Raw genomic sequence first — 72,089 nt, 5'->3', positions numbered from 1 at the left:
GCTACCTGTGGTACTTATCTAGCTAGGCCTTGTGAGTGTCTCACTTTGCCCATAATGTAGCCACCTCTTGCTAAAGGGTCTCTATCTCTACAAGCTCCCCAACATCCTCCTCCATCCTAAAATCATTGAACTTGCCAGCATCAATCTGTGCTTGTAGGGCTGTCAAGGCCTCCTGGGCACTATCTGTTCTAGCTCTCTATGCTTGCACCTCTACCTATAAGGCCACCAGGGCCTCCTGTGCATTGTCTGCCCATGCTCACTCTACTTGTACCTCACCCTGGAGTCAGGAAACCTTTGTACAAAGACTATCTTGCTCTACCCTAATCATATCTACATCCTATGGCCCTGGTGGACCCTATACCTATGGCCCTGGCGCCACCTGTATCTATGGCCCCTGTGGTGGCCCCTGTGCTAGTGCTCTCCTCGCACGGGCTTTGCGCCCCTACAGCCCCTACTATGCCCCCTATGCCGACACTAGCACCACCACTACCTACCCTCCATCCCCGACTCCATCCCCTTCTCCCCATGCCTGCTCTATTGGAGGTGATGCTCCAAGCATTGTTAGTCGCATTGCCTGATGTGTTGCCCACCATTGTACATAAGCTAGTGTCATCCTTGCATCCCTTGTATCCTATCCATGTACCTAGGGCACTAGTTGCATTGATCGCTAGGAGATCCATGCCAACCATAGGTTGGTCCCATGACCCCATAACCTGCCATACTCCCAAGATACTATAGGGTATAAGAACCTGTCAGGGACTACATCCTATATCTGCCCAAACTACCACTACACCCTAAAGGGCATATATCTCATGATCACATGCATGGACCTCTTAATAAGCCAACAGTCTGTTTATGTATATGTGAGATATCTTTGATCCTCTGTGTCATCCTCTCCTCCTGCTACCAAAATGCTGCCCCATCACTCCACGCCGTCATAAGACATCTAATCAAACATAATGATCTCGTCCAAGCACCTGTGCCAGAAACCCATAGACTTCGTGGAGGTGTACTGGATTAGTGACCTATATCTACATGCAAATGACTCACCAGGCTATTTGGTCTTGCATCTAGTGATCAACTGTGTGACACTAATGTGCTCCCATGACCATACCATAAGAAATGTTAGTCCTAGACCCATGGTCTTCTATGCCCTATAAGCACACATGTGGAGGTCATGATATAACTTTGCCAATATGGTCTAGCCCCAGCAGTAGATCGCACCATCATCCTGTAGCAAGGTGCTAACCACCTGTGTCCATCCAATCAGGAAACCATGCCCAACATGGTCTGGCACCATCCTCCAAATCAATAATGCAAGGTATATAGAAAGTCGCGGTAATCTCTGCTCTAGTGCCTCTTTCCATGTGAGCCATGATCTCTAAATCAGCAGTCTCTATCGTCACCTCTCGAATCACTCTTGTAGAAAAGGATCTAACCCCTCTAGCATGTGCTCTAGGTACATCCTACAGATGGGCACCCGTAGAATCCACCACACATTGAGAAGAGTGACGGTATCCTCGCTAGTAGGCAGATGAAAACTTGAGGTCAGGGTGTGCCACCGCTCGATTAGCATTGATAGCTATGCTAAATGTAATCATAGATCCGACCACTCGTACACGTGCTCGAATCCGCATAGTCTAACATGTCCCCACTCAACCTATGTAAGTCTCTCCTCCAAAACCACGGTCAGCAGATAATGCTCCCTCAACCGGAATACCATCATCTCCTCCTACAACATAGACATGTAGATTCTTAGTTTCCTTTATCCTATGTCATCCCTAGTATGGGGCATCCTCCCCTATCCTCCATCGATTTGTCCTAACTGGAAAAGACGTGAATCAGCGCAGATGCTGATTCACATAGACACTGATTGGTGTAGATGCCAATCTATGAAGACACTGATTGATGCAGACACCTATCAACGTAGACACCAGTCTTCAGAGACATCATTTAGGCATCTCTAGTGGCTACAAAGACACTGGTTTCTCATCGGTGACTATTTTTTTGTCATCTACCAAGATGACGACATAGAGATTGTCATCTTTGTCGTGTCTCCGACCCCCCTATCCCCCTTTTTTAATCTGCACAAATGACAAGATGGATCCTATTGTCTCTGCAAACCTCTTGGTCTTTGTTTTGTCATCTAAACAGATGATTGAGCAGAGATTGTCATCTTTGCCCCAACTGAGTTTTTGGCCTATTTAAAGTGCCATAAATGTTACCTAGCCTACGAAATTGAAAAATTGACAAGGCAAGTTAGTTGACTCATCAGTGGGCCCATCTCTATTAGTCTTTGGTGCTCTTGGATGTGCTCACCAAACTATAATCTATCAATGGGGTCCATCCTTTGCTCTGGTTCTTTGCTCTCTAGGTGTCCAAATGACCCTTCCTTGAGCCCCTTGGAGGCTTATATAGGCCCTTTAAGGCCCCCTTTTGAACCTGTCTCCTTTCCAAGCCGTGTCAATTCTTTGCTTACCCACAAGTCATGTAGAGTCTTCATTTATTCCCTTTTCTTCCCATTTCCTTTCTTCCAAATACCTTTTCATGAAAATTGCCCAAAATTTATTTTTTGCGCTATTTTTGTGTGGGGGAACCCTCCTCCTCTATCGTTGCTTCGACAACACTCCTAAGACTCCTATCCTTTCTAAAGCAACCTATATTTTCTTTTTTTTGATATAATGTCATCCTAACATCACATCAAAGGGGGGCAAAATGTAGACACTTAAAATTGTCCTAAACACTATATTAATTTATTTAATATTTCCTTTGATATTATAACTAATTATTTACTAATTAATTATATTTTTCATATTCTTCTACTTATTTAATTAAATTTAATTAAATAGGTTCACTTTTCTAATGTATTTAAAATTAATTTAAATACTTCCATCCCTAATGTGTTAAATTTATTTAATGCATGATCCTCCATAAATCCCTTTTTAAATAAATCTTATTTATTTAATTCCCTCCTTTCCATTAAATTCTCTAAACCTATGATTAAATTAAATCTTATTTAATTCAGTCTTAAGCCTATCCTAAAACCTAGTCTACACTATCACTTTCATCCTTCTGAGCCTACCCACTACTTAATCCCACTTATTTTCTTAAACACCTTGTTAAACCTCTTTTAGTTCCTAAGTGTGTGCTTGCACATGTGTGAGGAACCCTTCACACTTCTCACACCTCTCACACCTTCCACACTTCTTATACCTTTGTCCCCCACTCCTTCCTTCAAGTTTGCTCACACATGTGTCAGCAAACTTTGAATGTTGACCATTTGCATGACTTGTCTACATGTCTCCCTTGTGGCACCTATGTGGATGCCACATAGATGCCACCTCACCAAGGCCTCTCTCAAGCTTATAAATAGAGCCCTTGTCTCAAGCATTTTTCATCTTCCTCATTTGCATTGTTATCATGCTAGTTTGTTATTAGAGATTTTACTGACTTCTAGAGTTGCATTTGTTACTAACCTTTGGTAGTTGTTAGAATTTCATCTCATTTGCATTGTTAGCTTAGTTTTTTCCTTGCATTTCCATACTCATATCTGTTGAATGCTCTCAAGCATGGTTGATTCCATAGCCATTGTTTGAAGCATTCTCCACTCATTTAGTATAGTATCATTTTCACATTGCATTTCATATCAAGGGATTCACCTAGTTGTGTTTTGAGAGATCACACCACATTCCTCCAATCTAAAACACACCAATAGGGCCTCTCATGGGTGCCTTTGTTGAGCTGCTTTAAGGTTGCATGAGGACTTTTCTTTTTGGTTGCATTGAATTGCAAAACTCAAGCATAGTATTAGTTGTGTTTTGTTTTATTTTGAATATTTGATATACTCATGCAACTAACATGTGCTTGTTTACTCTTGCTCCCAATAGGTTAGGTTTTCTTGCATACACTATCTTTGAGAGGAGAGCTTGCTTGTTAAGATTTTGATTTTGAAAAATGTGGCAATTTATTTCTTTCAAAATCTCCCAATTTGGAATTGCTAGGGATACATTCCATAGTTTCCCATATACTTTATTAGGGGGATCTTTAGGCTATCCCAATAGATGATCTATCCATTTGCTTGCAAGAGGGGCAATCCAATTGAGTTTGTATTGGAGCCACCTCTAGCACTCCTGAGTATATTTACAAAAGTATAGGAGATGTTCTGCATTTTCTTCATTTTCTTTGCATAATATGCATCTTGATTGTCCCTCAAGACCCATTTTTTTAATTCTATCTATTGTTAGTATTCTCATTTGCATGGCTACCCAAAGAAACATACCTACTCTGGGGAGTCTTGCTGGGTCCCAACATAAATTAATTGGGAGGGTACTAGCTTCCCATCTTTGGGAGTTTGTGATCAATCTGTACCCTTCTTTGACTTTATAAATCCCATCTTTAGAGGCTACCCAAATTAGTTTGTCCTCCCTATTTTTGATTGAAATTGGACAGTTTTTTATAATGCTTTCAAGTATCTGTCGATCCACCTAGTTGAGTCCACAATTAGATATGGTTTTCCATTTCCACATCTTTCCTGATTCAAAGTGATTTTCCTCTAAATAATCTTCCACTTTTGTCCCACATATTGCCTTGAGATGAGTTATAGCTTCTAGGGTTAAATCTAAATAGTTTAAGGGAGGATATCCATTTCATGAGTCCTCCCAAAATAGAGCTTTTTCGCCTTTCCCTATATCCCATGTGAGGTATTTGGATATTAGGTTCCAACAATTAATAAGAAAGTTCCATCCTACAGAGCCTTTAAGGGGTTCTCTAATTCTAAATAAAGACGTACTATCTAAAGAGTTAAGATATTTATTAGATAGGATTCTAGCCCATTTCTTATCCCTTTCTTGGTATAGTCTCCATACTTGTTTAACTCCTAGCTTTGTTCTACCATTCTAGATTTTTGATCCCTAGGTCCCTAGTTTCTTTAGGTTTTCAAATATTGCTCCAACTAATTAAAGATGTCTTTTTCTTATCCTCCAATCCATTCCAAAAGAAATCTCGCAGTTTCTTTTCAATTTTAAGGTTTATGTTTTTAGGTAATTGTGTATAAGAGAGTTGATAGGTGGGAATTGCTGATAAAACTACTTTGATTTTAGTAGTTCTCCCAGCCTTGGTCAACCATCTACCTTTCCACGATTCTGTTTCATTATCAATTTTTCATAGAATATGCTCCCATCCTGGGTTGGATTTGCTTCCCTTGTCAAGGAATATTCCTAGATATTTAAATGACAAAGTACTCTTTTTTAACCCTAATTTATTGCATATCCGATCTTCTCGTTCCTCAAGTGTATTTAGAAAGAAGATTTTTGATTTCTCAACATTGATTTTTTGACCTGAAGCTTTAGTATATCTCTCTAAAATATGCTACATATGTTCTGCCTCATTCAAGGTGTTGATTCCAGCAAGAATAGTGTCGTCTGCAAATTGTTGGTGGGTCATATTTTCTACATCTTTTATAACTTTAGCTCCTTTAATTTTGTTTTTTGCTTGCACAGATTTGATTACTCTTCCAAATGATTCTGCCATGATGATGAATAGAAATGGGGATATCAAGTACCCTTGTCTAATACCCCTAGAAGTACTTAAGAATCATTTCAGAGTGCCATTGATGAGATGAGAAATTTTTGGGGTAGATATACATTGATAGATGACGTTTATCCATTGTTTAGAGAAACCAAAGGCCTCTAGAGTTTTACAGAGGAATCTCCAGTCTACTTTATCATAAGCTTTTTGGATGTCTAGTTTTAATAACATACATGCTTTGTTGTTTTTAATTGCAAAGTGTATAGTTTCTTGAATGATAAAAACCTTGTCTAATATGGATCTACCTGGGACAAAACCAGTTTGTTATTCTGAAATCAATTTAGGAAGGAGTCTTTTAAGACAGTTAGCTAAGATTTTTTTAGAAAACTTTATAGATAGTATTGCATAAAGCGATTGGTCTAAAGTCCCCAAGTTCAACACATTCATTTTTTTGGGGATAAGTGTAAGAAAAGTATGATTGATTTCTATTAATATTGAGCCTCCATTTCTAGAGGCTTCCAAAGCTTTCCATAGCTCTTCTCCTAGTATATCCTAGCATTGTTGGAAGAAAAATGCTTGGAAGTCGTCTGGACTTGGGGATTTGTCTGGATTAATATTGAAGAGCACTGTTTTGACTTCTTGAAGAGTAAAAGGTTCATTTAAGAATTTATTATCCTCGTCTGTGATCAACTTGGGAATACATTTTAGCATTTCCTCTTGATCTACTCTATTTGACGAATCATAATTGTTAAGGGTGTCATTGAAATACTTGACATAGATATCTGCTATTTCTTCTGGGTTTTCAGTTTGCTCACTTGTCGGATTCTTAATCTTTGATATGTTATTACAGTTTCTATTATAGATAGTGTTGTTATGAAAGAATTTTGTGTTACGATCTCCTTCTAATAGCCACTTTTCTCTGGATTTCTGTCTCCAAAATATCTCTTCTTTAGCTAATATTTCTTCATTTTTTAATAGGTACTCTTTCTCTAATTGATAAGATCCATTTTTCATCCCCTTGGTTATAATTTCTTTGTTTAGATTACTTATTTTTTCTTCTAGATCTAATTTTTCTTTAAAGATATTTTTTAATTCTGTGTTATTCCAATTTAGGATTTTTTCTTTAATACTTTTTAATTTTGACACAAAGCAGAACATTTTTGATCCCTGAAACTGTTCTTCCTGCCACCATCCTTTTATCTGATCCATAAAGGATTTGTCTATAAACCACATTTTTCGCATTTGAATGGGTTCTTGCTTGGTTTGAATTTCTCTTTGATTTCCAATTTTGCTAAGAAATGGTCTGAACCTGCCATTGGTAGGATTTCTGCATTTACTGCTTTGTCCATTGTGCTGAGCTCACCTTTCAGAAAAAATCTATCCAAACGTTCTACTATATAATAGAATCTTTTCCTTCTATTCTTCCATGTATATATTCCATTCTTGGTAGTAATATCAATGAGGGAGTCCTTTTGGATCCAGTTTTTGAAATCTTCCATGGCTCTAGTTATTGAATTACTTCCTCCATATTTTTCCTCCTTTCTTAAGACAACATTGAAATCTCCTCCTATGATGATGGTCTCATTTGGCTTTGTGTTGATAAAAGTGTTGATTTCATTCCATACAACTATTTTCTCTGCTGATTGGGTGGGCCCATACACATTTATTATAATCAACTGTATGTATGATTTTGTGCTGAGTGCTCTACTTCCCATCCAGTTAGTATGGGAGGTGATTACTTCTACATTCATTTGCTGAGAATTCCAAATGATTCCAAGTCCTCCTGAGGCTCCCTATGGCTGATTAAATTTTGATTTCCATTTCCCCAATTTTTGACTTAACTTTACTCCCTCTTCCTTGTTTAATTTTGCTTCTTGTAGTAATGTAATGTTTGAGTCAAATAAGGTGAGATTATGCTTTAATAAGCATTTTTTGCTAGGGGCATTTAAGCCCCTAGCATTCTAGGTTGTGATTCTCATTGTTCCTTGGGAAGGATCTTCCCCTTCCCACTTTGTAGAATATCGAGAATCTTGATTTGTTCCTTTACCTACCCTACTGCCTCTCTAAGCTCTTTTAGCGATTTCCTTCCTCATTTCTGCATTATTTTTCTGCAATTTGGTGTCTTCATTCCTTCCTGATTTACTAATATACCTATTCTTTCCAAATTTTGTTCCTTTAGTACTATATCCACTATCACTGAATCATCTCTTTCCTGTAGGTCTTTTGTAATAATTTCTTTGACTATCATCTTATTAATTAGATAATCCTTGAATTCTAAGATTTGGTCTTTCCTTGAATCCTTAATCTCTTTACTATTTTCACCTTTGTTAGGGTTGTCCCTTGAGTCATTCCACATAATTTTCTCTTTGGTTAATGTATTTGTTAGCTCTGAAGATGTTCCCCTCATTCCTGATTTCGATTATGTTCCTTCTGTGGTTGGTGCAAACATGTCCTTTCCATTACTTGGAGTTTGCTAGAATTTGTAGCTCTTCTTTTTCACTATCTTTCTGATAGTAATGTTGCTCCATTGAGTCGAGTCTATCAGAGGGATATTAACCTCTTGTTTTGCTGACCCTCTTTGGAGGGCTTTTTCTTGTGATCTGTGATTTGTGTGATCATTTCCTTTATTAGTTCTTTGTTTTGTCTGCTTAATTTCTACATTTTCAGCAAACTCTTTTGCTTGATCTTCTCCTCAAACTTCAATCTGTCTATTTCTATTCTTTGATGTTTCCCCTATTTCTGTTATTTGTATCCTTTTCCCTTTATATTCTTTATGAACATCTTCCACCAATATGCTTTGATCTATAAAATCATTCTGTAGTAGAAGGATTTCATGGAATAGCTTGTTCAATTTCTTAATATTGAGTTCCATTTCTTCAATTGTCTCTCTTTCCATTTGACAATCCTTACACCTTTTAAATTTGTCCAGGGAATGCTGATAGTTTATATTGACCATCCAATCTTTTTCCATCAATCCATCTTTGTCCTTATTCTCTTGTAAAAAATATTCATTATTCTCTAGATTTCTTTTATTAGAATTATTGATCTGTTCTGCTACTCTTTGACTTCCTTTGTTATCCTTAGTAATTACAATTTCCTCTTTTTCCCATGTTTTTCCCCTATCTCTGCTTCATTTTCATATTATACTGCCTTTAATGTTATTTATGATATGCATTTTAGTTAAGTTTGGATCCTTTATTTTGTCTATATCTCCTGAGTATTCTCTAAATGATAGATTATAAATGGATCTGTTGGTGATAATTTTCCTACTTACTGTGTTGCTTAGATCTAATTTTACCAGAACCCTAATTTTATTAGATTTAACTATGTTATCTTCAAAACCTATGAGAGATCCTAAAGATTCACCAATTATCTTTATGATATTATCCTCCATTAGTTTCGATGGGATTTTTGAGCATTCCATCCATTTGACTAATTCCATTTTTTATTGTGATTTTTATTAAAGTTTGGTTGCCATGCTATAAAATTAATGTGATGTCCCTTATAAAAGTAATTATCAGAATTTAAAATTTTAGCTTTACCCTTTGGATTCTGACATAGAACGAACCAATATTTCTCTAGGTTATGTTACTTACCTTATCGCCCCATTTCTTAGATATGATGCGTACTAGCTTGATTCTATTTTTTGGCGGTCCGTTCTAGTACATATAGATGGCCCTTTTCTACGCAATCCATCCACTTTTCTTCACTATGCAAGTTGCTGATGATTATTCCTTTGTTGTCTTTGTTCTTGATTGAGAATCGTGGATTAGGGTTTCTTACCTCTCTTTGATTTATTGTTGCTTGATAATTCTTCTAGTGTGGCGGAATGTAAGCCTCTTTTGCTTGGTGGAATATTGCCTTTCATGGGACGTTATTACATCTGCTCTTTAGTGAACCATTGGCATCTTATGTCTTTCAAAGACTCTTCGACACAGGACCTAAAGGGATATTATTGGCCTCCAAGATTGTTTTAGGCCGATCATCTTGCCTTGTCTATCTTAGCTTCTTTGGGCTAGGGTTTTGAGTTGGTAAAGGATCGTACTTCGTTCTGTTGAAGAACTCTTTTTGGGTTTGTAGTTTTGTTCTGACTCCTTTGTCCTATTTTCGCCGATTTTGATTTTGCTTTTTCCTGCTTTGCACGATCCGCCATCCATCCTCATTTCTGCAATTTTGTCTCTCAATGATTTTCGTGTTGCATTTGTAATGCTGCCAGATTAGGTTTTCAAACTTATTTGCACCTGAACTGAAATTGCTTGGTTGATCTTTGTTCCAAGATGAGAGGGCTTCAAATTTATTACTAGTGTTTAAAGGACTGTACACCTTCTTCTGCTACTGGTACGTATATTGCATGGAATGGAGCGTTTAAGGTTTTCTTGTGAATTTGTCTTATTCGTCATTTTACAGAGCGTAGCGAAACAATATTCAATATTATATTACATACTAATATTGTAAATGACTAAAACTAAGTTTTTAAAATTTATTCTATTCTATTTTAACAAAATTCTAAATTATTATGAATGTATAATAAACAAATTAGAATAAAAACACAAATATTTTTTTATAGAAACATATATAATATAAAATAAGATAGATTTATGATATATATATATATATATAAGCACATTATGTATATTATTAAGTAAAATCCTATAATAAATATTGACAATTTAGTAATAAATTTAATTTAACAGTCCAAAAGTGCTAAAACGGGGACTAGCTTCCCCTAGCTTCCACTAAAATGGGCCGCTGTACAGAGAGTGGAGACACCATCTTGGTTAAAAAATAGAAAAATAAATTACAACAGTAGAACCGATAGAGTGGTACTTAAAAAACACAGTATGACATAATGCTAGTTTCTATATAGAATTTTCTGTATCAGAAGCTACAGCCCTTTTGTATTTGTAGCAGCTGGCTAAGGTCATGAACACGCCCAAGTTGAGTAGACTCAAAGCAGCTAAAAGCCAATAAAAGTAATCTAAATGAGCTTTGTTCAAGTTGTTTGCAAACCAGCATTGCTCCTGCTTTCTACAAGCAACCTTCTCAATGACCAAAATGAGGATACTGCTCAAGAAACTACCAACTCCTATAACACTCAAGTAGACAGCAACACCCAAGCTTTTCATTGTGTCTGGCATCTGATCATAAAAGTATTCTTGCATTCCTACCACTGTAAACACATCAGCCATGCCAACGAGTACATATTGTGGAAGCAGCCAAAAAACACTGATTGGGGTTGTTGCAGAGGGCATGTCTACGAGTTCATTATCCTTTGCTGCCTTGAGCCTTTTTATTTCTATCCCTGCAGCAACAATCATTGAAATTGCAGAAATAAACATACCAGTGCCTATCCTTTGGAGCAATGTTATTCCCCTCTCATTCCCTGATAATCTTTTTGCAATTGGAACAAAGAGGCGGTCATAGACGGGGACAAATAACATGATAGGTATACCAATAAAAAATTGCATACTTGCAGAAGGGATCACAAAATCTCGACCTATTTTTCTATCCATTGTGCTTCCCTGTTTTGTGAAAAAAGTGGTGGACTGTGCATCTACAACACCATACATCAAACATGCCATCCAAATAGGTAACATGCCTAGAAGAACTTTTACTTCTTCAACCTGTTGGACTGTGCAAAGCCTCCAATTGCGTGTTGCTTTGCACTCAAAGTCTAATTCATCTTCAATTGTTGCTTTGTCAAGAAACCTGAAAATGCAACAAGAAGACATTCATGGCAAAAAAAATCTACAGTATATAGGGCTAAAAACAAACTCAAATGAGAACTACAAGAATTTGAATTAGCTTATTCCCAAATACTATTTACTGCACTAGAATTTGAACAAGCATTGTACTCAATTACTATTACTAAAACAGAATTTTCACTAGCATTATTCCCAAATGCTATTATTGAACTAGAATTTGAGCTAGCATTATTATCAATTACTAATAGTGAACTAGAATTTGAAATAGCGAAATACTGTTGCTGTCTACATCCAATTCCTTCAGCATGGATGAGAGGCCCAGCATTTTTTTCTTTTAATACATGGGGTGTCCCGAGTCGCGACCTAACCCAGCGACAATCGACGGCCAATGCGAGCTAGGGTGAGACTAGTTCTCCATGGGTGAGATCAGCTGCCCGCAAGATGTCTCACATCTTAAACCTGGCAGAGATTTGAACCAGAGACGATGAGAACCTAACCACAACCTCAAGCCAACTCATCTACCTGTGCGGGCTTAGAGGCCAAGAAATTGCACCAAACATCTCTTACGTTTGGACTGTAGAAACTTTGGGGACATCTTGAAATTCCCTTCAGCCTCATCAGTAAACCATTATTAATTCCCCAGTTTGAAAACACAAAACAATCTCTATTGCAATCATTTCAGCCTGAACTCAAAGGTAGCATTGTGCTTAAATATATGGCACTAGTAATAGGGCAAAAGTACCATGGAGTGCTTACCTGAACTTGTTTGTTTTCAAGAGTTGCCTTCTTGACTCTGTCCTGAGAAACTCTACCTCTTGAATAGAAGCTAATTGATTTTGTTCTCGGAAAGGAATAGGAACATTCCGCTTGAAGAATGCTGCAACAAACACATGGATGACTCTAGTGAGAGAGCTTCCACTAGGCAGCTTGTTTCTGTAAAATCTAGTCCCACACAAGAACACAAGAAGCGCCATTGCCATGGTAACAGCAGGCATACCGAATCCCACACCCCATCCAACATTATCTTGTATGTACATGAGCACAGTGACACCTGCAAGGGTTCCCAAGCAAATACCAAAATACCACCAGTTAAAGAATGAACTTTTGTGCTGCTTCTCTTCTGGGTCCTCCTCATCAAACTGGTCAGCACCAAAGGCCTGTAGGCATGGCTTGTGACCCCCTTGTCCCAAAGCAACCAAGTAAATTGAGAAGTAAAAGAACCCAATCTTGAAATGTGAGGCTGTGGAACAAGACTTGGAATTATAACTGCATGATGTGGATTGGAGACTCTGGAGAGAGGCTGATAGAGTTACCAAGATTAGCCCCTGTCACATTACATTATATCACATGTTACGTGGACACAACAACTTTGGTTAAAATACAGGAAAATAGAAATGTATGGAGCTGTTTTGAAAGCAAATGGACGTCTAATTCAATTTCCACTTTCCCCACATTTGCACGAACTCACAGTATGATTTTCAGTTTCTTTATTCACAAGAGCTCCCAGGATATGTGTCCTTGTCTCCTTAGCCAAAAGACCAAACTGAGGTCTTCAGCACGGTACCCATTTTCCTTGTTATACAATCACATGTGCTTCACTTGTTATTGATTCACACATCTAGCAGATATGGGTTCTTAATCCAAATGGCAGCAGACTACTAATGTTTATTATGTGTCCTATCTTGAATGAATGCGGAGCATGGGTTCAGTGCTCTGTTACTCTATGTTTAATTGTTTAGGTGACAATGTCTTCTAATGAACCTTTATGCAATCATCTCTGTCTTCAATATGAGCGTCTTAGTAACCAGCATATGAATGGTAGAAATAAACCAAAATCAACAATTCATACTCCTGATTAAGTTAGTTGCAGTAATTGTAATGATAGTAAATTTCTTGTCGTTTGTTGCGTCCTAAATTCTAATGAGCCGAGGTGTTAGTATCCTCCTCACCTGTAGTACATAATATAGCTCCACTTTTTGCCTTTCAGTTATAGATTTCCATTAAATACAGTGTTCATACTGGTTGAGGAATTTGTTCCAAACCATTCTACTCATCGATAATAATGACAAAGAAAAGGATTTTGCTGAGTAAAAGAATACTGACAAGTAAATAGACGAGTGAAGCAAAAAGGATTGTCCAGTACCGACCCAAATATGAATCTGCAACAAAAGCTCCCAAAAAAGGCAACATGGAAGCCACCCCTGACCATATGTTCACATTGGTTGCAGCGCTGGCAGTGCTTTCATTCAAAACACTTGTGAGATAAGTTATCAAATTGTAAGCTATGCCAGCATATGCAAACCGCTCCGCAATCTCCACCCCTGTGAGTAACAAATGAATGAAATGGTCGAAATCAAGATTAACAGCTGTGAATAGATTGATTTCATCAAAAGAAAAGGGTAGACCAAGTTGATAGAACAATCTACATTCCCTGAATATAAAATGACAACAAATGAGAAGCAATTAGGAAGGGTTCTTGCTAATTGTGTTCTATCCCGTCCCATTTACTGAAATTTTGAGACCTAGCATCTAGATCCCTCTTTAGACAAATCAAAGTGAATACCAGAGTTTTTTTTCCCTCAAAACACAAAAAAAAATACTAAAATATGAGAGACGAGAATCAACTACTGTAATCAATGTGATTCCAAACACTGATGATATCGATTTTCTGTCACAATTTTTTAGGAAACATTTCAATTTTTTAAAAGCTCGAAAATACATATAAAATATGATATATTCATACACACCAATTATGAAAAGGGATGCCTTGAATCTTCCGGTTTGAGCTCTGATAACAGAGTGGCCATGGAGATCCACTGATCCATCTCTGTGAAGCTCCTCCATTGCCTCTGATCAGAAGATGGCATGTCTTCCTTTTCCCAATTAAGAATGGGTGTTTCTTTGGGAGGGAATTGAATTGGACATGTTCTATTGAAAATGCTCTTATCTATTATCCTTATATTGAAAGTGAGAGCACACCACAATTCATTTCTTGTTACGTGGTATGACATTTTCGCAATTATTACTCTTGTTTTTAGCATCGATTTTGGAATAGAAGGTTGGGTGGTTGGGTGTTTGAGCTTCACTCTCATATGTTTGCACTTAATTATATAGTTGTTTTATTTTCAAAATTAATATTTTTATAGGTTTATTTTTATGTTATTTGAGATTAAATTTCAGAAACGTGTTATTTTGTAATAGTCTTCAAAATCATTTTAATTCATGTTTTATGAATTGTTATTATATTTTGATATTTATTAATAACATTAAGTGCATTATCAATACAAATCTAGATATTTGAGAACAAAATAAAATATGCAAAGTAAACATCAATCTATTTTAAAAAAGAATAAAAAATTATATAGACTATTCATATATTTGTCCATGTGTATACAAATATTGCACAAAATTGCAAAACTAGCATGTCTAAGGGGTTGACGTAAGAGAATGGACCATTTTGAGCTAGAAATATCATTAAAAAAATGTTTGTAAACATCACCTTGAGAACTTTAAACACAAGGAAGGCAAAAGTAAACAAATACCTACACACACATTTTGTTAGTACAATCATGTGTCACGATGTTCCTTCTTGCACATGAGATCAAGGTTGTGACACTTAGCTTTCACTTAGAAGACCTAGATATTAAAACACTCTAAATTATAAGACTACACTTAGGAAGGATATCTTCCATTAGGAGCCTAGATTTATGTAGCTTGCAATTGTATTTTGAATGACTTAAATATAGATTATTTACCGTGTTCTCAAAGGTAAGAGCATTTATTTATTAGTTTACCTTTTAATATTCATTGCATATTTATTAACCTCACAATGATTTAATTTGGCTTAATTGTGCTATATTATTTACATTTATTTATAGGTTATAATAAATATGTATAGCATTTGAAGTGTTTATAGTTTAATATATTTTTGTGAACCCCAAGCTATTCTTAGAAGCAACCTAGGGTTTGAGCTTATGGTTTAGTTTTGATTTTGTTAGAATTGTGTGATGTTTAATTGTAATCATATCTTTGCATGAGAAGTGGATCCAAAATGCCCTCTACTTATTTTTTTGACTAATAAGAGTCCAAGTCTCACACATGCAATAAAAGGCCACATGGATACATAGTTAAAGGCTATATATAGGGTAATCTCATGTGAGAGTTCAAGGTAACACCTTAAAAATATAGGTCTTATTATCATTTGCAAGTACTTTTCATGTTATTTTCTTAGACCATGGTTATTGTTAGCAATCAGGATTGCACTTGAAAAGAAAAACTTATGAGACTCAACAGTTTTATTGTAACATGGGATCACAATAAATAGGATTGTTGAGTCTTGTACTTCGCTTTTCAAATATAATCTTGATTGCTAACAGTTATAATGTCATTTCTATTGTAAACCAACCTTTTCACGTGCCTAGCAACATTTTCACATGCATGAGGGGTTGTAGTAGTGAGTTTATGAGAGATCTCACAAATAAACCAAGGTTTCCAAAAATGATGTCAAATTGGAGGGAAAATTGGCATAGCAGGTAATTATAATGCTATATTATGTAACTATCTTTTGGTTATGTAGTTATCAAATTGTTAGTCGTACAGTTACCAAACTATATTCTATATAATTCAATTTTATTCATTGAATATTACATTGAAGACCCAATCGGAACAACTTAAACATCACACACTGAGCTTAATTCCTAGACCAAAGTGTTAAATAGTCAAAGTTGACTTTTTTTCCCCAAGCTTAATTCTTCCCTTAGTGTGTGATGTTTAAGGGTAGTCGATTCAATCTACCTTGTCTCAATCTTCATGTGGTATCAGAGCAATATGAGAAACTAAACACCCTTAAACATCAAACTCTCGAGAAAATTAAGCTTGGGAAAAGTAAGTCAACTTTGACTATTTAACACTTTTAGCTTAGGAATCAAACATTGAGAGAGATCTTATTGATCGTTGAATAGGCCAAGTGAGCCAAGTGAGAATTTGTGGATTACAGTACTGATATTCCTCTTGCATGGTTTCATCAAAAGTTGGATTAATATAAACTTGTCATTTTTTTGGCATTCCTTCATCATTGTTGAGTGTGCTTTGGAAGTTTCAACGAACATCTCTCATTCCATGAAGGATTCTCACTAAGATCACTTTCATATTCATTGTTGACTACTTTTCACATGGATGCTTGTAGTGGCTGGAGCACTCACAACAACATGCATAGACATGGAGGATGCTTCCTTCCAAAGAGGAATTGATTGATAGACACTAAAGTTACTTCCATCTAGTGTGGCAAAGAAGTGATCTCTTCCACTCTTTTAAACTAGAATATCAGTATGTACATACTTTCATGTATAGTATATGCAATTTACTAAGTGGTTGGCAATAAGAAAAATAAGTTGTTTTGATAGTAAAAATAAGAAAAGCCATCTATAGATATAGATAAATTGTTAGAGTTGGAGCAATAGAGATGATAAAGCCAAGACAATTATTGGTCTTACTATTGCAGATTCCTAACTTCATCACATAGACTTAGATATATCTTCTGTCATTATTTGGGATAATTTAAACAAGCTATTTGGAGCAAAAGCTATTAATTCAAAGTTTTCCTTCAAACTCTAATTGTTTTGTTTCAAAATAGAGAATGGTATCACAATGTCAAATCATATCAGTAAACTAAGATCTCTCATTAGACAACTTGTAGAGATTAAGGCTCTTTTTGATGATGGTGATGCTAAGGTTATATTGTTAAATAACTTATCTTCCAAATACAGTAACATTGTATTTACACACAGCCAAATTACTTCGAAAAACTTTAGATGATATGTTTTCAGCCTTTCTAACAAATGAAAAGAGGACAAAGGAAGTTATAGAAGAAGATCATCTAGACAAGGCATTATACTCATGAAGTACTAAATAGTGGTCAAACAAAAATAAAAGAGACAATAAATGTTTTTTTTGTAAGGAAAAGGGCCACCGAACATGGATTCACATAGCTAGAGTTAGTGATGTTCTTAAAGGAAAACTGAAAGATAATGAAGAGGGCAATGGTGCTTGCATTGACGATGTAGATACATCAAATGATGGAGAAATTATTAATAATTCTCTTATCAATCTTGATTTTTTGTTTTGAACCTTCATATCTAGAGGTTCATGGTGACATTAGAGTATGGAGGAACTTCAATCATCTCAAGTCAACTTCTCATTTTGGGATGTTTCTTGGCATGAGAAGCATTTTTTACAATTTTTAGTTTTTTTCTTTGTTTTTCTTTTTTATGTTAACAATGTAAAGAATATTTTTGGAAAGTTGCATTTTGGATACGGGATTGAGACTCAAAATTGCGCTCAATATGGATTGTTGTCAAACAAGCTTCATAGTATATGATAGAGAATTGTACCCTTTTGCGGTCACTAGACAATGCTAGAGATTAGTCACATCTCTTAGAGGTATTTGTTGAATAATTCAAGACTTTATGTTCAGGTTTGAGAGCTTACGAACATAGCTTGAAGCTACACCTTCTAGAGCATCACAAGACAACTTGATGAAGTCTTTCATTTTTTAGGGCCCCCTACTTCAAAATATAGTTTTCTCAAAATATATATTCAACATATTTTGCTATGTAAGCCTTAAGGGAGGGGGTCCCTAAGGTAAGGTATTTTTTATTTTTTTAATATCAATGTATCAAGGTGGGAATGTTAGCATAATAGGTAATTATAATGCTTTGTTATAATTTGTGTCTTTTGGTTATGTAGTTATCAAACTATAGTCATATAGTTACCAAACTATATTCTATATAATATAATGTCATTCATTGAATAATACATTGAAGATTCAATCTACCTTATTTTTGCCCCACTTTTCCACCATATACAAATTTTTGCAAAGTGGAGAGTGAACTAATGTCACGTTCTGTCAAGTCGGGTCACTAGGTCTTTCTTCTTAAGGTGCTGAGTTTCTCCATCGGGTTTTCATCTTTTCCTTTCTCCCATATCACATTTAGCCCAGGTGGGTATTTCTTGGTTGTCATGAGTCTTAGGGGTAGTTTAGAGCCATCCTTAATGGAGATTCTCGATTTGTGCTACATCTTTTGATTTCCATGCAGTTCATTTGATCTGGAGTTAAAGAAAATTGAATCAACGAAAAATCAAGCTCCAGGTTCATCTCGGCGGGTTTTCGCACCCCGAAGGCAAATTTTTGCAAAGACTAGCAAATGCTATTTATAAGCTTCCTTGAAGAAAAGTGAATCATGTTAAGAAAAGCTCGTTCAAGTGATATCATGATCTCACAGCAAGAACCATTTTAAAGCTTGGAAAATGATCGAGATAAGCATTGGCGAAAAATCAGAAAAGAGCTTCTTTGTGGCAGACTTCGAAGTCAATAATCAGTTTTTCGAAAAGGTATATGTAAAGGAATTGAGAAAGCCAATGGGCCCCGCCCCTCACTTTCGAAGTCAGTTTTCCATTTTTCAGAGGCTTAAATTAAAGTGAATAAGGCGAAGGAAGTAAAACAATGAGTATTGGTGGAAAAACAAGTTTCTTCTTCTCCATTGCGGGTTTTCGCACCTAGAAGGTAAAACTCTGCAAAGATCCATAGCTGCTACTGGTAGGCTAAAACAAGGGTACGTAAGCTACATAATGGTTAGATCATTCAGATATCATCGAGTTTGCATAGCGGAAATTACTCAGAGCTCATTAAGATGAGCGAGATAAGCATTGGCTGAAAATTCAGAAGTGGTTTCTCTTCTGGCAGATTTCAAACCAAGAGTTATATTTTTCGCAAAGGCCCAGATAGAGAAATAGAATTACTAAGTGGGCCCCATTTTTTGCCCACAAAGCCTCTTTTATATTTCTCGAAAGTCTTTATTAAAGTGCTTAGGGTTGAAAGGTAAAAGCGAAAGTTAAAGGGGAAAATCAAAAATCTGCTTCTCCATTGCGGGTTTTCTACCTTCGAAGGCCATTTTTCGCACTTCAAAGAAAGTCATTCCTGTAGGCATGGTAAGTATGTGATTTGGTTGCAGATTATTTTGGGCGAGTAAATAGAAGCAAATCAATGGATTGATTAGGTTTTTGCAAGTAGAATTGACCTAAGCACATTTAGCCCAAGGGAGTACTCCGTTCATGTTTTTCTGAAAAACGAATGAAACGAGAAGTAAATTGGTAATTAATGAGAATTACCGTTGAGCCAACGGAAACAGTGAAAAGACAAAGATAAATCTGTTAGAAAATTTACATCCACCAATCCAATGGATTTACCCTTAATTTTGCTCGTGTGGCGCGATTTATGAAATTCAACGGGCAAATCTAGGGTTATTTTATAAAAAGGGAAGTAACAGATTTTCAAACTCCTGTTTCACTGTTATACTAAATAGTGCTTTCAAGTAATTTTTGAGTTATAGAGTTTTCTCCTTGTATCAACTGCAATTGTTTGAATTGTTGCTATCATACATCAAAAAAATGGCAAGAAGATTTGCGGGCTTCGATGTATTGGGCGGAATTAAGTCAGCGTGGTCGACTATCACAGATACTTTGCTCCATTTCTATGATATGGAAGATTTTCAAAGAAGATTGAGAGCAGAGCCAATCCATCCCATAACAGAGAAACTTCGAGGAAGTGGATTAGTGGAAGCAGCTGGGTTTCCTGTGGCAGTGCAAGCCCTGGAGTTGATTTTGGAATGCATCCATCATTACAACCCGAATACAAAGCAAATTCTGTTGCTTGATCAAACGGTGTTGATTTCAATTGATTGCCAAGCCATAGTGAATTGCTTGCAGATTCTAGAACGAGAGGAGTTCTCTGATTTAACGATGAGTGGAGCCATGTCTAAGTACTCTTTGAAGAAGATGGTTTGGAGGAGGGAGATCATGCACTCTTTGTTTTAGAAGCCAAGGGGAGCTAAGAGTAAAGTCCCTAAAAATCTTTTTGGCACGGACCTCAAACCAGAAATTGTTGACATTTTGGTTCTGTTGCATCGACTCAAAGGTGAGGTAGAAGCTTTTAATTTTGTAGAGAAATACTTCTTTTTGGTGCAAGTTATTTGCTCAGACACACAGTATATTGACTGGGCATATGAGGTCAGTGAGCATCTTTTTAGGGCTCTCAGTGCAGCCAAGTTTTATAATTTATTTTATATGTCCTCTTTCTTGATATACATGTTGGCTTCTCTTCAATTGTGGTTGGGACTCCCTAGAATTGAGAGTTTTCCTGATAATGTAAAAAGCTATGAGTTTTACCCATGCTTGCAATTACAGAATAGTTATGTAGAATACATCTGAGTAAATGATGCATTCACCATGAGGATTTGCAGGGAGCTCCAAGGGTGTCTAGAATGGAGATTTAGTCCAGAAGCGATGGAGACCATCGGGCAATTTGGCAGTTATTTTATTCAGTTTTCATCATTTTCTTATTTACGTCTTTCAGTGTTCAATGGATTCCCACTGAAGCTGCCTAGGTACCCAGATGATATGATCGTGCTCGTGGAGATTGTGAGGCAAGCAATACAAGTGAACATGTTGAGCACCAGTCTGAAGAAGAAAGGGTATGAATTCTCTATAAAAGTTGGAGCATACAATTGCGAAACCAGATCAGATGCAAAGAATATACTCAAAGCATTTGAGAGTAAATACAAATTGGAAGAGTACGAAGTAGTAAGGCCCCTATTTGATCCTAACATATATGCCAGAGATGTGCTTCAAGTTGGAAGCGTAATCAAACATGTAACAACCATGGAGGATTATTGGGCAGATTGTAAAGATGAACTGGAGAGTCGAGATCGTGCCTTTGCTAGATTTACAATTGATCAGGTAAAGACATATGGTATAAATTTAGACGTGGAGGGACTGGAAGATGATGGTCAAAATATGTATAGCAATACATATTTGACTAAGTTGAGGAATACTCCCATAAGTTCCGAAACATATGTTGACATAGTAGAAGATTTCAATGTCATGATGGCAAGAATAATCAAAAGGACTGGGAAGTGGGTTGAATGGATAGCTAAGAAAGGTCGGAGTAGGAGTAAAACTACTCAAGCTTCCACATCCGCAGCTACCATAGCTTCCTCTCAGAGTGCCATTCCCAGTGCTACTGCCACAGCTGCTCAAGCTACAGCTCAATATGCAGGCGGAGATGATCAACCCCTGGAGAGGAATGTTCCAATAAACCCAACCTGTCAAGGGGGATCACTACCAGTAATCGAAACTCAAGCCAAAGCTGAAAAAGAAACAGAGGAACAGAAAGATGGATCTCCCGCTCAAGTATCACCTCCACAAGTTGCTCTTCCCCCATCTCCTCAAGCTTCTCCAACTCCATCTCTTCATGCTGCCCCTATCTCATCCCCCCATCGTAGCCCTACTCCATCCATAAGCGCTCCTGTTCTTAAGCCTGCTAGTTCTCCTATTCAGATAGTAGAAATTGGAGATGATAAAAGTAGTAGTAGTGAGTCCACTAAGTCTGATGAAGCTGCCCAGAAAGCTCAAGAAGAAGAGCAAGCTCCAGGTTCATCTCAGCTCCTTTCTCGAGATCCAAAGACCCCTTTTTCTGCAGCTACAGCAACAACGACTCTAGTAAAGAAGAAAATGTTCAGCATTGAATCGCTCAAAACAGTCTCCAAAGTGATTAATATAAAGTTTTGGCTTGAGGATACTTTGGAGAAGAAGAGGAAAAGAAAAGATTTCCTTCAAAGGCTGTTGTTTCTCAAGCGATTCGCTCAGGATTTGCCTTAGTAAAAACTAAAAAGCAGAAGACTTTGCCAATATTGGGACGAGATCCAGAAACAGGGCACCTAACTATGGAGGTAGCAAAATCAAACAAGGCGGGGAGAATTGAAGATATGAGGCCAAAAGATTTCACTCTGCACTCAATTGACCTTGGGGAAGCTGGACATGATACAAAAGTAGGCCTATGGAAATCGAGTAATGAGGTGATAGAAGAGCAACTGGAGGATCTCAAGTCATCAAAGGTCAGAATGAAAGCAAAAATAGAGGAGTTGAGAAGATTCATCCGGCAATTAGTTGTTCCATTGGCAACTATCACTGGTGTGCCTACCACTAAAAATCCTTCAGAAGAAGAGGTACAAGCTTTCATATCACAGCTCCAGAAAGATAGACATTTTGGTCAGATTGGAAAAGAATGGATTGAGAAGCTCAGTACAGATGGAGCTGTTCTGATTGATCAAATTGGGAATGTTATCCTTCAGTTAGAAATTGAGAAGGATAATATCACTTCCAATCACAACACTTTGGCCACAGAAAAGGCAAGCTGTGACGAATGCATTTCTCTCCTAAACATGATCATCCAAATGAAGGCAAAAGAGGCAGTTGAAGTAAAGATTTTGAAGAAGGGAACTAAGCCTCTATTTGAATGGCTTCAAAACATGCAATTCAAGCAGGAGATGATTCAAGAGGCAGACGAAGGACTTAGAGAAACAAAGGAAAAGGTGAAAAAGATCCAAGATAGAGCATTTGAGCTCATGCAAGGATTACACACTGACTCACAAAGCAGTGGGCAAGGAAAGGCTCTCATTGAGATAGAATTAATGAAGAATAATTTCTCCACATACTTGAGTAACCTATCTGGGATGACCTCAATCAGTCAAAACAGAGTGGTAGAGTTGCAGGCAGTGAGTGGATGCGTGCATGTGGCAGTTGGAGAGTTAACAAGTCAGCTGGGTGCAATAAAGGAGTTAGCTTGGGAGCATTCAAAGTGGCTCTTAAGATTCACCAATGTACATGTGCCTAGTCATGAGGAGATGATTCCAATTATAGTGGTTGCCAGAACATATAGGGCAAAAACTGAAAAGGGAAAGAAGTCTAAATGACTTATTCAATACTCCTTTTTCTATTTTTTGATGTAAATGTTGCAAATTTTTGTAAATTTTGAAATCCGACAAACTGGCATCTAGCCATTTGTCATGTTCAGAAGATGAACCGATTGAAATTCCCATTGTAACGGTCATCTCTCAAAACCTATATGTATGAAATTCAATGATTAATCAAAGGTCAGAAAATTTTGGTGTGAAGTACTATCTATTGCAGAGACAATTGAATGGCACTTTGTTTCAATCATTTTTTGTTCCAGTAGGTACTGCAATTTGTTAGTATTTCCTTTCTGCATTACAGAGAACTAAGAAAGAACAAAGTTTCATTTCCCCTATTTTCTGGAATTCAAATGGATGTAATAAGTATTGTTATATTTCATTTGATGAAAGGATTCGGTTAGTTTTCCTAATTCATCAGTTGTAGTTCAGATTTAGATTTCAACTTATTTTAGTCTTCTGCAAATAGATTTATGAATTCATAAGAACTGTGGATACATAAATCTGTTTCGATATTGAGAAATTTTTCTTGCCTGAATTAAGTTCTAGTTAGGCTTAATTTGGTTTACCTCTCCTGCTCTCGGGTTAAGAGCATACCTCGATTTAGATAAGTAGAAACAAACATAATTCATTGAAGATTATTCATATAGGGAGCTGTACCTACCAATTCAGAGAAAAGTCGGTAACCATAAAATGGCTTTTCAACTGTTGTGAATAGATATTGTTCATAATCTGGGCATTAAGAGTGATAATTTCACGAAAGATAAAAGAACAAATCTATTTACCAACACTTATCTCAATCTTCAAAAAGTACACAACATATTTTTCTCCACATACATCATGCTTCATGTGTTTATTTAAATTGTGATTTGTTGATTTCTATTTGCCTCCATATGATCTCTTAATAAATAACTAAACATGTTGCAATAATAAAAATTAGATTACATTCTCTTTAAGGGGTAACAATTTTATTAGTTTAGCTTATTTTGTCAACAAAATCTAAATTTTTTTCTTCTTGTTTATTCTCTATTTTATACTTGATAAAGATTTCTTTCCTATTTCCTCTTCATGCTTCATTGTTGAATTCTACCTTATGGTTTAAGATTCATTCTTAGCATTTTGTTCATATCAACTATAGTCACCTAAAGTGATCAACCTCTATAGCTATGGTTTTTAAGATGTCTTCTATGTTGCATGTTTTCTCTTTATTGTTTGTCAAATATTGTTTTAATAATTATATTATGTCAATTATTTAATTAATTGTTAATTTTTTTCCTTTAATTTGACTGTCCTATCAATATGTCCTCGATCACTAGTCAAATTAAATATTTCATGAATTTTTTAATCTTTTCCCTACAAAATATAATCCTTTAATTTTTCCCTTATCCTAATGTTACCTCTTTGATAAATAGACACATTTGTTTATTTACCCTTTTCCTTTCTCACACACAATTGAATAACTAGATTTATTTAATCTTCTAGAGTTTATGGAGTTAATTAATATTATTTAATATTAATCCACTATATATCTAACTACACTTGTCTAATTTCATTTTCCAAACTTCTCCACTTTTAACTCCCTTTCAATCCACCTCACTCTTCCACCTTCCTCATTTCACTCAATTTAACTCTTACTACTTGCAATTTGCTTCTCCACTTCCAAGTAGCACTTGCTCATTTGGTTTCACTTAAGTAGCCCTCACATCCAATCTTGTTCACCAATCATCATTTTATCTTGGTTCACTAGTAAAATCCGACCCATTTTTCAACAAATATTGGTCGAAATTTTGATCAATGTTGGTCAAATTTGCAAGCAAGAAGTGCATTGCAATTTTTATCATCAAAATTTTGATGAATCCTCCAATTGGTCAAAATTTTGACCAAATAATTGATCAACATAGATTGCCTTTGGTATGAGCATTATTGATGGCCATTGGTTAAATTTTTTACCAAAATTAGTCGAAATGGAGACCAATATTAGTCAAAATATAGAATAAGTCTTGGTCAAAATGTTGACCAATTCTAGTCTCTCAACGACCAAAATGTCATACTCATGACCAAAGTATTGGTCAAAATTTTGAGACCAATCTTATTTGTTAAAAAAAAAAATGCAACAATGGTGAAACATCTATTCATCAGATTTATTGCATTACTTATTGTATCAAATGAAACGAGCAACAATGCACCTTAATTTAATAACTTGTAGATCATATGAAATTATGATTGAAATTCATCTAATATGAAATATTTACTTAGTAAGAAAAAAATTCAATCCATCCATGACATTTATTGCATTTAGTCCTTGCAAAATAAGAGCAGCAATATGTATATAACAATGGCATTCCAATAACATAATTATGAATAAAGTGGATCTATAATGATTTATAAATATTAATAGTGTACAAAATATATTTCAAATATCAATTATCAAAGCACCAGATTGTCAAATGTAAGTGCCAATGGTCTCCTATTTTTCGAAAGACATCAGTTTATATATCCAAATATTAGGTTCATATGACATTGTTTGCTACAATTGGGATTTTTCATTGAAATGAACAACAACCACTTGTGACTCAAAATATTCTATTACATATGTGCATCTAACCATATTTTGATGTACCTTCACATCCATGCTTTGAAGATGGGGTGAAATTTGGTTGTTTCCCTCTATCAAAAGGCAAACTAGCCACCTCATTGTACTTCATCTTCCACCCTTCACTATGACCTCCCAAGATATCTAACATGTCATCATACATACAAGTTGACTCAGAAAACATCTTCTTGTTTGTAGTAAGTGATTCCTCCATACTACGATTGATCAATTGTTGTTCATCTAGTTGAAGATAGTACTCCATATTTTTCTCCTTAACCTCTATAAGCAACCTGTCAAGCTCTTTGTTTTTCATCTCCAATTCAGCATTTTGCAACTTTAGGCACTTATTATCTACTTCACATGCAACCAAATTCTCTGACAACAAAGATATATGTTTATCTTGAGGCTGACTATGTTTCTCTTGAAGTGAGCTATTAAAGCTATCATCTAGGGTAGGATTGCCTGAACCTACATTGTCATGACTATTGCCTGGCCCCGCCACACCACCAGTATCTGATACACCCAATGGAGGTACTTCATCTAAATTTTGTCATTGCCTCTTGGTGGATGAGTCTTTCATGTTTCCATGCTTCCCAGAAGTAGCAGACTTTGACAATCCTACAATTGTAGTCATGGGGATATCAGACGATGATTGATCGGGAGCTTCCTTTCTGCAGACATCTTTGTGACTATCCATGACTGCATCAACATATAAGAACTATGCTTACATTCCAATAATGAAGTTTAATATATAAAAAAATCCCTTAGAAATAAAACAAAATTTGCATTTTGCAAATAGAATGAACAGGTTTATGGATTGTTGAATTTACTATATACTAAACATATGTACTTAAAATGTTAGTTATTGAATATACTATATACTTAACATATGCCTTTAAAATGTGTTAGCTATCAAAGATGTATAAAACTATTAAGAACTAATAGCAACATTACAAATGTTAAATTAGTAGAATTTAGAATATTCAATACAAATTATTGAATTGACAAATGAAATATTTCTATTATATCAAAATATCATAAAGATGATTACAATGAACAATGTGATATTAAAACAAGTACAAATTGTAATTTAAAAAAAAAAAAAAAAACTTTAATCATCCTTGAGATGTTAGACCTATTAGCAGTTGACTGCTTTTGATTCTTCTTAATCTTCTTTTGCAATCCTGTTAACTGATGTACTATGTGGCTGAAGTTAAACACATCTATGGTCATATGGATATCTTGACATTGTTTCTTCTTCATTTTCTATAAAATTGAATGTCTGGGAGAATGATATGAAATGTTAAATGTAAAAATAATGATGTCATAAGTAGTATAAAAATTAGTATAAGAGACTATTCTGAAATGTTGATATAAAAATATTTAGGTATATATAAGCACTATATACAAATTAATATGGGAAGAGTGATTCAAAATGTTGACACAAAAAATGAAAAAAACACTTATGCAATCTAATCTAGAAACAACATACAGATTAATACAGGGGAGTGATCTAAGATGTTGATAGAAAAATACTTCCACAATCTTATTTATGAGCCTTAAAAAAATTAACATAAGAGGAGTCATCTAAAACTATTGATACAAAAATACTTACACAATTTAATCTAGATTTCAACAACAACATACAAGTTAATAAGAAAATGATCTAAAACCAAATACATAAAAACACTCATATAGATTAGTAGGGAAAGGATCTGGCACATTGATGATTAAAAGACAACAATGCAATCTAATCATAAAATAACATAGAGATTAACAAGTCACATAGTAATTTGGATGAACAATTGTTGCATTCACAACCACGCACATAATCTAACCATAATGAAGAATTGTAATTTCATTCAACACTCCAACTAAATGGGTCAAAAGGTAATAACCCTTTTCTTCACATACCAACCTTCGAAAGGTTGTTTTAAATTATAGATGAATTTAAATGTCCACACAATTAAAAAGTTTGAACATGTTGATTGTCTCACCATATTTGATATGGAGGCTATTATATTCGAAGGTTTTTATCATTCATGGAAGGGATTTGAAAAATACACCTAAAAGATAGTAAAATGTGTGAAACTATAAATTGCTTTCGGGTATGAAAAAAAATGTTATTTACTATTGTGCAACATAGGTTCACAAAGCTGCATCAAGTAGATCATGATATCCTTTACGTCTCAAGCATCTAACAGCCTCATCATTAATGATCTCAATGACTGCTCCTTGCTCTGCCATTTTCTTGAATGCTTTATGAGTTTGTAGCTTGGAATAAATAAGCAAGTTTGGATTGATCTCATGCTCCTTTATATATGTTACAAATAAATCAAGAGATGTGAATGAATAGACAGAGATGATAAGAAAAGGTGGGCTATGTTCTGTATATGTAAAGCCCTATAGCTTGCAGAATTTTATTATCACATTTTATTATCTTTCTCTCTAATTTTTTATGACTTTTCAATTCTCATGAGTTTCATTATCATATTGTATTCTATAAGATGAAGTGACATGATGTAAAGATTCAAATTCAAGTTATTAAGAGATTCCTCTCATGTAAAGACTAGATTTTCTATAATAATGTCATATAAGCAAACACCACAAAATGAGGAAAAAGTCATTTGAAAAGTCAGAGTCCAACTACACAAAGTGTTGAAAACAGTGATTTTCTATTAAATTAGTGATACAATAAGCATGTAATTCAACCACTTGTGGAAACAACTTAGTTTACAGTAATGTTAATTAGTGTAGAAATATAAGCATGTACACCATAATTAACATGTGCTTGATACAACAAGAAGCCAACCAAATTGTCAAATTTCAATAATATCCATACATCATGATACATAATTGTCTAAGATTATAAATTAGATATCAATCTTCACATCATACATCTAGAATACATAAATAGATACAATCTTACAACATGAATGAAAATAAAAATTTGGCATACTTATAAACAAAGCATGTGGTTTAAATTCATTGTAGGAATGAATACCTTGTATGGTGTTTTTTTTGTGCTCACTACATCATTTTCATTGAAAATTAGAACTATGTGCAACTCCAGCAAAGAACCTACAGTTTCACTCAATTATTTTTTGAACCCTAAATCCTTGAATTCATTATCAGTTATAAGAAGTTTGGACGATGCAACATCCATCTGCATGATAGCAAGACATACTTTAATTTGTGTAATTTATTGAAATAAATTATCTTTCCTATTTATCTCCTAAGAAAGTATATTGAGTGTTAGAAATATGGCAATCATAAATAAGATTAAGGCTACTATAAACCTGACTAAACAAACTATCATACAGAGCCATGAGACCACTTTGCCCAACAACAACACATGGTTTTCAATCAAGTTCCACTTGTGATTTCTGGAGATCTACAAAACTGTTCAATATTGTAGACATCAATGTAAATATAATAGAGTATTATCAAGTCATGGATAACAGGGATACCAATACAAGCACATTAAATATGAATATGAGCATTATACAGGAAAGAAAAGCATGCTGAGCTAGTCAAATACATGATACATAAGGATGTGTTGTGGTCTCCACAACACACGCCCCATTCCTAGTGAGGAATGGGGACCCCCTACTTTTTTTGACTCTCGGACTCACAATTCGAGTCAAGAGAAGAAATTTTGTTTGAAAGTTGAGTCCAAAAACAACCAAAAAAATTTTTAAAATTTTTTTTAAAAAAAATCTTTATTTTTTTAAAAAAAAATCTCGCGCACGCACATGCAAAGAAAGGAGGAAGGGAAGTTATAAACCCCCCCCCCCCTCCCGCCCCACTTGTTCTTTTTGTTTTTTGATGTTGAAGAAGTAGAGCTGAGGAGGGAAAGGTATGGAAACCTTCCCCCCTCCACTTTCCATGCAGACCTAGCGCTCTTGCGCGCACGGTGCGGTGTTGCGCGTGCCCTTTTGGACGTGCGCGGGTTGTGCTGTCGCGGCGCCCTTCTGGGCTACGTGTGCACAGTGCCACCGCGACACCCTTCTAGGTCGGGCACGCGGCCCCTGTCGCTTGCCCTTTTGGGCGCACGACAGTGCACCGCTGCACACGCCTTCTGGGCCGCACGGTGGCCGCTGCCATCGTTCCCTTCTAGATGCACGGCGATGCGCCACTATGCACGCCTTTTAGGCTGTGCGGTGACCACTACCGCCATGCCCTTCTGGACATGCGCGATTGTTGATGTGCACGACTTCAAGGTAGTGCGCGGCTACCGCCGCAGCGCCCTTCTAGACGTGTGAGCTCGACGGCTGTCGCACCCTTTTGGGCTCGCGCACAACGCTGTTGCTGCGCCCCTTTGGGACACGTGCGCGATCGCCACCACGCCCCTCTCGGACGCGCGTGTCGCTGCGTCTCAAACCCCATTTTTTAAAAAATTATTTGTCTTGTTTTTTTAATATATATAGTTAAACATCAAATATATATATATTAAAAATAAAAAAAAATAAAAAATAAAAAAATCACAACAAATAAAATAAGTTCTAGAATATCTTTTAATGTTTTATATGTATCCAGTAATTAATCGTTCTTTTTCTTTGTGACGTACAGGTAATATAATCAAATGGCGTCCACATTCGGATCAACAACAAAGCTAGTTGTGTACAAGTTCTAAGGCGTAACCCCAAAGTCATGATTGCACAATGAACACTCTGAGATCAAAGACACAAAACTTGGACACATGGACTTGTGAGAATTTGGAGGGTTTGTAACAACCCAACTGAAAGATCTTCTTTGAGATTTGCCTTAATCCGGTCTGGATTGGTAAATGCAGCATCACATCCTAGGACCGTTCAGTCAGCTGAATTGATTATGACCTTATCTCGAAATTTTGTTCTTGAGGAAAGGGTGGTAAAGAGCGTCACTGGGGAAGTGGTTTTAGATCTATGATCTGATAATATCGAGAGAGTTTTTCACTTACCTAGAGCTGATTAGTTTATCAAGCTTTCATATGAAGCAGTTGAGAGATGGCATAAGGATCATCACTAGGAGGCCATCGACATCATATATTCCTCATACTTCATTGAGAAGCTATCTCGGGGAAAGACAATCAGTAAAGTAGATATGGCTCGAGGATACATGAAGGATGACATTGGATATTCAATCATTCTCCTGAGCAGAGTTATGGATTGCCTGCAGTGGGTCATCTTGCTCCATTCATGGTTAACTTCATTGAAACCATCAGACATGCAAAGATGCCACTGGATTGGGCCACCACACTTAGTGAGAATGTGTGTGATCAGTTGTAGATAGTAAAGGACAAGAAGAAGTTTTATATGACTTCTTATGTGGTATATCTACTTGCAGCAAGAGCCACCAACTATCTTGGGTTGTACAAAAAGGGTAGTATGCAAGACCCTAATGCATGGCCATATACAGTTTATCCTCAACTAGTTAAGAAGAAGCTCTCGCCGCAAAGCAAAGAGTACAAGATTGTGAATGATGCCTTTATCTTTGCCATCATTTGATTCATCGAAGGTGATTACGAAAAGAGATTGTCTAATGAGGCCAAAGCACAGATCACAGCTCTCGGTGCATATCTTATCCAGTTCTGGACATTCACATACATTTGGGTTGGTGGTGCATCTATCCATCCAAAGAAACTCCCAAGGTACCCAAGTGACAAGTTGGTTCTAATGGAAATTTCTTGGCAAATTGAGTCATCTTATGAGAGGATCAAGAAACAACGAAGGCCTTGTTGTGATTGGCCATTTGTAATAGGAGCATACCAGGTAAAGAGAAAGCAAGATATCTCGACTTTTGAGTGGCAATGGGAGAACTATCCTCTCGAAGAATATAACTCTCCCCGACCATTCTTCGACAATGTTGGTAAAGTGGAAAATCTAGCAGGATAAGAGTTCTACCACGAGGATGCCATTGAAGATCACTAGATGAATGCCACAAATGACTATGATGTCCATATCAGGGACTATTGTAGAATGAATTTGTATTTAGCAGAGAAGGCTCTCCATTTGACCATCCCGGATGAGATAAGGCTACAAGATTCACAAGAGCTACTAGATCCCTTATTCAATACAGATAAGGTTGGCAAGAGGCCCATTCTAAATGCAGAAGTTGATAGGGAGGAAGGAGATGATATTAATCATCGAGCAAGACATGTCATCAGAATGACAAAGAGTTGGATCAAGAAACCCTTTCCACTTGATCCGATTCTAGACACAGTGATATTCCATGCACATGCTCACCCAGAAAGGGTAAAGGGGAGGAAGGTCACAATTCCTATCTTTGCGCTCCAATCTCCTATCAGGCCAAAAATAGTCTACCAGCTTGATCGTCCAGTGGGATACTACCATCCTTCAGAGAAAAAGAAAAAAAAGAGGAAGAGAGCCTCTCCTCAGAAGATCCAGATAGAGCATGTTGAAGAATAGGCCCCTTTGCAGCAACATGAATCTACTTCCCAAGACCCCCGAGACCCTGGAATTTCTCATATCCAGGTTGATTTTCCATTGCCTCCTATTTCATCAAGCCAACAAGAAGAAGGAGAGATTCAAGAGACATCCATTCATCTGATGCATGAAGAACCTGCTTCTCCTATGGTTCCATAGAAGCAAAGGAGGGTTAAGGTTAGAATGAACAAGAGGCAAAGAGTTAGTAAAAGATTAGTGCCTAATCCATCTATTCCTGAAACCATTCTCGAGGAAGAATCAAATGAGGATGAGACAGAGTTAGATGGGGAGGAAGAATAAGTGCCTTTACAAGGGAGGACTCGACTTGCTAAAGCCACAGAATTGGAAAAAAAGAAGAACGTCACAAATAACCCACCACCCACCCAAGCTAAAACGGTAGAGCTCTCTTCTTCAGAAGATGAAGTACAATGATGGGTGAATGAGCAAAGAGAGATAGGTGATGATATTCTCTCCATTCTAGATTTTGATTTCATGCCAGTGGGTACAGAATTGGTTGGAGATAAGATTAGAGATACTCCTATAGGTGAATTTCAACAGCAAGATTGGACGCAAATGCCACCTAAGACACAAGGTCCTCATCCAATGCCCCCATCTTCACCTCAAGCTATTATGGTAGATAAGGTTTCAGTGACACCTCCACCTCCGAGTTCAAAGGAACATGTTCAGGAAGAATCATCATTACAAGGAGAACCAGAACCAAGGACTACTAATGAGCCATCAAAAGAGGCACAGGTAATGGAATGTATACAACGGCCTTCCCAGGAAGTTGAGGATCAAACTACAGGATCTACAGAAACTGAGACTATAGAAGAAGAACCCTCACAACAGGAAACTCTAAGCAAAAGCGATAGAGGGAAGGAGGTAGTTGAACACATCCCTTCATCATCTAGAGCCAAGGTTATAGAAGGACATATCCCGAGATGGTTCTGAAAATAAATAATGAGAAGTGCTAAGCATCAATTCCTTGCTTCAGAGGATGACATTTGTGACATTGCAGAGATTTTGAACAAGCCCGACTCTCCATTACAGGATGCAACACCATTTGCATTCATTACCACTACTCGGAATCAGGACTTATTCGCACAAGTGGCTCATCCCCTAAAAGGTACAGATGAAGAAGTTGTCAGCCTTCAGGACTATGAAGTAAAGGATATCATGTTAGGGAAACCTACATGAGATACTTCTCGACAGATGATGACTATGGGAGTCAAAGAGGTTCTTAACCATATGGAACATGATGAGATTGAAATCAGAGCACTTCGAAGGCAAGTTGAGATCTTGAAAGGATATCTAGCTGAAGTTATTGGTCCTCTTGATTCTGAACGCCCTGAGGAAACTTTGACTACCATTCTTAAAGAAGGGGAAGGTGTACGTGTAAATTCATTCTTGAGAGCTTGTCAGGATTGGTGAGACAACCTTGAGGATAGGGGTGTCACTATAATTACAAGAAGTCTGAAATTATTACATGCTACACAAGACAATGTTGATAAGATCGTGGCAATTTTGAGGTAGGACTTCAGCATTATGGATGAGGTATGGGTTTGGAGCAAGGATTTGCAAATTCTATAGGCCATAAAAGGACAAAGATACTGCATTCTAATTGATGTATATACCGGAGAAGAGCTAGACATAATAGATGATTGGATAGAAAAGATTGTAGAGGGAAATAAAGTAATGGAAACATTGCATGATGAGATACATAGGCTCAAGGACCAAGCTTGAGAGAAAATTTTGGAAGCAGAAAAGTTATATAGTGATGCATGCTTGGATATTTTTGAAGATGAAGAATGAGAGAAGCTTTTACCAATTGAGGTAGTTGTAGAAAACTTCAGAAAGACTTTAGAGGAAGCATCCAGTGATGAAGACATCAGACAAGCCTTTAGGACAGAAGAAGCATTGTTAGAGTTGGATACCAAACTCAAGGATTTTGTAGAAACTTGAATTGAGGTGGACAACTACAGGTAGAAAGTCAAAGATAAGTATGAGGCTTTGGATCTTCTCGATGCTGCTAAGATTAATGAGATTATAGAAAAATTCAAGGGCAAACATCCAAACATATCTTTAGGATGAAGATGAGCAAAACCCAGATGATAGAATTTCAATTTTGACACTTCGAATTTTTTTGAGATTTTTGACTCAGTCGAGGTCCGCAGCTCCGCAATTCAAAGGTGCACTGACAGTTGACTGCCAGTTCCAAAAATAGCACTTTCCATGCATTGGAAATGCATTTTGATGGCAAGTTAACTCTGACACACATCAAGTGAAGGGCCAGCTTCTATTTTTGGTGTCTCCATGCACTTCTACTTCGACTGATGGCTTCCTCCTACATTCTTTCTCATGCTTTCATTGTTTTTTACATGTAAAGGGCTCATGCATCCAATTAATGAATAAAATATGGATGGAGTCCCTCTAAGCACCAGTTAGATTACCAATTTGTATATATTTAGTTTGTTTTAATGTTTTAAAAGCATTTTATTGCATTAAGATATCTCTCACTCTCAACACAAATTGAGGAGACGATTTCTTATAAATACCCCATTGTAAAATGTAAAAAGGGCCACCATTATTATACAATAAAATTATGCTTTTGGTTCTAGCATTCGGAGTGTAGTTATTCTTGCCTGAATGTGTCATTGTTTTGTGAATTTTATTCATGAGATTGTGATCGAGCCAAAGGTTTATTGCGTTGTTTTTGGTTGTGCGATCTTTTAGTTCTGGTGTTTGCTACAGATATATGAATTTCGTTGACGTAACAAGCTTGAGAAGAAATCACCTGATTATGTCTACATAGCTTTTTGTCTCGCATGAGCGCACTTTTCGTGGCCTTGCGATTTGATGAAGAGTGAAACATCATTCGATTTGTTACAGATTCTCACCGACGATTGCATGAATGGATTCTAGGAAGTGTTGCTCCTATTTTCACTGGTTTCCTACCGATTTCTTCAAAGGTTTAACTTGCAGCGTGTTGTGTTCTGTAGCTTATGTCCATTTAGGAATTTCAATTTCAAGTTATTTGATTTCATGTTATTTGCTTTCAGTTTCGTTATTTTCTTTGCTAACCCCCCTATTAGAATAGGACCTCATAGTAGCTGCATTGTTAGAGTTGCGTCATTGAAAAATAGAAAATACAAAAATGTTGTTCTTTTGGTGTGATATTTTGAGACAGCGAACAGATTTTACTTGATTCCAAGGTAAAAGAGTTTTTGAAACTAGCAAAGGCCTCCTCGTGAACATTCACATTTATCTTCTTCTGAGCGGATTTTGGTACGTCGCAAGACAAACACTGAACCTTGGAGTGGATCCTTAAAAAGATTTTCTTTTCAAGAGAGGAATTACACTATGGATTCCTGCCATTGATCTCGTGCAAAATGAACGCCCAACAGGATGTATCTTCATAACAGTGAGCACAACATTTGGGGAGCTTGATGTTCAAGATACAATGGATCAATATAAAGCTTTACTCACAGAATCTTCAAGTTTCATCTCAAATTAATGGAAAGCAACTAGTCATTCATCTTTCAATTCTATTCTTTACTAATAATACCTTGGAGAATTAAGATTCTACATATGAATTAAGACATGTAAGGGTGGAATCAAATTGTGTAACTAGACATTTTTATTCTAGGAAAGGAAAAAGAATGTCTCATGCCAATGGTAATCACAAATCTATTAAATTTGATTGTTGGGTTGAATTCCCATATGATATTTCAGGTCTCCTTCAAGGTCATCTTTTGAATACAATTGGAAAGACAAATTTTGTGATAATTTACTGTTCTCATAAATGATTGTCTGAGTATAATATTATGATTTTAAGTTGGTTATTTATGTTCTCAATGATGCTTCTCCTGTCATATGTAAGAATGCCACAATATTTTAGCATTTCTAAATATAAAAAGATAATTCTTGCAGCTACTACAACCTATAAGTGGGACCATGATGGAAAGAATTATATACTATGGTTTACTAATGGTAGAATTTGAAATATTAGTTTATATGTCAAAGAATAATAGAAAAAATATCTCTCTACATATATGAATTTTTGACATATTTGTGTCATAATTAAATACTATTAGCCATGCACGTTTAGTACCATTAAATACTTAAGTAAATGTAAACAACCAAAATAGTTTTTGGTGCCAATGATGCAATATGTTTTGCTCATATAGAATCCAAAATATAAATTGTGAACATGAAATAAATTACAAAACTAAGCAAAAGGTGACACTGATGTGCTTCTCATTGACAACATTGTGTCATGTTCTCCTATTGCCAATATAATCCCTCAAACTTTTGCTATTTTTCCTGCCAACTCTTGTAATCTTCTTAATTATTTTTGTTTCAAGGATCTACTGTCTTGAATACAAGCCCAACCTAGGTGAGTTGTCTTGATACCCTTGGAAATTTTAAAATCATGTCAGTGGAGCGTTTATGATGGGTAACATAAATCATGATGAATGAGCACTAATTTTTTAAAAATTGTGTAACTAGATTAAGCCATTCAAGAATATTTGATAGAAAAACAAAAATTGAATTTTAAGGGGTAAATGAAAGAGTTGCTTGGACTTCAAGTTTCTTTCTAGGAGACTAATCTAATGAAAATGTCCTAAAGAATTAAGATTAGGTGGGGTAAAAATGGAGAGGTGATTACATGCAGATGAAAAGAAAATTTTGAAATGGTTAATCTTTGTTGTAAAAATGAAGCAAACCATTTTTATTGCTGCAACACCTTTTGAAGCATTGCACATGATCACTGCCCATATTCAGGTTCAATAGATAATCATTCTATGAAAGAAGCATAGTGTTATCTTCATTAGGTTCTTCCATTGAAAGAATCATAGTGTTATCTCCATTAGGTTCTTACATTGTCTTGGCCTATATCCTCCCTCATTCTAGTTCAAACCAATTTGTAGTTCAGTTGAATATCATTGAGGATTCAGTCCCAAAACAATGTCCTTTCAAGTTTGAAAAAATGTGAGTGAGTGATGAAAACCTAATGAATACAATAAAACATTAGTTGAAGGAAGTAGAGCTATCAAGATAAAAATTATATTGCTTGGTAACTAAGCTAAAGATGATCAAGAATAAATTTCTAATTTGGTAATAGTTTCAAAGAAAAAGAAAGAATAGAGTAGGAAATTGAGGAGCCTAAAAGGGTAGTGATTGATAAAAGAATGGACATAAAACTCTATCTCAAAGAAAAGAAACAATTAGCTGGTTAGGAAGATATCCTTGGTATGTTAGTTTGAGCTTCACTTGGTTTCAAGAATACTTTAATATTCTCTACTTAACAAGGCCAACCACGTGAAGGTGAAAGCTCAGCTAGCCTCAACCCCCTCCCCATAACATAATCTAAATTCCCCATTATCATCTAATTACATACTTCATTCATTCATTCATCCATTCATGAACTATAACATTCAATCAATAGAATCACATAACATTCATTAGTATGATATAAAATTCATTAATACATAGTACTAATCAAGACTTCATTAACATCAAATAAAAATAAATATTAATGCACAAAATTCATAGCTAATTACTTAAAACAATGTTCTTTCATTATCCAACAAAGTTAATCAAACAAGGTTTATCAAAGAGCATTTTTTAAAAATCATTTCTTGTTTTTTTTTTCCTTAGCTTTCTTAAGAAAAAGGCTGATAGGAGCATCAATATCTTCATCATTCTCCTTCTCTTGTGGCACATGTAATGTCAAATTATGATGCCTCCTCCTATTTTGAGGAGCAAGAGGTTGTTGCGCTAAAGGGGGCTCTATTGCAAGAACAAGTAAATGGGTTAAATTGGCATACTCTTTTTCTTTCTTTTTAACTATTACAAGTATTTAATTAACCAATACAACATAACATGCATTTTTCTTACCTAACAATTCCATGTCATGTACACTAACATTTTGATCCATTGCCACGTCAACATGCTAAACACTTGGAACATGCTCCACTCCTTCACCATGATGTTCAACATGCTCTAAAATATTCAAAAAAAGGTTACACATCAAATTACAATTGAAGATGTTAAATTGTATTAATAATTGCATAATTAATTTCCAATACCAAATTAATACCTCCACCACTATGATTCACATCATGGGCTTCATCACATGCAGGTTCTATGATAGGATATGAAGGTTGTAGTGAAATGTTATGCAGTCAATTTATGTTTGAAACTAACACCAAAAACTAAATTTCTCAACTATTCAATTTGATTTACTTTTCATTCGACCAATTTACTTGTGTCTCATTTGGTGCACTAGATTCTTGGGTATGGATTTCAAATTCTTGGCATAGGTGTGCAACCATGACTTTATAACCATCCTTCAAGGCAATTTTTTTATCTTCATCCATGAGCTCTACATTGAATTATGTGCCTTGTATTTTTTGCTTAATATCGTCAGTTTTGCATGTATGATTTGATTAAAGAAAATTGTTTACAACATTATATATAAAAAAAATTATATGAAATTCTATTGTTGCTACTTACAAGTCAAGATTGAAGCTTCATATAGCCATCAGAGCCAAGTTTGTGTTGACCAACCTTTTCTAGTCCACTTTTGTAGGCACTGATGTGCCCTATAGTCTATGAACATTTTGAAACATGTTAGATTATATATTTATAAAGATCACTAATTAGTGCATGATTACATTCTACTTAATACTATCATGACATACCTTCTTTTTCCCTATTCTAGTTCATTTCCTTTATTATCATGTAGCCTTTTCTCTTTTGCATCTTCTATTATTTCATTCCACTCCATCAGTGGAATCATAGGTGGACAATCATACTTTGGGTTCTCCTTTAGACCCCTTCTATATTGGTCCCTCATAGCCTTTATATGTTTTGATGCTCTTTCGAGAAGTAGGGCAGTGTCAAAAATGTTTTTTCTAAAAACGTCCTCAAAAGATGTAATGAGTTGATTTTTTAATTCAGGACCTTGCTCATTCCACCTTTAAAAAAAAATTGTTAGACCAATAACTTTAATATAGTATAATAAATAGAAGAAAATAAAAATATTGTAGCAATGATATGAAACTACATACCTTTTGCGTATGGTGGGTCCAAATAGCCTCAAGGTCATATCAAACAGATGATCAAAGAAAACATTATTTCTTACAAAAAAATCATGGTATTATCAATTGAAAATGAGTTATGTATAAGTAAACTACAATTACACTATCAATAATAACAATTTTAAAGCACCTGGAAGCTTTTGTAATTTTAATAGAAACATAGTTTTCTTGTTCATCAACAATATCCCCTCAAGTGAACCAATACTAGTCACACAGACTGCTCCAAGAAATGGACTAGCTTTAGTAGTACTAGTCTCTATTACTCTATCAACTGAAGGTCTATCTATTAGTGCACAAAATAGGTACATGAGTATTAATCCACCCAACAAAAAAAACAATGCATGATCAACACATTACAAAATATATCAAAATAAGGTTTTACCAGTTGTACTTGGTATAGTTGAGGATGTTTGCATGGTCCTTGTTGCAGATAATCCACTCGACAATATCGAAGGGACGACCGAAGGAGGCATCCACACTTCATCATGAGCTAAAGAATACAATATTGTTAGCAAAGACATTTGCAATGGATAAAGATTAAATGGGATACTAGCTAGAAGCATCCAAAAATGAAAGTTAAGTGTGAAAGGGTACTGCTAAGATAATCCTCTCATGTTGTTTGCAAAATTGTCCATATTTTCTTGGTGCTTTTATTTTATAGTGTGGAGTTTCAAGAAAATGAATGGTTTAGATTTTAGTAAAAATATTGAGATCCAAGGAGTTCGAGTCAATTAATTTCAAATGTCAAAAGATGGATTCACAAGTTATGTTGATGACTTAAATATCAGTTGTGCTTTGAAACAATTCAAATTTATCCTATGGTTCTTGTTAGATATATATGGGTTATTGGTTGCATTAAATAAGCTAGTTTTGGGTTTGGTACTTTTGGAGAGATCAACCATATTGATGGACATTACAAGTGAAATTAATAGATGACTTTTTCATAATGTTTGCTTCTTGGTGTCTTCTTACCTTCTATAGTAGTTATGATATTTCAAACATGTAATTCTTTGTTGATGTTTCTTTTGCCACCAATATTTTAAATGGAAATGTGAACAATGATGAGCATATATCAAAGGATGATTCTAGGAAGTTCATCACATTCCTACAAAATAAGTTGTTTATTCTTGGGCTTCCTAGAATGACATGTAATTAATGTTTCTACTATATATGATCCCATGTCTACTTCATTTTGGATTCATTAGGCCAATCCAAGGGGCTGAAAATGACTTCTCACATGTTGAGGTAATGATTGGGTCTTTGGTTATGCACTTTTATGTTATGCATCTCAACAATATTTTGCTGAACGAAAAATTTTCTTTTCCAAAATATGTTTGGTTGTGGCATTGGTTGTAAGGTTGTTATAACAGTCCTATAGAAGCAAAAACCATATCCATAACATGAGAAAATGTTTCAAATGGCTTAGATTTGACTTACCCAATGACAATACATTTCTTGCCAGAGATCTAAGACACTATTTGACTTGTAGTCAAAAATTGTCTTGAGATCAAACTGGATAAAGATCAAATGGGATACTATTTGACTAGCTAGAATCAACAACCATGAATGTCTAATTAAATACCAAACTTTTTTGAGGAACTAGACTATGTAAGGCATAAATTACAATCTCTAGAAACCCTAGAATGTTCGCTTCTTGGTGTCTTCTTACCTTCTGTAGTAGTTATGGTATTTCCAACATGTAATTTCTTGTTGATGTTTCTTTTTCCACCAATATTTTAAATATAAATGTGAACAATGATGAGCATTTATCAAAGGATGATTCTAGGAAGTTCATCACATTCCTACAAAATAAGTTGTTTATTCTTTGGCTTCTTAGAATGACATGCAATTAATGTTGTTGTCGTATATGATCCCACATCTACTTCATTTTGGATTCATTAGGCCAATCCAAGGGGCTGAAAATGACTTCTCACATGTTGAGGTAATGATTGGGTCTTTGATTATGCACTTTTATGTTATGCATCTCAACATTGTTTTTATGAACGGTAGATTTTTTTTCCAAAATATGTTTGGTTGTGGCATTGATTGTAAGGTTGTTATAACTTATAACAGCCCCATAGAAGCAAAAACCATATCCATAACATCAAAAAATGTTTCAAATGGATTAGATTTGACTTACCCAATGAAAATACATTTCTTGCTAGAGATCCAAGACACTATTTCACTTGTAGATAGAAATTGTCTTGAGATCAAATTGGATAAAGATCAAATGGGATAGTCATGAATGTCTAATTAAATACCAAACTTTGTTGAGGAACTAGACTGTGTAACGCATAAATTACAATGTTTGGAAACCCTCTGTCTAATTTAGTAGATTACTATTGATTTAACCAGTGTAATCTTGATGTTACATGGATCTGCTAACAGTAAATAAGTTCTTAGTTGAACTCGGTGGTCATAACACTCTCATCTTTCATAGTCAAGCACAATCTAAACTAGTTCAAATGGAGACCCAAGTATGGAATAACACTCAGTCATAATTGAATCTACCTTAAATAAACTCAATGATGTAATAATATTGTAATTTTCAGTAATGTCGTAAAGAGAAAGTGTTACGTACATGAAGGTTGTGCGCTACAACCCTCACCATGTTCACCACGCCATCTCATAGGTGTCACGAAACTCTGTAGAAGAAAACATAATATTTTAGATCATGTTCCATAAGATACTATAAAATACAAACATCTATTGAACTTCTATTATTGCTTGAGATTAATTACTGCTTACGTTCAAAGATTTGACTCTATAGACCAATTCTTCTTTTAGTTCCTCTGCCTCCTCCCTTGTGTCACTCTCAATGAGGAGGTTAAGAATTTCATCACTATATCTTTGTATGAGTTATTGGGCCATGAACATGGGGTTAGCACTATAGGAGATGTCATCTAGAAATGATGCTCATGTTTCAAATTGCATTTGATCTATTGTCATTTTAGCTTTTCCCTGTCAATAAGTATCAAGTTTTGACATCAATATCAATAAAATTCCATCAAAATAACTCCAAAGACATATAGAAAAGAACATAATAATACAACATTTGTTTCTATATAATTTGTACAATTACAATAATTAAGGTTTACCTTTGCTGAAGAAGGTGTACCAGATGTGCATCCCTGCCTGTGGGTGGTGGTCTATCCATGTCGGCCTGTGAAAAAGATTAGTCATTCTTAGCAATCAAAAGAAAAATTAAAGTAATAGACTTACCCAAAAAAATTTACTAATAAAACAATAAATTGTATATTGGAGTCAATATCAGTTGGAGGCAATTGGATTAAATGTTATACTTACTATTCCCATGATAGGGAATTTTTTTGTATCTACACGATTCAAATTGTAATCTATCGGAAGCTCTTACCCTGCACTTATTGATTTTATCGCACATACGAAAACATGATTTCCCTCATGTGCCTTGAATATACAATTTAGCCACTTATTAGTTGACACAGGTCAAGAAATATTTATAAATCCTACAATATTCCCTGTTTCTTTTGGCCTTCCATCTATATACATAGTGAACCTTTTGCTTCGATCATTTTCTTTGCATTGTATATAATTTGGTGATAATGCATACCTACGCATACTTTTTTTTATATTGCACAATCTGCATCCAATTGTTGTAATTGTAACAAGATCCTACATACTCCATCAATTCAACAACTTTATTGTAATACACCTTTATGCCATCCATGGAAGATAGGCCCAAACCATGTAATGAAGATGGAGCTATGTGATATACCCTTTCATTAATAGAAAAAGTAGTGTTAATTGGAGGTAGTTCCTTGGGTACCCATTCTTTCTAAAGATGTGTGTGCCTTAGGGAACCTTCCTATTGCCTTTTATCTCATTAGCATAAAAACATGACCCCCCTTAGCAAGAAAAAAATGCATTTGTTTATTGAATTTTCTTCTAGTCTTTTGACCTCTAGTTGATCTCCCTATTTTAGACCTACTAGATGTCTCACTTTTGTCTTATATTCCCACATTTTCCTCACTTAAGGAAGACATATCAAATAAATACCTATTTGGTGATACCTACAATCCATAAAATGAGAGACATACTAGGACTAAAGTTGATGTTGATAGTAAAGAGAAGATATGAAAATTAAAAAATGCATATATAGAGTCTATTGACTTATACTTGTCAATCCATGTAACTGTGCAAGATCCTGGTCAAAGGCATTGAATAGCCTGCATATGTAAACCATTTATCTTAAGTTAGCCAAAAAATTGGTCTAATTAATGTGTATATCTATAAAAATATTACACATGTTGTACGTAATGTTTATATGTACACATACATGGTTTTGAAAGAAAAATTTGGTCACTTTGCTCAAATTCACCCATATTATAATATCAAAAACTTTTGTTGACATAAATTCAAAAACTTGTGTTGAACCTTTCGATTACTCCTTGTTTGTCATGAGTTGGGGTCATTTAATAAGGCAAGTTCGTATTTTGTGTAGAGTATGCACATATAAGAGTTGTGACTATTTATTTTAGCAGTTTGGTATGATTCATTCTAGTAGTTATTTGGCTTTCCTTGTGTACATGTATAGCTTTGTGTTCAAGCACTTGTAGCTAGTTATTAACCCAAACATATTACTATTCTATTGATCAAATGCGGTGTTATCAAGTTTTGCATAAAATGTGGACAAATTAGGTGTTTTTCCCCATGTTTCAGATAGTGTCTATCATGAAATGCATAAATGTTGTGGTGGTAATTTTGGGACAATAAACAACTAAATAATAGTTGATAATGATTGTGAGTCTTATCTTCAACATCTCTTGAATCCTTAAACAATTACACATAATAGTTCTCATTAGTTTAGCAAGATGCTTGCCACCTACTTGTTTGCTAGATATCTCTCTTTTTGTTTAAATCTTATGATGGAAAGAATCTTTTACCATTTTAGCACAATGTCATAGACCAAATTTTGTAATCTATTTTGTTCAAACTTTAGTGATTTCTTCATTTTCTAAAATTTCCTTTTCATAATTGATACCAGAAGACACCTTAATTTTATCAATCTAACAGTGTTTCTCACTTCAAGGAGAAAATGGAAATTGAGTTTTAGTTATTTCATAGATTAACTATTCCAATTTCAGATATTTGAACTTGAAGATACTCAAACAATAGTAGTTTGCGGGTTCATGGATTTGCAAACCTAAAACAAATTCACAAGTCCTCCTATGGCTATAACTTCCATATCCAATTCAGAATCCATCATAAAGCACATTTTCCCTAATCTAGTTGTGTCATCCCCTATTTGATTTGTTAACACAAAGACATAAATTGTACAAAAAAATAACTTTTTTACAATTATTTTACTCTTGTTCATATACACGTCAAATATCTACTCACTACTACATTCTACCCAACCAAAAATGATACAAAGACTTGAAGACTAGTTTTCAAAGGCAAGTGAAATAGGGGGAAGTTGACTTCTAGAATATGTTGCTCTATCTTAAAATTATAAGGAATCTTAAATAAAATATTTCATTTTTAGAACAAGGAAAATAATTGAGAACTTGAAATACAGTGACTACAACATGATGAAGAAGTGATCAACAAATAAGTCTATAGTTAGTACACCCCCACCTTGTCCAACTTCTTGCAAACATAAGGTTACATATATTAGCCATTATTCCTAAAAGATGTGTCATCAAAAAAATAAAAGAAATAAGAGGAAAATGATGAGAAATCTACAACTTAGGTGTTGGTTTATTGAAATGATTGTGACCCAAAATAATGTTCTTGGGAAAGGATGTGGGAAAGGATGTGCCTTTGCATGTGTTACAAAGGCTAGGTCCCCATGAGTTTTTGGATCGATTGGATAAGGATTATAATATCGCAATTTTCACTAATTTTCAAAGAGGTTGTGAGACCTAGTGACATCTAAATGTGATAAGTTCTACGTGATGTTGGAAGTGTGTAAGCAAGCTTAAAACTATACTTATTTTTTTGGCAGCCTTAGTTAGTTCTCTAAATGTATTTGGCATGGATTAAAAACCAATAGAAAGGGTGTTGGTATCCATAAAATTGGGAATGGTATAAACAGAACACAAAAAATTGATATGAAAAAATGAACTGTAACTTTTTTTTTTTTTTTTTGTAAGCTCTGTCTAGGGGACAATACCCTTAATATTACTAAGAAAATGATTACATAAAGTAAAGGAACTCACTTTCTATTAAAGAACCAACTAAAAACAAACTCAACCAACTACATCAATGAAAAAGATTACCTATCCCTTGACCGATAGAGATCATTCTTGTTGACACTTCTACTGGGAAAAGGTTATCATTCAAAAGACAAAAAGCTTCAAACTTTCTCATATCAAACTCCTTCACTGCGCAAGTTTGGAACAACTTCCAAGCCTTTTTCATCATCCTTTTCTTACCTAGCGCTTCCATATGGAATAAACTCAGAATACTTGCATCCAATAATCTTGTGTCAATCAAATCCATGCCAATAGATACCTCCATATAGATTTCTTCTGCCATCATTCTATGAATCATGCCATTTGCAAGCATTGGATATCCAAACACTTGGATAATAGGATGAAAGAGATCAAAAATCAACTTCCCATCATGCACATGACCTCCCGTCCAATAATCCACACATAACAACTCTATAATGGTTATCCTCTCTTGATCAATAACATGCTTAAAGGGCCTGGTGATTTGATCCTCTAGTATCTCTACCAAGCCTTCTTCCTAAAAAAAAATTAAACCTAATTCCCAAGAATGCGATTAGACTAATGCAAAAGAAAGAGGATGCACTTCCTTAAAAAGGGAAAAGACCAATTGTCATGGGCGTGTAGGATGATTTTCAAAAAAAAACCCAATCAAACTTTCTGGCTAAACTTTATTGTAATCCTGAAAACCCACAGAGAATGCCTAAGGAAGGACTACTGCTCATGAGATGCTCTCCTTCTAGCTGATGACATGACTTCTCCTTATATGAACTATAATTTCTACGCTGCTAGCAAAAGATATAAACTAAATTAGGTTGTCAGCAATAAAATTTATCAAGTTGGTGTTATAAACTTTCAATCCCACTACCATATCTACTGGTAATGCCCCTTTGAACAATAGCCTCACTAAATAGTAACCTCAAATGTCATTACCAATCTCTTTAAAATTAACCAAAATAGATAGATCAAGTCTTTTATCCATCTGCATACAAAAAATGTTTAATAGAATTTGGTGGCTGCTATTACAAACAAAAAAGATGAGATTTTTTTCAAGATTTTTTTTAGAGTTTGAGAACTCTGAGAGTATTACTATAAGTGCACCATCTTACTTTTTGAAAACCTACAACTTAATGCACATAAGACTTCTCAACTTTTCATTCTAACAATACTAGTCAAAGTAGTTCACTAGATAATTCCATCCATCTGTTGTCAAATAGTTTCCATGGCAAGATTTTTTTTCCCTTCAAATCTTTCAAGCTCAAGTCTCCTTTCCTATTACATATTTTTTTCTTAACAATAGAAACAACATCATATGAAGTATCTTGGTAGTAGTACTCTTCAACCATTATATATTTCATTGAGTAGTTCATAAAAGAAATCTATGCTAGGCTTAAATCAAGGGAGATGAGGTCTTCTTTCTTATTTTTTATTGCTTCCAAACACTCAAACGTTAGTTTCGTCAACACACTATGAAGAAAGTAAGAAAGAGAGAATTAATTTCTATAAATGGACAAAGGAGTGGGCAAGAAAGAGAGAACTTAAGTTCATAAATGACCAGAATGAGGTTGATTTGAATCAAAGGGTACATACATTTTTATGTTCTAAAGCATAAATACTATGGGAAAGGGACCCTAAACTAGAAACAACTATTTATAGAGCATAAATGATAGGGATCCTGAAAAAGGACTACATCCCAAATGATAAATACTTGGATAAAGAAAAAAGAATATGAATATGCTTGCATAATACATAATATAGTTGGGGAAAAATGATGTCATAGATTAAATCAACCATGTGCTTAGCATATGTGATCTAAAAATCATAATGAAAATCAGTCTATATGTATGACATATGAGTTCCAAATAAGTCATCCAACGGTGTAAAAAGACTTGTATAGTATTGCAACTTATAAATTCATCCTCCACTGCACATGATTTAATATTATTTGACCCATGTTCTTTAGGAAGCTCTGTAGTTGAAAGTACTTTCTCAAAAGAAGGTTCAGGTGCTGAGGAAAAATCACTTACAAGTGAAGAACTTGTCAAAGGTGATGGGGAAGAACAAGTGAATCTCATTCTTGTCAAAGTATGTATAGGTATAGAGGGAGCATATAGTAGACTTGGAACACTTGAAATAAATAAATATTTCTAGGGTAAGGTTCTGGAGCTAGCCCTTGTTCAAAAGCTACACAAGCAACATAGTTATAAGAATATATCATAAGTCTTGGTATCCTCTCTATTAATAATTTTTCTTAAGAGGTTTTTCTGTGCTTTGTGGATCCTCTTGTCTAGTTGCTACTACCAATGTGAGTGTTAACAACATAATTTAATTGTGTATCAAACTAGTTGAGGACTTTGTTCCTCAAAATATCAATTTATTATTGCAACAAAAAAGGGCTCAACTTAATAGGGTAGGATAATACAAATGGGTTTCTCACTATAGCACAACCATTACTAAAATGGAGGGAATTAACTCCCTATGGAAGGGCCTCACACATTTTGCCACACATTTGACCCTCAAGTACATGATCAAGCTGGAGACTACTGCTATATTGCAAGTTTCCTTACAAGATTCTCTAACAAGGAATCTTAGAAATGCAAGCAAGATGATGGTTAGATTTGGTGCAGGGTTGTTGGACTCCATTGTAATATCACACCATTTGAGGTAGTAATGTAGGGCACCTTGACCATCTCCCATGAAATTTGAGTTATAATTAGCATGTTTTGAGTAATGTTATATTATGTTTTGACCAATTTCTTGTTTTAAGTGTTATGGGTCAAAGTGAGTCAAAAGTGGGAAAATGCCATGCAAGGGCATAAATGGAACATATTATAGAGTCAAGATGTAATAATGTGATGTTGAACCTATTTAGGATGCCTAGGAAAGTATATTAGAACTTAAAATGCAAAATGTGGAAAAAAAAGTGTAAAAATTGCCAAGAAATGCTATCAGCAATTCTTTGCAAAACTTGACAAAGTGTAGAAAGTGAATAGTCATTCATCTTGTTTGAGCCATTAGGGAGGGGAAAAGTCATGTTATGCTATAAAGCAATGTAATCACATGTTATTGATATAGAGGGAGATATGGAGAAGGTAAATGAAAGGTTTTGTGTATGGTTTTTGAAGTAGAAATCAAATTTTTGTGTAATATTGCTGATATACTGGTATTTATATTACAATCCTATCTATCTAAGTCTCCTTTACTTCATGGTTATGGTGGTTATTAAGTTTCTTATATAGAGAAAAGAAGATCTAGAACTATTGTTGATATTATAAATGGATATAACATCATTTGGTGATTGAAAAGAAGAGCTCATTGCTCACGATTAGGCAATAATGTTTGAATGACAGTCATTGTTTCTTCATAGTGTGGTATTCATTAAACTTCTTATATACATGGAAATGAAGGTTAATATTGAATGTTTTGTCTAGTATCATGGGGTTATCAGCAAGATCTTCTTAATTCATTATTTAGACAGTAAATTATGAATCGTGTTAGAGTGCAATATTATCTTTTTGGTTGCATATTTGTATGGAATTAGGAAGGATGAGAGGGCTTTCTATGATGTTTTAGAGTACCATTATATTGGTCCCCAACAAACCTTACTCCTTACTCCTTACCACAAAGTTGACCACGAATCAGAAAACTAATTTGTTGTTGCATGTAATAACTATGAGCTAGCAGTCTGGAAACCCATGACAGAGGTGGTTATTGTTTGTATAGATGTTTGGAGGTTGGCATACATCCTTGGGGTGCTAAGAAACATTTCCAAAGAGTGGAGTACCTGAGTTATTGAAGGTTGGGAGGCAACCACCATATTCAACAAGGAAACCCACATTATTACAAGGGTGGGGTTAGTAAAATAGCATGGAATTTAGGTTATTTTAGCTTGAAGGGAAGATTATTAATTATTTTTATTATTATTAGGATGTCAATGTAACAAAGTAAATAACCTATTAACTATTCATATTGAGGTTCACTTATCATCTAAATTATTTTATCTAACTATATTACTATCGATGAAAGAACATCCAACAATGTGTAACATGAATATCTTTGAAGTGAGTGGATAGTGATATGACAGAGGCTTCATATGTTACACTTAGTTAGATTTTGTAGGCATATTTCTAGAAATGGGATGACAATAAACTAGAAAGATTATTGTGCAATTATTAACAAGCCAACCAATTATAAATGACATAATACCATTTTGATGAAACCCTTGCTAAATAGATGTTTTAAAAAATAAATTACTTGTCGATTTGATGAAACCCTTGCCAAATTCATTATACGATAAGAAAAGTTATAGATTTCTATCACTTAGTGATGGCAACTCAAAACCTGTCAAACGTCTGCAATGGCAACTCAAAACCTGTCAAATGTCTACAATGACAGCTCAAATCTATCAAACATCTGCAATGACAACTCAATCAACTTGCAAACCATACAAGAAATGCAAATGTAAACAACAAAATCTCCAATGGCAACTCGAAATGCAACAAACAACACTTTAAGGGGATTGATCGATGGAAAATGGTTGCTTCTTACCTCAAATAGCTCTCGTGCATGCAGAGCTCATCGAACCAACCCCTCTTGCAAAAAATAAAATTTTATGCCTTTTTCTTTCTTTTTTGCTATTAAACCCGATTTGGTCAAAATTTTGACCAAATTGGGAAAACCTAATTTGGTCGAATTGACCAAATCGGGCATAAAAACAAAATAAAATAAAATTTCATAGGCCAATTTGACCTTTGGTTGAAAATCTAGGTCAAAAAATCAGTAAAAATGTACTAGTGTATGTCTAATTGATGTTGAAAATTTATAAATTAGAGTCTCAATCCTTCTCCTTGTAACCACAACCTTTCAATTATCCTCATTATACTTATGTCCTTTCTTTTTACCATATTTTTGTGCTTGTCTACATTTTGTCTTTTATGGTTTTTTTATGCCATCATGATGCTATTTAGGTTTTTGTGGTTCACATTTAATATCATGTGATATCTAACCCCTTTTCCTAGTCCCCAATTTGGTGAACTTGACGTAAAGATGTCAAGATTCTAATGAATATGCAAGATTTATTTATGTTTGTAAAGGTAAATATTCTTGATTTGGTTTTTGCACAATTATATCTAGAATCACGTACTACCCAAAGTTGTGCACTAGCCGTTGTGTAATTGATTATTTTTTCTCACATTTATTTATATCTAACCTAACCAATGTGTGTATGCACTCTACAATCTACATCTAAATTAATTAGACATTTTGAAAGAGTTACAACTCAACTAATTTAATTAGGTGTTCAAAATGAACAACAATTTGTACTTAAACCTAATAAGGATTATGAATAAACAAAAAACTCTCATATAGTCTAATTAAGAGAAATACTGAGCTTTTCAATTATCACTTAGACCTAAATAAGGGGTTCAATTGAACAATTGTAAGGAATTATATTTATTCTCAGTCAATTATATGTTGAAAAAAATGCGCTCATGTAGAGAACAAATAATAGAGAGGAAACAATTCATAGTAAAATTCTGTTTTATAAAATGTTCTCTATCAATCTGAGAGGAACGAATGTAAACATTCTTGCTTAAAAAGACTGAACAATGATAAGGATGTGGTTGATGGAAGCAAAATATTTGGACTATCACGATAAAATTTTCCCAACAATTCTAACATGTCAGAGATTTCAGGGAGATTTGAAAGAATCAATGCACCAAACCAGATGGGCAATTTTCCCTGTACAATCAATATGGTTTAAAATACACTTTCATTAAAGAGAATACCAAAATTTCAGTTACATATAAAGTTGATGTTCAAACAGTTCAAGTATAATTGCTATGGTGGAAGTAAGCTTCAAATGTGCTTTTTCAGATGGAATTTATGGTGTCAATCCATAGAATTTTTGGTTTTCCATCTGGCCTCTTGTAGAGTACAAGATTGGGTTCTTAACCCAGTTCATAAATTGGGAAAGCAACTAGTAGGCCATATATCTACATTGAAATAACAAATTAGAATAGTAAAACTGGTAATGTAAGCACTAGTGTCACCCCTCATAGGTATAACATGAAGTTAGTTTCTAGGAAGCATTCTCTGTGTCAGTAGATGCAGTCTCTTTGTACTTGTAACAGCTAGCAAAGGTCATGAACATGCCCAGATTGAGTAAACTCAAAGAAGCAAGAAGCCAATAAAAGTAATCTAAATGAGATCTGTTCAAGTTGTTTGCAAACCAGCAATGCTCCTGCTTTCCACAAGTAGCCTTCTCAATGACCAAAATGAGGAAACTACTGAGGAGACTACCAACTCCTATAACACTCAAATAAACAGCAATACCCAAGCTTTTCATTGTGTCTGGCATCTGATCATAAAAGTACTCTTGCATTCCTACCATTGTAAACACATCAGCCATGCCAAAAAGAACATATTGTGGAAGTAGATAAAAAACACTTATTGGGATTGTTGCCGAGGGCACGTCTATGAGTCCACTATCCCTTGCTGCATTGATTCTCTTAATTTCTACCCCTGCAGCAACAATCATTGAAACGGCAGAAATGAACATACCAGTTCCTATCCTTTGGAGCAATGTTATACCCCTCTCATTCCCTGATAATCTTCTTGCAATTGGAACAAAGATACGGTCGTAGACAGGGAGCAATAGGATTATAGATATGCTCATGAAACATTGCATACTTGCTGAAGGGATCACAAAATGTCTACCAATTTTTCTATCCATTGTGCTGCCCTGTTTTGTGAAGAATGTTGAGGACTGTGCAAAGACAACGCCATACATTAAACATGCCATCCAAACGGGTAATATGCCCAGGAGGAGTTTTACCTCTTCGACCTGTTGTACTGTGCAAAGTCTCCAATTGCGTGCTGTTTTGCACTCAAAGTCTAGTTCATCTTCAACTGTTGCTTTGTCAAGAAACCTGAAAAAACAAGACTATGAGATTCATCAAAAAGGAATCTCCCAAGCATATAGGCCCAAAACAAACACAGTTGAGAACTCCAAGCATTCCCAAATGCTGTTACTGAACTATAATTTGAAATTGCATCCAACATCCCTTTTGTTTGGCATGCCTATAATGGAAACTTGGTGGACATTCTGAAATTCCCCTCAGCCTCATATTAAACCACGACCAATTTGGTCCATTCCCAGTTTGAAAACACAAAACTTATCATCTAAGTCTATCAGATTTCCACAATCCATATTACATGTTTGCTTTCTTTTCTGGGATCAATTATGGGACAGTTTTTAGCATCAACATCTCCGATCATACTACATGTTCTATCATCAGGTTGTAGGGGAGGAAAGGAAATTTCAATAGCTCCCCTGCATTCTGATGATGGATCATGTAGTATGATTTGAAATGTCGTTGATGCATCCTGATGATGGATCATGTAGTATAATCCGAAATATCGTTGATATGAAAAGCTGTTATTTCCTTTGCTCTCCTGCATCTTGATGATGGATCATATAGTATGATTTAAAATGTTGATACTAAAAACTGTCACACAAACGATCCCAAAAAGGAAAATAAACATTATCATGTTGCAATTATTTGACCCTGAACTCTAAACTAGAATCCTGGGTAAAAATGATAGCACTAGACTTTAAGGCAAGCAGTACCATGGAGAGCTTACCTGAAATCGTTTGTTTGCAAGAGTTGTATTCTTGATTCTGTCAAAACCTCTTCTTCTTCACTAGAATCTGAGCGATTGTATTCTCGGAAAGGAGTAGGGGCATTCCGTTTGTAGAATGTCGCAACAAACACATGAATCACTCGAGTGATAGGGCTTCCACTAGGCAGTTTGTTTCTGTAAAACCTAGTACCACACAAGAACACTAGAATTGACATTGCCATGGTAACGGCAGGAATGCCATATCCCACACCCCATCCTATATTATCTTGGACATACACGAGCACAGTGACCCCTGCAAGGGTTCCCAAGCAAATACCAAAGTACCACCAGTTAAAGAATGAAATTTTGTACTGCTTCTCTTTAGGGTTTTCATCATCAAATTGATCCGCGCCAAAGGCCTGTAGAGATGGTTTGTAACCCCCTGACCCCCAAGCAACCAAGTAGAGTGAGAAGAAAAAAAACCCAATCTTAAAATGTGATGTTTTGAGTCTGGAGCAAGATTCTGACATATACTTGCATAGTGAGGGTTTGAGACTCCTGAGGGAGGCTGATAGAGTCACCAAGATTAGCCCCTGCCATGTTGCATTGCATGAAGTGTTACTTGGGTATGTTAAAACACTGGAAAATGAAAACTTATTCAGCTACTTTGAAAGCAAATGGACATCTGATTCAGTTTCCAACAAGTGCATATTCAGTTTCTTTATTCACAAGAACTCCTAAATCTGTAGATAATACTGGTTAAGGAATTTTATTCCAAATTACTCTACCCATTAATTGTACCGTTAAGGAAAAGGATTTTGTGAAGGAAAAGAATACTAACAAGTAGGTAGATGAGAGAAGAAACAAGGATTGTCCAGTACCGACCCAAATATGAATCTGCAACAAAAGCACCCACAAAAGGCAAAATGTATTGTACCCCTGACCATATGTTCACATTGCGTGCAGCAGTTGCAGTGCTTTCATTCAAAACACTTGTGAGATAAATCATCAAATTTGAAGATATGCCGGCATGAGCAAACCTCTCTGCAATCTCCACCCCTGTTATTAACAAATAAATTTAATGGCTGAAAATTGCCTCTGAATATATAGACTCCTCAAAACCAAAGGAGAAAAGGGTTGGTCATGTTCATACAACAATCTAGACTGCCTGAGTATAAAAGGACATGTAGCTTAGTGATACCAAATGGGAGGTAATTAGGATGAGTTCTCACCGACTCTAGCAAATTCTCAGCTTAAAATAAGATTCTATTCAATATATTCAGAAAGAACAATCCTTAAAGAGAATTCAAAATAATCGTATCTTATTCCTGCTGTAAAAACAAAAAACATGAGAGCAGAGGGAACTCATATCAGTGAAATTCAGCTACTGTAATCCAAATTCTCAATGTACTAAAATTTTCATAAGAAGTGTCGCTTGAAAACAATAATCTGAGAGATGTATTCTATATTATATGTGTTCAACTTTCTCTTTGAGATTTTTCAGAAGCACTGGTAATAATTTTGTAAAACCTAGAAAAGAGAGCTTGTTCGTGCACACCAATTATTAAAAGGGATGTCTTGAATGTTCCAGGGTGAGCTCGGATAAGAAAGTGGCTATGGAGGTCCACAGATCCATCTTTAACAAACTCATCTGATGAGGGAAGTTCTTCCATTGCTTTTGCCTACTTCATCAACCAGTCAATACATACAAAAACAGTATATCTTTCTTGTACTTATAAGACTTGGGTTTTGTTTTGGCAGGGGAGGACAATGGCTTTTATTTTCAAGCTTAGTTTGACAGAGGAGATAATTGTTAGATTTTATTTACAGGATAGGATAGGAAAATTAACTGTGACAAAGTTAATAGTAAGAATTTGTTTAGAAGTTATTTTGATTAATTAATGTGGTTAGAGAAGTAATTTGTCTATAATGGTAAAAAACAAATCATTCAATAAATGAAGTTTGACAAGTTTTTCCATATTGATGAGGGTGGAAGATTAGATATTTGAGTTCCATTCTAAATCTGATGGAAGGGTAGATATTTAACTTTTTCTTAGAAGAAAAATGTCAAGAAGGTTAGTTGTTTGAATTTCACGTCATAGAAAAGTTTGATATTTGACTTTCATAGAAAGAATGTGTCATACTATAAAAATAGCTAATTCAAAAGTACAATGTTAGATAGTTGAGATCTAATCCTAAAAAGTGCATATTTCATGACAAGATGTAGACAAAGATATTTCTATAAATATAATTTTATCCAATTTAAATTAATAGTTATAAAATAATAATAGGACAATGCATAATAGGTTTAAATCAGAGATTTAAGTATGAAATATCAAGATATTGCTACACATTTGAATGGTTGAATATACAATGCCATAGAAAACAACATACAGATACTTCAATTGAAAAAGTTTATCATCTTGATTCTTACTCTCTTCTAATACATGGGTAGTTACAAAGATATCATATCATAAGTAGAGTCTATTGAATTTGACATTGGATAGTCAAGAAGGTTTTCATGCCTCCATTTTAAAAGAATTATGCCAAAAAGTAGTTTTTTTTGTGATACCCTGACAATGCATTTTGTTTACTACATTTGTTTAATGAAATGTAAACTGACAACAGTCTGTTTCTCTGTTCAAGTTGTCTATCTTTGTTCAAGTTATGTACTCTTAGATTATTTTTCCAATAAAAAAAACTAGAATTACACTGACAGCATTAAAATATAAAAGACATATCTATATAATAATATAATATAATAATAATAATATAATGCCACTTTTAATCTAACTTCTAAAAGAATGTTTAAACATTCATTTAAAGCAACCAGGATCTAATACAATAAGCAAATTATTACTGAATTGGTTTCTTATAACGTTTTAGTCATATATGGGACCAAACTATTAGTGCATATGTGAATTAGGGGTTCTATATAACTGTAGAGTCATTGTATGTGGATGTTTTAATGTTTTTGCTATTGTTGGATGGGATGTTTTATTTTAAAAAAAAATTTTGTTAAATATTTACCAATTTTCTATAAAGAAGAATTATTTAATTTGAAGGAAAAAATTTAAATTCAAATAATAATAAAAAGTTATAAAAAATATTTTAAAAATGAGTACATTGTCATTATAGTAAATTGTAATGCAAATAGTCATAGAAGATTAGTAAAACATTATTTAGGACTTTAATTTGACATGTTTATTACTTTATTACTTTTTTGTTTTAAAATATTTTAGGTTGTATTTGATTATATGGAAGGGTATATGATTAGAATAGTAATATTTTTGGTTGGTTAGAAAGAATGATTTGAAAGTAATTTTGTTTAGAAAATTGAGGGAAATATAAATTGTTACTTGTATATTTAATTTAAATTAGTTGTTATATAGAGGTTAGTTAGGTCAATTTAGTGATTATTAATCAATTGTTAATTTCATAGGTTGTTTGATTAGGAATGTGTTAATTGGACATTCTATATTAAGTTTAAATGGATTTTATTTTATCAAGGTTTATTTTATCTATAGTTTAGAAATTGTGAATTTATTTTTTTAAATAGTCTAGTTATGATAATGATTTGTTAAAAGATGACCTATAGTTAATTTAGTAGGAAAGATCTAATAATTTTCAATAATGTATATCATTGTAGGAATTTTAACTAAGTTGCATGAAAATGAATTTAAATTAATATTGTAAGTATAGTGAATTTTGAAAATTATAAATGATTTTGGGTGGTGAGCAATCTTGTTTGACTATAATAAAATTTACAATTCTTTTTTTTGATAAGTAAACGACCAAAGCCTAGGTTGTTTATCACGAGTAGATTCGAACCCAAGACCTATCTGATGAGAGGCTCGCAATTTATCGATGCATTGTAGGCTCTTGCCTCAAAATTTACAATTCTTATGAATATATTAGAAATTCATTAAAATAATAATGCAAGTGATATATTATGGCTTATTATTTGAATATATGTAACATATTTAAAATTGTTTGATAAATATTTTAGGATATAATAATTTATTTTAATATTTCTATAGAAGTTATAATGTCTATATGCATAATTTCATGCACTTGATTTAAATATTATTATTTATGATGGCTTTGGTATTTTTTAATTTTAAAATGATATTAAAGTATTCTTTCAAGTAATTATTTTCTAGATAATTGAATCTTTAAATGGATTTCAGGTTATGTACTCTTTTAAAATATGCCATCAGCATAAGGGTAATTTTTTTAACTACAATTTAAATAAATTTGCAATGTCCAATTTTTGTAATAACCATGTAAAGAAATGATATATTTCACGACATGTGTTACAATTAAAATGTGAGAGCTACTCAAGGTTCATAAGTACCATTTGAACAATTAAACATCAAAACATTCATTGTTCTTCTTATCTTGTTGTTGCTCAGTCTCTACTATTCTGAATCATAACATATTTTGCTGAATGTAAACTTTATCAAATGTAAAACATATAAAAGATTCAATACAAATTTGACACTAGGATTTTATGTGGAAACCCAATTTGGGAAAAACCACCAGTAACATGTCACCACTTTTTCCATCTTTCAAAGTGAGCTCTATTAGGAGCCAATCCTGTTAAAGGTTACAATACACACTATTAAATGTGACTTGGTTAAAGGATTTAATCACCTTGTTAGGAGTGGCATTGTCAAAGGACTTTGATCATTTCGTTTTGAATGTCACCTTGCTAAAGGACTTACATAGACTGTTAAATCCTTCAAATGACTGTTAGGTCAACCTTTGTTAAAAGGATTTCAATACGAACTGTTTACAATAATTAGAAAGAAAATAGCAGGGTTTTGATATGTATGATTACAACTCAATTTTGCAAGTTCAAATCACTATTTGGTTCATGTGATAATTCTGATAAGCTCCCCATTGTCATTTATGTTCCTTAACTTTCTTGGTAGCTCTTCAAGCAGTCATCCACCTTCACATTAAAACTTAAGCCTAAACTTCTCAAATTCACTTATCAACATCAATGACATATGTGCAAACAATTCCTTTTACTTTGTCCTCACACTCACACTTGTGTTCAGCTTTGTGTATTTCTATTCTTTGTGCACATACTCTCTTTTCTTCTCCACTCTCTCTTAAAGTTTGGCTCAATAGCTCCTTCAATAGGTAATTCTTTCTTTGTCATTTTCCATTATCGTCATAGATCTTAGGGTTTAAGATTTGGTTTATCAGATTCATTGCATATGTTCATCTTCCTTCTTTTCTAGAAACTTCTCATCCATTGAATCCAATCATAGATATAATACCTAATATTCTTCTTGAATTTAATGATCCAACTCATCAATCTTATCTTCAACACGATTTACATATCCCAAGAAATCAACCGAGTCAGTTGGAAATCACAATTCCTTAAAACATATTCAAAATACTGTCACTCAAAAATTGCTAAGTTCTAACACTCGATCATCACTTAATTACATTCTTGATATAAACAATCACTTTGTCTTGTCAAGGTCTAACTAATTAAATGTCCATTGTAGCTTCCTTTCCATAACTCAACCTTTCCTCTAGGTGCTATTGTTATGAGTAATATCTCAAATCCTCGTCATCAATCAAAATAGATATGACATTTAGATCATGTAGCAATATGTCTTATCAGTAGATTTGACGTCAATGGAAAAAAAAAATGTTCCAATTGTAAGTTTCCAACAACTATACAATATTAACATATTCTCTTATCAATTAATATTACTAGATTTTCACAATCTATTTGTAAAAAAAATGTTTTCTGGATTTGATTGTGTGTGTTTTTTTTTACCATCAAAATTTTGGATCATACTACATGATCCATCATCTAGGATGAGAAAGTGTAGGATAGTAGAGATATGTAGATTGAGCCTTTCTCAAGAGATATAAGAAGAAAAGGGGAGAGCATGCATGAAGGCGAGAGCATTCATATTCATGCAAAGAACAATAAGTGAGAAGTGCACCACCTAATAAAATAAATGAGATATGAAAGATAAAGGGCAAAAAAGAATTTAAAAAATATAAAAAATATGAATAAAAGGTGATAAAATTAAGAAATTAGAATGAAAGAAAATTTGAACCTAAGAAAACCACAAAACACATACACTAAGAGAAAGAGAAACAAATATGTGTTGATATATAAGCCTATGTTGTCTATTAGTGTCCAAACACTTAGTCATTTACAAGGCAAGATTACATGGTCATCACTACTATCGAGTTATCTAGTAAAGGCCGAGCATACAAAGCTTACACCAAGCATTATAGTGATTGCTAAGTATTCAATAGAGACCAAACACATTTACGCATTGAGAAATATAGTTGGAACCAAGCAAATTAACAAGTTAACGATCATCGAGCAAACATGTTTGCAGAAGTCGAGTGACAACATGAAGGAGTCTACATGATTGAGTGTCAGAGCACTCAAGTGACGAGAAATTCATTTTTTTCATATGAGTTTATAATGGCACAAACACATATGTAAACCATTGTGGTTGACTTTTTTATCACATTTAATATTTATAGAGCTAGCTAAGAAGGTGATCACGTGTCATTATAGAAGGTGATAATCCCAAGATATGCAATTCAACTAATCAAAAAATAAGATAGAAATGATAAAACATGGGGAATTGTAAACCATTGATCAAGATCTAGAACCTTTGAATATCTATTTAAGGAGTATTATAACCCTAGTATTAGAGTGAATGAGATATACATGAATTAAGGAATGACTAGATATATGCAAGTAAAGAAGTGTGAAGACTAAGTTTAAAAGTAAATCATAAAGAGGGAAATTAGAGTAGTGAAGGATTGGACATAAGATATTAGATTAGGAGATAAGATCAGAGATATAGAAAAGAGGAGACCCAAGACTAGCTTACAGATAAAATCGAGGGTCGGGTACTAAATCAATTATTGTTAATTGAGTCAACGTAAATATCTTAACAGAATGGTTTTAACAAACCTATGTAAACCTCCTAATAGGGTCCTTACTTCATTGTGACTGTGAAATCTTTTAACAAGGCAAGACCTAACAATATATAAAGATTTTAACAAGGTAGACCCCTCATAGGGTAGATCATATCTTATGATCAAACATTGTAACCCTAATAGGTTCAATTTATTGTTGCAACAATGAAGATTTGTGGATTTCATCCCCACCCTAGTTTTACCTTCGCATTGAAGTGTTTCTAGGTTGCCAAATCATTATGTTATTGTTGAAAACAATTGATTAATTGTATTTTGTCTTTGATGTTACACATATCATTGCCAACCAGTGTATCTTGAGCTCACTCAAGCAATGAAGATAACTTCCTATGTCTGCCAAGTATTCTAGAGTTTGCCAAGTCTAGAAGACAATATCTACCGAGTTCACTCATTCATTAAAAGAAAGTTTACAAAATTTGAGTGTTAACCAAGCTCATTTAGTTAATGAAGGAAATTTTCAATGAAATCAATGTTAACTGAGTTCACTTGGTTACCAAAGGAACTTTGTGAATATGCAGTGTTAACTGAGTTTACTTGGTTAACACATGAAAATCATTTCTAAGCTAGTGCCTATAGAGCATGGTCCACTAATGAAGGATTCTCTTGTTTTGGCATATTGATTTCAATTTATTTAATTGTTGGTTCTATCCGAATGTGGAGATGGATGTTAAGTATTCTAATTTGTATTCAAGCCAACTTGATAATGTGTAAGATATATAAATATAAGGTCAAGTTGAGAATTGAAGTGTAGAACATAACAGAATATTTGATGATGCTTAGAGGAAGTGAACTAGAAGGATAAACATAATATCCTTGTTGATCTACAAAGATACATTTGATCAATGTCATGTCCCCTTTTCAAATAATTTAAAAAAAAAACTTTTGCTAAGGCTGGTAGGCTCAAAAAGTGAAGTTTTGGGAAAAGGGGCTAATCTTTGGAAACCAATGGATTAATAAATGTAAATTATTATTAAAATATGTATTATTGACCCCTCTTGGTCGTGATTTAGGGTTATGCCCTCTTTTAAAGGGGTCTGGAGGCATTTCGAGCTCATTCTAGAACTTGATTTTTGCTCATTGCTTTGTTGTTCTTTAGAGGCTGCCAAACCTATGGAGAAGGAGACCCAAGGATGGGAGTTTGAAAGTTTTCATAAAGTTGAGGACAATATTTTGAGGCCATTCCATGTGCTAGCTTATGCAGAGTTTTCCCTTGTGCTGAATGGTGCAAATTTGTGAGTTTTCGGGTGTGTTTCTTGTAAGAGTTTGGTGTTCTGGTTGAGTATTTCATACCAGTTTTGTTTTTTGTTGTATTGTAGACATTTAGATGTTAAAATAGAGCTAAAAATATGTATTGGGTCATGGTTATACTTTTGTGATAGATTATTAGTTTTTTGTGGTGTTTTCGGGCTATTTCATGTTATTTTTGGGAGCCCGATGAGCATTATTTTTGTCCTCTATTTGGGAGCTATTGTGTAAACTCTATACAGATCTGGAAATGCCATTTTTTAGGCTATTATGCTATCAAAATTTATTTAAAATTGTCTACTTTCAAATTGATTAGTAATACGTGAAGTTGTGAAGTTTTTGGCACTATTTTGAGCATACTTGATTTGGGTTTTATTGAGAAATTGTTCGATCTTTTGAAATATTGGTAGTTTGATTTTAAAATCTGATTAGAGGCTTTAAATATCATATAAAATTAGAAAGGGGAAATTCTAGTTGTATCAGAGCTATGATCTTGCCAGTTTGAGGGTTTGTAAAAGTTTGTATGCAACTAAGTGAAAGAGAAAAGAGATATTTGCAACAAGAAAAGAATAAAGAAATTTTGATCAAACCTCTAGTTGAAAATAAAAGTACAAAATCCAAGGAAGGAACAATTATGGCTGACCCAAATGAGATGGCAAAGAAATTCTTCTAGGACATCCAGAATACTCACAAGCAAATAGTGGATAGTTTGGCATAAACTAGAGAGGCTTTGCAAATATTGAAAGAAAAATTGCAAGGAGTTGTATCTACTAATGAGAAAGGGAGCACTTTAGAGGAGCCAAGAAATCTAAAACCCACACCCTCTAAATCAAGAAAAGCTATTTTCCTACTTGTAGATGAGCCACTGATACCAAATCCAACCCTTAGTTCTATGGAAGAGGTTACAGGCAACTTGATTGCATTAAGAGCTACTTACAATGGCTTAGATGATGATTTTCATAGTTTGGTTCCTTTTAGAGAATATGTGGATATGATGAACACTTTGATGCCCAAGAAAGAGTATAGGAGGGACAATGACATAAGTGGAAGACAGCTCAAAAATAAAATAAGCAAGTTTACAACACCTACTTTTGATGGAACAAATAAAATTTCAGCTAGAGCATGGCTACAAAAATTACAGACCTTCTTCACACTTAACCCCATGAAGGAGAGTGATGTCATTCAATTTGCAAGTCCACACTTGGAAGATGCAGCCTATGATTGGTGGTATCATGGAATGACTACTCAAGGTCATGATCAGGTAACTACATTTGATGATTTCAGTCAAAGAGTGATCGATAAATTTGACCTCAAGGATGATTAAGAGTATTTTAAAGAATTGTCAAAGTTGAAGCAAACCAAATCAGTTAATGAGTATATAGAAGAGTTTTAAAAAGTGGTTGTTATGGTACTTGATATGAGTGAAAAGAGGATTTCTTATCTTTTTCTTGATGGGTTGAAAGATTCTGTTAAGGGTTTGGTTAAGGCTTTCTCACCCTCAACCTTATAGGAAGCTATCAAAAGAAGCTTGCAACTTGAAACTTGTGTGCCTATGAAACTAGTCACTAATCAAAAACCCCCAAATCTTTGGCAACATAAGGGGAATTTTTAGAAAAAGACTTTTCTAGGAGTACCACCAAATAATGTGATAAATGTAGCAAAAAAGAAGGTAGATGAAGAGACTAGGAGTGAATTATGAAGGAAAAAGTTTTGTTTCACTTGTAGAGAACCATGGGTTCTAGGACACAGATGTTTGGAGAAAGGTCAAGTGCACTATATTGAAGTTGCTTCAAAATTTGGTTTAGATGAGCAAGAGGAATTTTATGACACTAAGGAGGAGGAAGAAGAAGAAAAAGAAAAAGAAATCAGCAAGGATGGCACTTTAGCAACATTATCAAGAGTTCCAAGATACCATCCCTTTCAAATTCAAGGGGTACTAGTAGGGAAAAGGTTGACAGTTCTTCTTGATAGTGGGGAAACTCACAATTTTATTGATGAGGAATTTGTCATGAAGAGAGGGCTTAAAGAAAAATATTTTTAGGGATTCGATGTTACTGTAGCTGATGGATTCACTATGCCTTGCACACGTGTGGTGAAACAACTCAAGATGATCTCAGGAGATTATGAGTTATGTGATGACTTCTATGTTGTTGGCATTGGGCATTGCTGTTCGATGGTTGCACTCTATTGGAGGCTATTACATGAACCATCAAACTATGGAGTTTAAATTTCATTCCAATGGGAAATAAGTCTTATTGAGAGGCTTATCGAATGGAGCACCTAAGGTGGTCACTGCAAAGAGGATGGAGAGTACTTTTTGAAGAGAACAAGTAGCATGGGCAGCATGAGTCATAATCCATCCAACAAGCTCTCCAAAGAATCAAGCTAATTTCAATTTTGAAATTGAAAATATTCTTGATAAGCATAGTATAGTTTTCAATGATTTGCCTCCAGGATTACCACTAGATAGAGGTTTTGAGCATGTTATAGAGTTAGAACAGGGTGCCAAACCAATTATAACAACTCCATACCACCATCCAAGAGGTTATAAGGAAGAAATAGAAAAAACTATTAAGGAACTCCTGGATATGAGATTCATAAGGCCTAGCTCTAGTCCATTTGCATCATCTGTGATACTTGTCAAGAAAAAGGATGGTACAATGAGAATGTGTATAGACTACAGGGCTCTAAACAAGAAGACCATAAAAAATAGGTATTCCATACTACACATAGATGAACTCATTGATGAGTTACATGGTATTGTATACTTCTCAAAAATTGACTTAAGATCAGGGTACCATCAAATTTGCACGAGAAGGGAAGATGTGGAAAAGACCACTTTCAGATGTCACTATGGGCACTTTGAATTTCTTGTTATGCCATTTGGCCTCACTAATGCACCAGAAACATTCCAATCTTGTATGAATAAGATATTCAACAAGCATCTTCAAAAATTTGTTTTGGTATTTTTTGATGATATCTTGATTTACAATAAAACATGGGAAGAGCATCTGAAGCACATAGACACTATTTTGGGAATCTTGAAGCAGCAATCCTTCTATGCTAAGCTATCTAAATGTGAGTTTGGTTTGACAGAGATCCTATATCTGGGACATATTATAAGTTCTAAAGTAGTATAGGTTGATGAACAAAAAATCTAGGCAATTTTGGATTGGCTTCCACCTACTAATCTTACACAATTAAGAGGTTTCTTCGGGTTGTGTAGCTACTATAGGAGATTTTCCAAGGGATTTTTTCAGCTTGCTGCCACCTTGACTGATTTGACAAAGAAAGGAGCTTTTATTTGGACAGAGGAGGCACAAAAAACATTTGATAAGCTTAAGGAGGTAATGAGTTCATGCCCTGTGCTTTCAATTCCAGATTTCTCTTTACCTTTTTTGTTGAATGTGATGTTTCTAGAGAAGGTATAGGGGTTGTCCTAACTCAAAGGGGACATCCAATAGCATTTGAGAGTAGAAAATTAAATCAATTAGAGAAATGTTACTCCATCTATGGTAATAAAATGTTGGCAATCATGCATGCACTTCATAAGTTTAGACAACATTTTGTATGTGGGAGATTCATTCTAAAGACAGACCATAATAGCCTTAGGTTCTTCTTGAACCAAAGGGATTTGAATGATCATCAACAAAAATGGGTAAGAAAATTACAAGCCTATGATTTTTATATTGAATACATGAAAGGAAAGAATAATGTGATTGTTGATGCTCTCTCAAGAAAGCCCACTTTGTGTTCCTTAACATCTATCTCTATTGATTGGAAAGTCTCCATACTTTCAGAGTATGCTAAAGATTACTTTGCCACCAAGATTTTGGATAAGTTAGTGGATGATAATAGGTACAAGATTTTTGATGAATTTATTTATCACAAGAACAAGATCTTCTTAGTGCCAGGATCAAAAACTAAGGAGAGGATATTGAGGGCCGTTCATGACACACCTTTGGCTGGTCATCAAGGATACTTCAAGACATATAAGAAACTTTCAGAGTAGTTTGCATGGAAGGGTATGAAGGATGATGTCCTTAAACACATTAAGGAATGTATGGTATGCCAATAAAGCAAGAGTGACCAATTTTTTCTTGCAAGTTTACAACCACTTCTTATTCCTGAACAAAAATGGGAAAGTATTTCCATGGACTTCATCACTTAATTGCCCAAGGTTCAAGGTAAGGATTGCATATATGTGATGGTAGATAGACTAACTAAGTATGCACATTTCTTTCCCATCACATATGATTTCAAGCCATCACAAGTGGCTGAATTGTTCTTCAAGGAAATTTTTAGGTTACATGGCTTGCCTAGAAACATCATTAGTGATTGAGACAGTAGATTCCTTAGCTCTTTTTGGAAGGAGCTCTTTCATTTGGTAGGAACTGAACTCACTCCTAGTACTAGCTATCACCCTCAAATAGATGGAAAAATAGAGATAGTTAATAAATGGAGAGAGGGATATTTGAGGAACTATTTTTCAAATCAACAACTTGCTTGGGTGAAATGGTTGCACCTAGGGGAGTATTATTAACATACATCATCACATGTGTATTGGTATGCCTCCTTTTCATGCTCTTTATGGTTATGACGCCCTTTCCTTTGTTGATCTAGTACTTTTAGATAGCAGAGTACCTATAGAAAGTGATTTTTTCAAGCAAAGCCAAGACATAATAAGGTCGCTCAAGGATAATCTACAACATGCATAGAACCAACATAAGTTGTATGCTGATAGGAAAAGGACTAAAATATCTTTTGACATGAGATATTTGGTATTTCTCAGGTTGCAGCCATATCAACAAAGTACCTTGAAGAGGAGTGAGGCAGAGAAGCTCAAGCCAAGGTTCTATGGGCCTTATAAGATCATGAGGAAGGTAGGAAAGGTAGCTTACGAATTAGAGCTCCCACCAAACAGAAAAATACATAATGTTTTCCATGTCTCTTTCCTAAAGAAGGTTATAGGCTAGAAAATCATAGAATCTATAGAATTACTACCTCTTGATGATGAAAGGAAATTAGTTTTGATATTAGAAGAGGTTTTGGATACAAGAGAGAAAAGATTGAGAAATAGAAGCATCATAGAGAATTTGGTCAAATGGAAAGGATTGCCATTGGAGGATGCAAGATGGGAAGGAGAAAATATTATTAAGCATCCCAACCTTAATTCCTTGAGGAAAATAAATATTTTGGAGGGAGGACTTGTCATGTCCCCTTTTCAAATAATTTAAAAAAATAACTTTTGCTAAGGCCAGCAGGCTCAAAAAGTGAAGTTTCGGGAAAGGGGGCTAATCTTTAGAAACCAATGGATTAATAAATGTAAATTATTATTAAAATATGTATTATTGACCCCTCTTGGTCATTAGCTAGGGTTATGCCCTCTTTTAAAGGGGTTTGGAGGCATTTCAGGCTCATTCTAGAACTTGATTTTTGCTCATTGCTTTGTTGTTCTTCAGAGACTGCCAAACCTGTGGAGAAGGAGACACAAGGATAGGAGTTTTTAGGTTTCTAGGAAGACTAAGGATAGGATTTTGAGGCCATTCCATGTGCCATCTCATGCAGAGTTTTCCCTTGTGTTGAACAGTGCAAATTTGTGAGTTTTCAAGTGTGTTTCTTGTAAGACTTTGGTGTTCCGGTTGAGTATTTCATATCAGTTTTGTTTTTTGTTGTATTGCATAAATTTAGATGTTAAAATAGAGCTAAACATATGTATTGGTTTTTGGTTATAATTTTGTGATAGATTATTAGTGTTTTGTGGTGTTTCTGGGCTATTTTGTGTTATTTTCGGGAGCCCGATGAGCATTTTTTTTGTCCTCCATTTGGGAGTTGTTGTGTAAAATCTATATAGATCTAGAAATTTCATTTTTTAGGATATTATGCTAGAAAAATTTCTATAAAAAGTCTACTTTCAGATTTTTTAATAATATGTGAAGCTGTGAAGTTTTTGGCACTATTTTGAGCATACCTGCTTTGGGTTTTATTGAGAAATTGGTCAATCTTTTGAAATCTTGGATGTTTGATTTTAAAATCTAATTAGAGGATTCAAATATCATATAAAATAAAAAAGGGGACATTCCAATCAGGAATGATCAAGTATTCAAGCTAGAATAGAGATCTATAATCAACAATTCATTTGCATTAGAAATTAGGTCATCTCATTGTTACTCTCTGACCATTGTAGCACTGATCTAAATCTCTTAACATAGCTGGCTTAACAAATATTTGTAAATCCTCTAACAAGGTGGCATTTCTAGATTGAAGTGTCTAAAGACCTCAACAAGGGCACTCCTAACAAGGTGATTAAATCCTCTAATAGGGTCACACCTAACAGTGTGTTTTGTAATCTTTAACAAGGTTGGCTCCTAACAGAGCTCACTTTAGAAGAGTGAAAATTGGTAACTAGTTGCAATTGGTGGGTTTTTCCCAAATTGGGTTTCCGAGTTAAATCTTGGTGTCACTTGTGTTCTTGCTATTTCTTTTATGTGTTTGCAACTAAGTTAAATAAGGATAATTACAAATAATATCTTAAGATTTTCATGTTAAGTAGTTGCTGAGTTATTTTAGTGTTTACTGAATTACAACAATTGCTAGTGTAAATCGAATGCATGTATGTTTGCCGACTTATAGTAGAATATAGTTTAATCAGAGTTTTGATTTGTATTGACATCTAAGGGATCTGAGATTTATTATTGTGGTAACTGATTCACCCCTCCCCTCTCAGTTACTCCTCTTATATTTCCAATAGTTGTGTTGAATCTTTCATGGATGTGATGTATTTCATTTATGTTTTAACATTGCATTATTAATGGTAGATCTATTGTATGAGATGAGTTAGGTGTAAATTTAGTAACTTGGTTTTGAAGTTAAAAGTTTGAGATCCTGATTCACTCTCCCCTCTTAGTATCTTGTTTCCCATTTACCCTTTCCAACATTTGGTATCAAAGCATAGTTCTCTTATTAGGAATCCTAACAACTTGATAGGATCAGATCATGGAGATGGATGTGTATAAGATGGGAAAAATCATTGAGAACTAGATGATTGTAATCCATATCATATTGTAACAATTAGAAGCAGCAAAAGAAGAGTTAAGAGAAACCCTGAAAAGAAGGAAAGAGATAACTATTCAATAGAATGGCACACAATACAAAGAAGTTGACACAAAAGGAGTACTTAATAGTGGAAATTAAGACTGGTAGTAATGACGAATCATTGACATAATGTAACACTCTACCAGGGAACCCAAAAGAAATTAACCTAAAGTTTCATTACGTTTGCCAATTTTTTTTAAAAAGATAATAACATAACAACAATAGAATAATACAACAAAAGCAATAATAACAAGTGATAAAATAGTGAAAGCAATAAATCACATACATACAACCATCATAAACAAATTATGTCTCCTAAGGGTCCATGATGTTGAATCAAATTTAAGTTTATTAATATTAAATTTAACACATAACCAAAATCCACATCATGGAATAACTACACGTACAATTCAAATTAAATAATATACAATTATAGGATGTCACTTGACAATAATCAGAATGCACAATCATCCACTATACAAGTCACAAGGTATGAAAGCTCAAAGAATATACATCATGAATAATATACAACATCTCATAAGATCTATTATAAATCAAGTATAGTATAACATGATATAACCATCCAAAAAAAATATAAGATAAAAAAGAAAGGATCAACTATACAAGCACATCCAACAATGACATCCAATGGTTAAATCTCAATGGTGTAAGAAAAATGCACTCCCAGTCAACCTCGTGGAACCTAAATGGCCCACTCCCACTACACTAAGAAGATAAACTCAAGTCCCATACATGAATCAAACTGCAAGTCATAACCACCATCTAGGTCAAGGAAACACTTGAAAGTAAACTATCTCAAAGGGTATCGAGGCACTAGTATCAACTAATCCTAGAGGCAAGAAGACATGTAGGAAATCTACTATGCAAGTGGGCAAGTGTCAGCACATGAGCCAACTCTAAGGTTACTCTGGCAGCCTCGCTAGACTCCACCCCCTAGTGTCTCTATGTGGCAGCAAAATCCTTTTATATGGATAAGGCATACTAATAAGTCAACTCTAAGGTTACCCTAGTAGTCTCTCAAGACTTCAACACCTTAGTAACTTTATGTGGCACCAATATCTTATTAATTCATTTTAAACCCATTTAATGAAATGAACATATCACTTATTAAAACAACCTACAATAGGTTACCTAGGCAAGTACTTGAGAGCTCTGAACTCCATTACATGCCACTTCCCAACATGACATACATATAACCTACCCTAAGCTCAGAAAAAGAAGAAGGCCTCATATGACCATAAACCACACATAAGTTCTTAAATAGGCAACTAGAAAGTATTGAAATATCACTGATCAAAATTTATAGATTTCACCAATACAATCATCCTAATAGGATTGATCCAATATCAAGTACACATATACCAACCTATGACATCACATGACATCACCAAAAACCAATCACAATAATCACCTTAGTCTTGAACAAGCAACTGGGAAGCAATCCAAAGCTAACTGATCAAAGACTCAATGGTTATACTAGAAAATTTATACCATTCACCTCAATTCTACACAAGAAACTAGAAAGTACAACAAAATATCTAATCAAACTCATCATAGAACACACGTAACACATCACCATGGTCGAGTATAAAAGATCGTAACCAAATAAGCCATAATAACATCATAGAACAAAATCCCCAAGCCTTTGGTAAACATCCTAATTGGTCAAAGTACTAAGTCAAACCTTGAATCCCACAACAATAAACCACACATTACATAAAGTGCCAAACAATGTTACCTTCATAATTCATTAGGTTTTGAAAACACAAAAGTTTAATTTTCGCTAAAGGTTTTCAAGTTTCCATTTTGTTTTTGAGCACAAGATTCGATCTACAAATAAGGTTCTAGTTTACATACTTCATTTAACCATGTAACCCTAGAAATTCATCATATTCATTTAGATAAATCAATCATTAGGTTCAAAGTAAATAATTTAATTAAGCCCAGTTGATTTAACACTAAAACCTCGTTTCTAAACAACAAATAATTTACTATCTAAAATATAATTTTAAATGCATATTAATAAAATAAAATAATTAACATTAACTATTGAAAAATAATTATTAACTATTAATAAATAGTTTTAATTTATTAATAATTATCATTACAATAATAATAAAATAATATTAACAAATCAACAATACCATAACTTTAAATTTAATTAATTTAAATTTAAAAAAAACTAAATCTAATAATTTAATAAATTAAATTCAAAAAATAACTAAGCATTTAAGCCCTGTCAACCATCAAAGCAGTACTATCGCAGTAGTAGTGTACTGCATCAACAATACCTACTATTGCCACACTAGGACTATTGTAAGTAACCCTTACGGCCACCAACAAGGAAAATAGGAGGGTGGGAGGAAAAGTGGGTGGTGGTGGCTCCCGACCACCATAATATTTTTTATTTGATTTTAAATAAAACAAACAAAAGCCCCCTATTCATTTTTTATTTTATTTAATAATGTAATTACATAGTAATTACAAATTGTTGTGTAATTACATTATATACATACATATATTCCAATATAAACCTGGTATAGAAATCCAAACCAAACAATCAAAATCTATAAAATAAAATTGGTTTTCTTTTCAAAACCCACATCTTGATTTTAACAAACCCATTACGAATCACCCTATTTAAACCAAACAAGGGTTTCAGATTAAAACACAAACAATCCAATAATGGAAATCAAATTTCTTCTCAAAAAGGGTTTTAATCTTCATTTGTTTATAGACGATTTAGAAACGAAATAAAAATAATAGAATCACCCTAAGGATTTTAGATTCTCAATTCATGTACAAAGGTTTCTCAAATAAAGAACGATAAAATCATATACAAGGGTTTCAACCTAAAGGAATTCTAAAAATAGATTTGCAAACATGGAGAAGACAGAGAAATCAAATAATGAGCAACTACTATACAAACCCACAAGACCCTATCTGGATCTGATGCTAAATAATCAACTGCACAAAACTCACAAGCAATTCCCTTTTCCTTTGAAACCCTCTTTACGAAAATCAACTCCTCCAAATCTATGTAATCCATAAATGAACTGTAAATCTCTAATAAACAGTTTTTCCCCTATTTTGGGCTTCGATTATGCAATCATGCAAAAACCCTTTTTCCTTTATTATTTTATTATTTTAATTTCATGCACAAGCTTTATGCAATTTAATAAAATAAAATTTATTAAATTAATGCTCTCTCTCTCTCTCTCATTAAATCCTATAACGATCCCATCTTTTGGCCTTCACGTTCTTTTAGTAGTTGACCAAGTGCGTGTGCGTTAGCCTTGTTCTACATGGTCCCGAAGGCTAACGAAGGGTTTAATGGGATCCTGGAGTGTTTTGGCCTAGTCATTTCCAGTTTGGACCAAAACGAAGTTGATTTACTCAGTTTCAGGCATACTTACTATTTTTTAGTAAGTCGGCAGGACACAGTGCAGGTCAATTTTGGTGATTGGATTCGATACTCTTCGGTGAGAGCTTTCCGATGAGCTATCACTCGCATTATTCGGAGTCCGATTGCTAATACATTTTAATGCCTGAAGTTTTGTTAAAGTAACATCTAATTTAATTGTAAAATATTAAAGTGTTACTTTAATATTTATTTTATGGTGATGTGTACCCAAGGGAGACATAAGGGGTATTTTAATATATGTTTTATATATTACACATCTTTTATCCCACATTGCCCATATGAGTTGAGCGGACCCTTGGAAATAGAATAAA

At 34.4% G+C, this 72,089-nt stretch overlaps 2 protein-coding genes across 2 annotated transcripts; both read right to left on the bottom strand.

Moving 5' to 3' along the window:
* Positions 1-10,228: 10,228 nt before the first annotated feature.
* LOC149541843 (protein NRT1/ PTR FAMILY 5.10-like) lies at positions 10,229-14,183 on the bottom strand. The gene is made up of 4 exons (XM_089796926.1): positions 13,979-14,183; positions 13,335-13,552; positions 11,988-12,556; positions 10,229-11,235 (listed from the first exon to the last, which is right to left on the bottom strand). Exons 1-4 carry the CDS (start codon positions 14,073-14,075, stop codon positions 10,386-10,388), a joined length of 1,734 nt encoding a protein of 577 aa, XP_089653052.1. The 5' UTR covers positions 14,076-14,183; the 3' UTR covers positions 10,229-10,385.
* A 36,944-nt stretch (positions 14,184-51,127) lies between these two features.
* On the bottom strand, positions 51,128-54,704 carry LOC149541842 (protein NRT1/ PTR FAMILY 5.10-like). The gene is made up of 4 exons (XM_089796925.1): positions 54,556-54,704; positions 53,839-54,056; positions 53,019-53,590; positions 51,128-52,303 (listed from the first exon to the last, which is right to left on the bottom strand). Exons 1-4 carry the CDS (start codon positions 54,668-54,670, stop codon positions 51,454-51,456), a joined length of 1,755 nt encoding a protein of 584 aa, XP_089653051.1. The 5' UTR covers positions 54,671-54,704; the 3' UTR covers positions 51,128-51,453.
* Between the last annotated feature and the right edge of the window lie 17,385 nt (positions 54,705-72,089).

Source organism: Cupressus sempervirens, chromosome 8 (genome assembly GCF_028749045.1).
Source record: "Cupressus sempervirens isolate cs-2001-9-10 chromosome 8, ASM2874904v1, whole genome shotgun sequence".
NCBI lineage: Eukaryota > Viridiplantae > Streptophyta > Pinopsida > Cupressales > Cupressaceae > Cupressus > Cupressus sempervirens.
This window is presented reverse-complemented; position numbering and strand designations above follow the sequence as displayed.

Coding starts and splice junctions, on each gene's coding strand:
- LOC149541843 (XM_089796926.1), bottom strand. CDS start 14,075: ATGGAGGAGCTTCACAGAGATGGATCAGTGGATCTCCATGGCCACTCT. Junction 13,553..13,978: donor GGCATCCCTTTTCATAATTG/GTGTGTATGAAT, acceptor TGTTACTCACAG/GGGTGGAGATTGCGGAGCGG. Junction 12,557..13,334: donor CTTCACTCGTCTATTTACTT/GTCAGTATTCTT, acceptor GTAATGTGACAG/GGGCTAATCTTGGTAACTCT.
- LOC149541842 (XM_089796925.1), bottom strand. CDS start 54,670: ATGGAAGAACTTCCCTCATCAGATGAGTTTGTTAAAGATGGATCTGTG. Junction 54,057..54,555: donor GACATCCCTTTTAATAATTG/GTGTGCACGAAC, acceptor TGTTAATAACAG/GGGTGGAGATTGCAGAGAGG. Junction 53,591..53,838: donor CTTCTCTCATCTACCTACTT/GTTAGTATTCTT, acceptor GCAACATGGCAG/GGGCTAATCTTGGTGACTCT.